Source organism: Erpetoichthys calabaricus, chromosome 2 (assembly GCF_900747795.2).
Source record: "Erpetoichthys calabaricus chromosome 2, fErpCal1.3, whole genome shotgun sequence".
Lineage (NCBI taxonomy): Eukaryota > Metazoa > Chordata > Cladistia > Polypteriformes > Polypteridae > Erpetoichthys > Erpetoichthys calabaricus.
In genome coordinates this window covers 4,388,922-4,461,010 of record NC_041395.2, presented here as the reverse complement: position 1 = coordinate 4,461,010, position 72,089 = coordinate 4,388,922, and the positions used below count along the sequence as shown (strand labels likewise).

General features: G+C 43.0%; 2 protein-coding genes across 3 annotated transcripts in view; one reads left to right on the top strand and one right to left on the bottom strand.

Annotated features, from left to right (window-relative positions):
• Window positions 1-7,531, bottom strand: part of LOC114669444 (uncharacterized) — a 19,328-nt gene extending 11,797 nt beyond the window's left edge. The window contains exons 1-6 of the mRNA XM_051924013.1: window positions 7,239-7,531; window positions 7,084-7,151; window positions 6,828-7,004; window positions 6,639-6,745; window positions 6,491-6,559; window positions 6,244-6,384 (exon numbers count right to left, since the gene is read on the bottom strand). Of these exons, the coding sequence (XP_051779973.1) occupies window positions 6,244-6,384; window positions 6,491-6,559; window positions 6,639-6,745; window positions 6,828-7,004; window positions 7,084-7,151; window positions 7,239-7,432 (756 nt within the window). The 5' untranslated portion in view covers window positions 7,433-7,531. The remainder of the gene's footprint in view (window positions 1-6,243; window positions 6,385-6,490; window positions 6,560-6,638; window positions 6,746-6,827; window positions 7,005-7,083; window positions 7,152-7,238) is intronic.
• An 18,557-nt stretch (window positions 7,532-26,088) lies between these two features.
• Window positions 26,089-69,877, top strand: LOC114669399 (gastrula zinc finger protein XlCGF26.1-like). Of its 2 annotated transcripts, none has more exons than XM_028825614.2 (3): window positions 26,089-26,181; window positions 47,053-47,488; window positions 64,392-69,877. In XM_028825614.2, the coding sequence occupies exons 2-3, from the start codon at window positions 47,092-47,094 to the stop codon at window positions 65,942-65,944; spliced, it is 1,950 nt and encodes a 649-aa protein (XP_028681447.1). In that variant the 5' UTR covers window positions 26,089-26,181; window positions 47,053-47,091; the 3' UTR covers window positions 65,945-69,877. The 2 variants fall into 2 exon arrangements, with proteins under 2 accessions (XP_028681447.1, XP_028681446.1); XM_028825613.2 differs by lacking the exon at window positions 26,089-26,181 and adding an exon at window positions 40,453-40,538.
• The last annotated feature ends 2,212 nt before the right edge of the window (window positions 69,878-72,089 follow it).

Below are 72,089 nucleotides of genomic sequence, written 5' to 3'. Positions count from 1 at the left end.
AATATCGATTTTACAGAACTTGGCCGTACAAAATAATGAAATGTATTGTTTAAGATATACAGGTAATTTTCAGTAGAACATAAGGTAACTTTCCTTTTTTTCAGAAAAGGTCTTTTACTTTCACCATTTAGAGTATTTTTACCATTAAATTTCTTGACATTTTTTACAGTGTAGACTTCATCAGAACGCCTCAAATCCCACAGCCTTACCACAGTGTATCAGGTATTGTCTCCCCCTTCCTTGCCATGTTTTCCATCCTGAACAGAGGTGACCAGAGACATTTGTGGGACCCCAAGTTTGTATGCCACCTGAAGCTCCACACCCTACATTTATTAGCCTGTATGGTTAGGGTTTGCCAGCATTCACATTACAGTTTGCTTCCATATTATTTTTATGATTATTATCAATAATACATTATTAAATGTGATGCCTGCTTGTCCTTTTACTGTGCCTGATTGCCTGAGGTTAGAGATGGAGCAATGCTGAAGTGTTGGAGGGCCTCCATGCAGATGAACATCACTACCAGGACAGAGCAATGGCAGGCTAAGGGCCTCACTGCTCAAGAGCCTAATGGCGCAGAGTCACTAAGAGCGCAGACCCCTAAGCCTCAGAGCCACCTCGCCACCCAGTCATGTAGAGCTCTACCAACACAGACTTTTCAATTATCACCTCAGAAAAGGAGTGGAACTCGGCCATACATTGAATATTCTCTTTATATGTGCCAAGCACTCAGTAACTCAACTTCAAATCTTTCATTGATTCCTGCACTTATCTTGTTTAAAACTGTCCAAAATGTACTCAGGGCAAGACCTGACCTCCGAGCGTCACCATCCAGCTCCAGCGTCACCAGGCCATGGGTTTTGGGAACGCGTCAAATTAACGTCATTTTGGACAAAAGAAATCTTGAAATCTTTATCAGACAGCATTGGGGTCTCAGTCATCCTAAACCCACTGCCAGCTGTGCTGTAAGTGGAGGAGTACAGCGGATGGAGACAAATGTGCCGATGCAGCGCGTGCCACACTAGCAGCAGGTAGAGTTAACTGGCAGACCCCCAGCCCACCGTGTGTGACTGAGAAACTCATGTTGTGTGTTATTGGAAACTGGAAACAATCACATTCTTTAGATCAGGGGTCCCCAACCACCGGTCCCCAACCCCCGGTCCGCGCCGTCTGACAGCCGGGCCGCGAGAGAACTGCCGGCAACGGAGACTCACTCGGACTTTTCAGAACGCTTGGCGGGCAGGGCTTTGCAGCGGCGCTGAGAGAGGAGAGAGACCGAGGTGAGAGACTATTACAACAAAGTATTTTTACGGTCCTGACAGTTTCCCCATATGACACGAGTCTATAGAAATCGCGTTACTACGAAGTACATTCAGCAGATGCTTTCATTACAACGAAGTGACCTTGAAATGCCTGAATGAATCATCCGCAGAGCAGTTAGATCTGTGGCCGCAGTTCAGTTGTGCACGTTTGCAGAAAGATCCCCAAACAGAAACATTGTAAAAAAAAAATCTCTTTCTTCGAACTTTCCTCGTACTGTTTTTATTTATTTATTTATTTATTTATTTTTGCTGTTTTTGTTTTCTGTGGTTTTCAGTGATATCTTTTGCTTATTGCTTGTCAACATTTGAAAAACATCCATTGGAATTGAACTCATTGTCACCCTCCTATAGAAACGGCAGACACGAGAAAAAGATAGCAGTGTTAATGTTTGTGATGTGCAATCTGTAGGAATGGCAAATGTAAAGCATATGTCTTTGTTATATGCAAAAAAAGAAGAAAAATCTCGAGTTGCAAACGTATGCGAACTGCTTAATAACTTTAATAATAATAGAAATGTAATGTAAATTGTGTACAAAACTGCATACCAACCCCGGTCCGTGGAAAAATTTGCATCTAATAAAGTGGTCCTTGCTGTCAAAAAGGTTGCGGACCACTGCTTTAGAACAGGGGTAGGCAACGTCGGTCCTGGAGTGCCACAGTATGTGCAGGTTTTTGTTCCAACCCAGTTCCTTAACGAGAACTCAATTATTGCTGATGAAGCACATATTGCTTAAGTGACATTTTAATGCTTCATTTTAGTGGTCTCGCTTGTTAAGGTTCTCCAACCTTAATTGCTTATTTCAATCTTAAACTGCTGCATTCAGTGTTTTAATTGCTCCTTATTAGCAATAAGATGTAAAACAGGGGTAGGCAATGTCGGTCCTGGTGAGCCGCAGTGGCTACAGGTTTTCATTCAACCCAATTGCTTAATTAGAAACCAATCATTGCCAATCTCAGACCTTATTTAATTTTATGGCTTGTTAGTCTGTGCAATGTAAGGCTTTTATATCGTAGATTTTTTTCCTTTCCAAGGATATCATCCAAATGATTTGAAGCCTAAAACAGATAATTTTCAGTCTGTCACATTTTTCTATTAAGTGTTTTATTAAATCAAACCGTGCATGATGAACACACACAGATGTAATTGGAAAAAAGATAGCTGGAGAACTGCTGGCTGCTTTGTCTTTTACATCTTATTGCTAATAAGGAGCAATTAAAACACTGAATGCAGCAGTTTAAGATTGAAATAAGCAATTAAGGTTGGAGAACCTTAACAAGCGAGACCACTAAAATGAAGCATTAAAATGTCACTTAAGCAATATGTGCTTCATCAGCAATAATTGAGTTCTCGTTAAGGAACTGGGTTGGAACAAAAACCTGCACATACTGTGGCACTCCAGGACCGACGTTGCCTACCCCTGCTTTAGAGGATCTTGTTGAACACCCGCAGGACTTGTAATACCACACACACTCTGTAGGGGGAGTGTTTTATTTTTTTCCTCTCCTCTAAGCTCCCCTCTGTTTCTTTTGGGGTGGGGGTTGAATTTTTGTTTGTTTTGTTTCATTTCTGCCTTCTTAATTCTGTTTTTTAGAGTATGAATTCTACGTGTTTGATTAATTTTACTTATTTAATAAATGTAACATGATGTACAATTAATAAAATAAAAAATGTATTGTAGCAACCCGCTCTGGGGGCGCGGGTGTGACTGCTGGGTCGATCCTATAGGAGGCCGGAGAACAACGCGGAGGAGTGACTTGGGGGGGCGTGATTGACAGTAAAGGCAGGAAAAGGGGTGGCGCCCTGAACGGAGGGGCAGAGGCAGGAATTTTGCTGGATGGTTCGAGAGAGAGAGAGAGAGGGCTTGGGGGGACACGAAGAGGGTCATGGATGTGAAATCAGGGGCTTAGTTTTTTTGGTTCTTTAACAGTGGGCCATAACAACGGCAGATTCACAGATAATTGTAAATAGTTCAAGTTCAAAGTCGTTTGTTCTGCTTTTGAAATCGTGTGACTGTCCCAGTAAACTGTCCTGCGATCCCTTCTTTGTTCTACCTTTCCGAAACTGACACGTTGAAGTCGCTACAGTCTTATCTATCCATCCATTATCCAACCCGCTTTATCCTATGGGTGACAGGGATCTGCTGGAGCCAACACAGGGCTCACACACACCAAGCACACAATTTAGAATCGTCTTTGGACTGTCGGAGGAAACCCACGAAGACACGGAGAGAACATGCAAACTCCACGCAGGGAGGACCCGGGAAGCGAACTAACTGCGAGGCAGCAGCGCTACCCACTGCGCCACCGTGCCGCCTCAGTCTTATCCGTATACACCAATTGGTCTTCAATAAGGAAACGCGCCGATTCTTATTTGTCCTTAGGGCGACGGTTATTTTCCTGCTGTCCTGTCGGGTATTTTTCGTACGTGGATTACTCGTTTAGCCGGAACTGTCGGTTTTTCGAAGCTCTTGCAGGATGTGTTGTCATAGCAGCAGATCCAAATCCTCAAAGCTGCCCGATGTAAATAAGGATTAGCTCCCACCCTTAATCGGTGTCCGTGCGTGGAATTCATTCAGTCAGGGCTTCCCCGTTCATGAATGAGCGACCAGTTGATCTCGGGGCACAAATTATAAGAAGAGAACTTCATAGCGAGGGGGGTTTGCGCGATCGGCAAGATCCTTTATAGCTCCCGGAGGAAATCCTTTTCGAAAGATACCGCTTTAGTCGGGGTAGGGGGTTTGGGGGTTTGGCTGGTGGCCGGATTGGGTGGGAGGGGAGATATTGAACCTCAAAGATTTATTAGGACCTTATATTCGAAGTGAAACTCGGCGCAGTCGGGCTCTCAGCACCACAGACAGTAGGCTCTGCTTTGAGTTTTTTTGCAAGCGGCACTGTTTTTATATACTGGACAGGCCAGTGGGTCTCAAACTGTGGGGCGCGAACTAACAAAAAGGGGGGCACGAAGATGTGAAAAAAACAGAACAAGAATCGAGAATATGAACAATCCATCTATTGAAACCAAAACAAATTAACTTAAACTGCATTCTGATACTAGAAAAATAAATAGATAAATGTCGATAAAAGTTAAGTTGGTATAATAAAATATGCATCTGTGATATAAAGAACAAATTGGTATTAGTGAGCTCCTTTCAAAAAAACGTTAGGGAGGTGCGATTAAAACTGTTATGAAAACTCGGGTCGCAAATACTTAAAGGTTGAGAAACGCTGGGATAGCCGATGTGGAAAATCTTTAAAAGTGCAGTTTGCCAGGCAATTCGTAAAGTCTGTTTGGCTCTGAAATGTTTCCTTCGGGTTTTCATTGTGTCTCCTGGACACCTGCGTGTGCAGACAATAAAAGAGGCGTTTCATGCCATTATAATAATAATAATAATACATTTTATTTATATAGCGCCTTTCCCATGCTCAAGGCACTTACAGAATATAATAAAGAACGGCAGCGTATACAGTATATAGCATTGTACAAACCAGATAAATAAATAAAGAAGATTAAGACAGTAAAAACATAGCCAAGAATCTCCCAATCAGCCTAACATTCTCATTACCCAGGATCTCCAAATGTGACTGCGGCACTGCATTGTACGCAGGTCCGAATGAAGGCCCCATCAGGTCCAAACGAGCCCGACTACATAAACAGTATTAACGTGCAGGTAATGTAACTTTTTTGTAAGAGTTTAAATAGCCAGTAGACATGTCGCCATACAGTCCAATTGTTTGAGCCACATGCGATCAGTCCTCAGATATCTGTGATGCACCCTACCTTGTATCAAATGTGGAGGCTAAATGTCCAGGGTCTGTTTATGACTCGAGACTTTAAGGAGTCACACCTGTATCGGACATTTGAACAAGGTAATAATGGAATTAGAACTCGTGCTGATGTGTGTATTTTATTCACAATTCTTACATATTGCACAGGTCATCATGATGGGATTCTGCTTGGGGACGGGGGGAGATGCCTGTAGGTATTTTCTAATGACCCCGTTTCCTAACCCCAACCCTGGGCCACAAACCCGATCTAATAATGCAGCTCTGTCTATCGGACACTGTTGGGCAACCGGTGCACCAGTGCGCCGCGAAAACCTTTGTAAAATATTTAAAATTGCTTGTGTTTTTGAACTTTTGGTTGATTAAAAAGATAATGTTTTAAAAAATATATATTTTATGTTGGAAAAACAGATAACCGTTAATCAGATTGTTGAATAAACGAATGTATTTATTTTGAATGCAAGTTAAAATTTTCGCTGTTCACCATTCATCATAATATCAACAGCAGCGGTGTCAAAAACACATCTCGTGAGACTTAAAGAGTCTCGTTGTTAGAAGATCTCGCTCACTGCACGGACAGAAGGCGGCGGAGCACATATGTGCTGAAAAACAATCTCAACGTTCACATTAATTAAATTTAAGATTGATCCTTTGATTCCATTATTAATAAAATGTCTTTCAAACTTGTAAAATGAACTGTTTTTATTGGCGATGGTCCGTAGATTGTGTCGTCACGACTTTATTTATGGGAAGGCAGTCCCTCAGGTGCGCCGCAACTCGAAACAGGTTGCCTTTCGCTGCAGGACAAGGGCACGACTTGAAATGACTTTTGGCCACCTGAAGGAGAGACTTTAATGTCTAAAAAGGCTGAGGGGACATAAGTGTTGCATGCTCAAGTCTCACACAACATAGCGACCATCAGAAAAGACAGAGTCCCTGAGGTTTTGGTGCACCCTGATGATGACTTTGAGCAAACCAGTGGCAGAGCTGCCAGAGACAGAATTGTGGCCAATATTTTCAATGAACAAGACAACAGCGGTTTCACACAAAAGTTATTTATTGCATATTACGGCCCTTCAGCCTGTAATGAGGAGAACATCATTAACGATACACTTATGGGAAAGAGCATTTTGTTACCAATTGTTTTTCTAGTATTTGTATCTGCAACTTCATTTTGGTTGTCCTCAGTTCATGAAGTTCCATGTCCTGCTGTATTTTTCTCATTTTTAGTTTTCTGTATGAGATTTTCTGTTGTAGATATCTCTTGTATAGATTTTTCTGCAAATAAATATGCAATTACAAATGCCTTTTATCCTCTATGTTGTATACACAGTATATCATTTTGAATCATTTTGTATCAAGTACAACAAATGGCTCCACCAACCTCACCATCTCCTTTTTTGGATGTGGACTGATGTGCTCCAAAAGGGACATGTGTGCTGGCGACAGGCTCCTGCAAAACCGTTATATCACGATTAGCACATGGGACTGATCAGAGTGGAGTTTGATCAAACATTATTTGGAAAATGTACCTCTCGTCCTGATGAATAATCAGACACAGTGTCTTCATCAAATATTTCACCTTCGTCAAGATCTTCTTGGTCAGACACGGGTTCAAGGGATATGACATTCCCTGCAACTGACCCAACAAAAAAGAGGGCTATATGGAACATACCTATGGCACACATGGAGGACAAATATATGCAATGACCATCCTTTACCTGAAATGAAGTGACCACTGCACCCTGCTGCTGGTTCTGAGGAGGAGCTTCCCCCTGGAGTGCCCTCAGAAACAGGGCGATGGGCATTTTGCTGGAGAGCCAACTCTTCTGCAGGGGTGAGGTCTGGACCGTGTGGACCTCCACCTGTTTTTTGCTTGTCTGCCTTCTTCTTATTAGCTTTAAAATGAATGTTTTTTATATTATATATGATTCTTTAAGTCAACAATTCTTTAAATAGTTATATACCAATATTTACCAGTCTGAAGTATATTCTTGTACTTCACTTTAACTTGTTCCCATGTTCTCCTTGTGCTCACGTTTGATCTGGAATTATGACATATTAAATAATAATTAATCTGACACATAGGACATGAAACGCTGCATTCAGTAAGTACAATGCACACTACTTACGTGTTTAATCTGTCGGCCACTTTTTGCCAGCCGTCTTTTCTGATTTGGGTTGCTTTTGCAGTGTTACCCTTTGTGCGTATTAAATCTTGAAATTCTTCATATCCAGCGAGTAAAAGGTCCTGCTCCTCTTGTGTGAAAAAATGCGCCCGTCCTTTCGTCATTTTGTTGCCGCCTATCAAAAACTTGCTGATCATGTTTTCTAGTAGCGATGGGCCGCTCGATTCGGAGGTTTGGACATTGAGCCGAGCTTTCGATACACTGGAGCTCGAAGTGCCGCTCCGAGGCTTGTTTCAAATGCGCCCGTCACGTGATTTGGAGGCACGCTAGCGTGATGACGTCATTGATATCCGCGCAGTCAGCCGTCGATTTGGTGACTCGCTCGTCCGCTGAGCTGCGTTGGTCCAAATCGTAAAAGTTACAGCGGTGAGGTGAGGTGAGCTAACGCGAGTTCAAATCCTGATTGGGCTCGCGTATGTTAAAATGAGGACTTTGTATAAAACAGTTACGTAGTACTTGTCTGTAAGTTAACATATATTTGAGACATTATGAACGATTTACCTTTTTCCTTGGTGTGGAATCGTGTCCACCTAGAATCTGTTACAAATTAATGAGCATATTTTGCGTAAGGTAGCACGTATTATAACAATCCAGTATCTATTCTACCCCATGTCGATCATATCAGAAAGGCTAAGAAACGCTTCACTAAAGCCGACGTGGTCATTACACCAGTATATGCGCAAGACACTCTCATTAAACGTTTTTACTATTCAGTGATTCCCAGATCTGTAGCTGATTTGTATTATTGATTTCCAAAAAGCAATGTGAGTAAAAGCATGTGCTGCAAAACTAATCACAAGTGTCTTTAAAACAGAATCAGCGCCATCCACAGTGTCCTCTGCAATTTTAGGAAAGCCTCGGGAGTTCTGCGTTAATGAGACAAAAACGTTGTAAAGAAACTTTGCGAATTCATCCAGAGGTGAACATAAAGATCACTCAAGTACTGACAAGAAGGAGCAGCTGGATAAGCACATCTGGAGCCAAACTTTCAAAAAAAGCACCGGACTTTGTCAGCAACATCCGACCCTTCTGAATGCATCTGATCAAAGGCTGCGCTGGGGGGGTAAAGAAGTAATCTTCTGAACTGCAACACAACAGATAAATCATTGATGTAAATAGAATTATTGAAAGTCTAAGCTTTGGTCGTTTCTGTGTTCTTACACCATCTTCCAGTTCCACAATCCCCCGCTGTCACTGTCACATTTAATTTTACCCAAAGCTGCGTTTCTCAACCTTTAAGTATTTGCGACCCGAGTTTTCATACCAGTTTTAATCGTGCCCCCCTAATGTTTTTTTGAAATGAGCCCACTAATACCAATTTGTTCTTTTTAAATTAATGATAATATCATAGATGCATATTTTATTATAATTACTTTTATCGACATTTATCTAACTATTTTTCTAGTATCAGAATGTAGTTTCAGTTAATTAGTTTTGGTTTCAATAGATGGATTTTTCATATTTTCGATTCTTGTTTTCTTTTTTTCACATCTACGCGCCCCCCCCCCCCCCCCCCCGAGGGGGCTCACCCCACAGATTGAGAACCACTGACCCAAAGCATCAACACTCAGTTTCATTCAAGGCTTTACGATAGAACGATCGACAGATAGAAAAGGCACTATATGATAGATAGATACTTTATTAATCCCAAGGGGAAATTCACATAAAATTAATGTTAAGGTTAAGACACACATTCCCTCTACATACGTGTCCAATAATAATAGTAAACTGGCAGGAACGAGAAAAAAGCACAAGATGGGATATTCATGACAAGAGCCTCGGCATCAGGGTGAGGATGTGCCTTGTCACCCATTAGGTGAGCTCGTCTGCCACCCCTCAGTTGCACTGGCACACCTTACACTGGGGGGCAAGTGCAATGGAGAATACCGACAATGTACACCTTCAGAAGTGAAATAAATCGACTGTATAAGTAGAACATTTCGGATAAACTATGAATTTTCTTAATCATAAACAATGCAACATAACTATTATATGTGTTGTTACTTTTTATTTATTCTCACTAAACGTTACATATCTACATGGGAAATGAACATGGGTAATATGTTTATAATCATTCTCACTAAAATACACTGTCAAAATATATTAATGAGCAAAGTGAGACACATTGGCCTTTAGGAAATATCAAAAAGCGTGTGCGCTGTCATTTAGGACACAATGCATTGTTAACATGTCGCACTCTCTACTGACGCGATGTCACGAAAACAAAGAAACAGCACAGTCCGTGCAAACTCATATCCTCCTTGGTTTTTGACCTTAAGATTGTCAACATCAAATCAATAAAGTCATTTTAAGAAGATGACAAGTCTGCTATAGTCAGTTCAATGAACGCTCCTTTTAAAAGTTTACTTATACAGAATATTGTAGCGTCCCAGCCAGCAGGTTGAAGCCTTTTCTTTTGTGTGTGTGTGACTGTTACGTCCGACTCAGGGAGGGCGGAGTGCAGCACGGAAGACTGACAGCGGGGTATTGATTGGCGCGTTAAGGGGGCGGGACCCGGGATGAGAGGAGGGGGGTATTTTTCGTACGTCGCTTAAATCATCCGAGATCAGGTGCCTCATCTTGAATGAGTTAATGCCAGTGAAACTCATCCAGATAAGTCGGTTTTTCAAACGCAGATGTGTATTAGATTAGTGTAGCTGGATCTAATCATTCGAGATGAATGCGTGCGCCCGCGCTGAGTGAAAAGCCCATATATATTGAGTCTAGAAAACATGATCAGCAAGTCTTTGATAGGCTGTAACAAAATGACGAAAGAACGGGCGCATTTTTTTTCACACACGCGGCGTAAGACCTTTTATTCGAAGGACATGAAGAATTTCAAGATTTAATATGCACAAGGGGTAACACTGCAAAAGCAGCCCAGACCAGAAAAGACGGCTGGCAAAAAGTGGCCGAAAAAATTAAACGCTAAGTAGTGTACATTGTACTTAGTGAATGCAACGTTTCATTTCCTATGTGTCAGATTAATTATTATTTAATATGTCATAATTCCAGATCAAACGTGAGCTCAAGGAGAACATGGGAACAGGTTAAAGTGAAGTACAAGAATATACTTCAAACTGGTAAATATTGGTATATAACTATTTAAAGAATTGTTGACATAAAGAATCATATATAATATAAAAAACATTAATTTTAAAGCTAATAAGGAGGCAGACAAGCAAAAAACAGGTGGAGGTCCACACGGTCCAGACCTCACCCCTGCAGAAGAGTTGGCTCTCCAGCAAAATGCCCATCGCCCTGTTTCTGAGGGCAGTCCAGGGGGAAGCTCCTCCTCAGAACCAGTGGCAGGATGCAGTGGTCACTTCATTTCAGGTAAAGGATGGTCATTGCATATTTGTCCTCCATGTGTGCTATAGGTATGTTCCATATAGCCCTCTTTTTTGTTGGGTCAGTTGCAGGGAATATCATATCCCTTGAACCTGTGTCTGACCAACGAGATATTAACGAAGGTCAAATATTTGATGAAGACACTGTGTCTGATTATTCATCAGGAGGAGAGGTACATTTTCCAAATAATGTTTGATCAAACTCCACTCTGATCAGTCCCATGTGCCCCAATCACATTTGGAAATCCTGGTAATGAGAATGTTAGGCTGATTGTGGGATTCTTCGTGGAACTGTGGGTGTTTTAGCCTGTGTATTACCTACCTGCAATGGCATGAAATGCCTCTTTTATTGTCTGCACACGCAGGTGTCCAGGAAACACAATGAAAACCTGAAGGAAACGTTTCACAGCCAAACAAACTTTACGAATTGCCTGGCAAACTGCACTTTTCGATAGATGTTCCGCATCGCCTACAGTATATAAAAAAAGTGCCACTTGTAAAAAACCTCAAAGCAATGCCTACTGTCTGTGTGGTTGTGAGAGCCCGACTTCGCCGAGTTTGACTTCGAATATACGGAGCTAATAAATCTTTGAGGTACAATATTCCCCCTCGGCTAAAGCGGTATCTTTCGTACAGAATTTCCTCCGGGGGCAATAAAGGATCTTGCCGATCACGCAAAACCCTCTTTATATGAAATTCTCTTCGTATAATTTGCGCACCGATATCAATTGGTCGCTCATTCATGAACGGCGAAGCCCTGATTGGATGACTTCCACACCGTCACTGATCACGTGTGTAAACTAATCCTTGTTTACGCAGAACACACTGCTCCGAGCAGGTTTGCGGATTTGGATGTGTTGCTATGACAACACTTCCAGCAAGAGTTTCAAAAAACCGACAGATCAGGATCAGGCCAAATCGTCAACAATTACATCCGGCTAAATGAGTAATCCACGTACGAAAAATACCCCCGAGGAGTTGGAGATGGTGCTAGAAGGTTGTGTTTTGGGGGTTTTCGGAGGTCGGCGTTTTCTTCTTGACTGTTCAAGTAAAACGTTTGAGAGACTTTGCTACGTCTGTCTGTTTTACCTCGTATTTTTTTTCGAGCCTGGTGCGGAAGTCGCTACAATATAAAACAGAACGTCAATGATGCGGGACTCGCGAGTAGTAACGAATAATATGTGACACTGAGAAATTATAATTCCTAATAACGGGAACAAGTAAAAACTACGACTTCCTAAAACGGACACTGTAAACATAGACATTGCAATAAATAATTTAGGAGACTTGTGTGTGCATTTCAATATCGATTTAAGACCTAGGCCACCGGTTGTACTAAAGGCCAGCTCAAGCAGCACTTAACAGTAAATAGTCTAACAGGACAATGACTGACTGAAACGAAGATGCTGCGCCGCTACAATAAAGGGTCACACTGTCAGTTATTCTGCATGTTTAGAAGGCGCTGATTGGCTGAAACTGTTTATAACGAATTGTCCCAAGTTGGAAGCGGCGTATAGCAATCAGAAACGAAAAGACACATTTAGGTATTCTGGACAGTAGTTTATGTACTGAATTTGTATTGTAGATAAACATAACGACACCAGGCTCTCCAAACACACACACATATGAAGCTTATTACGTTTTACAGTGAAACTCTTTACATACACAATAGAATTAGGGACGTGTGCCCCCTGCCCGACTACGGCGGCCCAACCTTCCCTCGATAGCTCGAGTCGCTCGCTATCCGTTCAAGCTGAAAATATTGTTAAATGGAGGAATTGAAACAAAAAACAACTTTCACGAGAGGAGGATCAACGACGCGAACCCCTGGTGTATTTTTCGTACGTGGATTACTCGCTTAGCCGGATGTAATTGTTGACGATTTGGCCTGATCCTGATCTGTCGGTTTTTTGAAACTCTTGCAGGATGTGTTGTCATAGCAACACATCCAAATCCTCAAAGCTGCTCGATGTAAACAAGGATTAGCTCTCACCTTTAATCGGTGTCCGTGCGTGGAAGTCATCCAGTCAGGGCTTCACCGTTCATGAATGAGCAACCAACTGATATCGGTGCGCAAATTATAAGAAGAGAATTTCATATAGAGAGGGTTTTGCGTGATCGGCAAGATCATTTATTGCTCCCGGAGGAAATTCTTTTCGAAAGATACCGCTTTAGCCTTTTTTTTGGGACTTATTTTGCACCTTATATTCGAAGTCAAACTCTGCGAAGTCGGGCTCTCACAACCACACAGACAGTAGGCATTACTTTGTGGTTTTTTTTACAAGCGGCACTTTTTTATATACTGTAGCCGATGTGGAAAATCTATCAAAAAGTGCAGTTTGCCAGGCAATTCGTAAAGTCTGTTTGGCTCTGAAATATTTCCTTCAGGTTTTCATAGTGTCTCCTGGACACCTGCGTGTGCAGACAATAAAAGAGGCGTTTCATGCCATTGCAGGTAGGTAACACACAGGCTAAAACACCCACAGTTCCATGAAGAATCCCACAATCAGCCTAACATTCTCATTACCAGGATTTCCAAATGTGATCGGGGCACATGGGACTGATCAGAGTGGAGTTTGATCAGACATTATTTAGAAAATGTACCTCTCCTCCTTATGAATAATCAGACACAGAGTCTTTATCAAATATTTGACCTTCGTCAGTATCTCGTTGGTCAGGCCACTTTTTGCCAGACGTCTTTTCTGGTTTGGGCTGCTTTTGCAGTGTTACCCCTTGTGCATATTAAATCTTGAAATTCTTCATGTCCTTCGAATAAAAGGTCTTGCTCCGCTTGTGTGAAAAAAAAATGCGCCCGTCCATTCGTTACAGCCCATCACAGACTTGCTGATCATGTTTTCTGGACTCGATATATATGGGCTTTTCACTCAGCACGGGCGCGCGCATTCATCTCGCATGATTAGATCCAGCTCCACTAATCTACTGCGTTTGAAAACCCGACCTATCCCGGATGAGTGTCACCGGCATTAATTCATCCAAGATGAGGCATCTGATCTCGGATGATTTAAGCGACGTACGGGTGAAATCCCATTCCGCTGCAAAATTTGAATCCAATTCCCTTTTCAGGAAACAGGCGTAAAAAATAACAGCAAAAATAGGAAAAAGTACACAAGGCTACTGTAACCCTCTTTGTTTTCTTTGGTTTTGTTGTGCGTCCACTTTAATTACAAACTTTACGTATTGAGGTATAATTCTGTTTACATTCAGAAGAAGAACAAGAAGACAGGCTAAGTAACAGCTCCCGGCTATTGTAATGTTCCTCCTGTGCCATTTAGGGGGTCAACCCTGCCCCTCAACCCGGCGTGCTATGCGCCTCAGTAACCCGCACGGCAAGGTGCTGGCCCGTGAGCGCGCGCCGCTGTCACGTGACAATGCCTCGCTCGCGCGCGTGCCCGTGAACGTAACAGTTAAATGTCCACTTAGTGCTCGAAGTCCCTCTCGGAGGAGGCTGAATTCAGTATGGCCGGTGTGTAGTGACTGTCGGAATTACTGGAATGTACAAAGCTACCAGTATTCGTGGAGAAGTAAAGTGTTTTTCTTGACATGTCGAGTGTATCTCATTGTCACATTATGAATGTTGCAATCAAATAAGACAGAATTACCAACTATGCCACAGCTCTTAACCTTTGTGTGGTCTCAAAGAACAGTCTGGGATTGGTTCCTGCCTTGCGCCCTGTGTTGGCCAGGATTGGGTCCAGCAGACCCCCGTGACCCTGTGTTCGGATTCAGCGGGTTAGAAAATAGATGGATGGATGGAAAGCCACACTATTCGCTGGATAAAGGCAGGTGAACCCTATGGAAGCCCACATTTATTTATTTTTATTTATTTTTTGGTGGGAATGGGTTTCCGTACTATAGTACCCGGATTCATTTCAGTAAGAATCGTGTTCCTGTTCTTCTGGATGCGGTGAAGTGACTCGGGAGAGGACGATGTAGGATTACGTTTCCCAGCACATGAGGCAGACGGCCCGACGCAGCTTTCACAATAACGGACTGTGTATGATCAGGCATAACCGTGGATATGGAAAGGTTTTCATTCATTCTTTTCTCACATTTGTGTATTAGTGCTGTGTTTTGTGGACTGGGTCTCCAAACACCGGCCCGGCCGTCCTTCAACGAGTGAGGTGATGAGGTCGACCCACTCGGCCGGTTATTCATTGTCATTTTCTTACATTTTGTGATGAGTACGCAGCTCTAAACTGCGCATATCTAAACTGTTGCCAAACTTAATGTGTACACTGTTGTTTAAACAGGACATGCTTAGAAATAAAACTGAATGAAAAATAAATATGTAATAAGACGGCTTACACGTTATTAGAGTACATGTCAAATGTCGATGTCAGGTCCACGTGCCAGTACCCTAGTAGACTAGGAGCTTACACAGTTCACTGCTTCTAGCAGCCACCTCCTCAGCAATACCGTTAGTGTCAAGTTTGGCTCGGATACTTTTCTCCACCGACATCAACATGAACGCCTCAAGATGTTCATTGTCATTGTGCTTCTCAGGCGGCTTTTGATTGTCTTCAGCGCAGAGACTGACCTTTCATACTGCACTTGTGACACAGGAGCTTGTAGGCAAACCCAATGCTCTTGTAGGCATCAGTTCAGAGGTCCAACCAGAGTAGCACCTTGGAGCAGCAGAGAGGACCGTCTTTACAAGACCTGCAAGTTGACACAGTTGTCCCTTCTTGTTCACGGTCACTGTCATTGTCATCCGTGCTTTATAACTTTATTTTATCATACTAATAATCGCAGCTGAAAACCACTAATTATCGCTCACGCCTCGACGACCAGAGGACAATAAAATGCATAATACATAATCTAAACTAATTATTAGTACCGAAGAATTGAAATACTAGACATGAGAATTGCAATAATGTACATGCTAACCGAAATGTAGCGGATATCGAAACAGAAATCGGCAAAAGGCAGTTTTGAGCAAATGTGTCGCTGCCACGTTGTGTACTGACAACTAAAACAACTTGATGACGTATATAATACGGTATATTATATAGGACTATAGATATCGCAGTACCGGACAGAGAATGTTTATTAGTTTAGAAAATTAATTTTAATGTCAAACAGTAACCAGTACATAAAATGTATTTCATGAAACGGCTGGCCCCTGACCAGACCTGAGTCCGCGGCCCACCGGGCACTGCCCAAATGCCCTAATGGCCAGTCCGCCCCTGTTCCTGGGGGTTTGTACAGTTATTGTACTGTTTTGTGCACTTTCTTATTTACTGCAGAATCACAATTCGCGTTTAACTCAACTTTTGCTTTCGCTGGTGTGCTTCAATACTTATGGTGGTCTAGGAGGATAGTAGTGTCGGTCACTCGCGTCCCGGATCATTTCTTTATCCATCCATCCATTATCCCAGCGTTTCTCAATCTTTATTTGCGACCCGCGTTTTCATAATAGTTTTAATCGCACCCCCCCCCCCCCACGTTTTTTTGAAATGAGCCCACTAATACCAATTTGTTCTTTTTTAATTAATGATATATCATAGCTGCATATTTTATTATACCCGCTTAACTTTTATTGACATTTATCTAATTTTACATTTATTTTTCTGTTATCAGAATGTATTTTAAGTTAATTCGTTTTGGTTTCAATAGAAGGATTTTTCATATTTTTGATTCTTGTTTTCTTTTTTTCACATCTTTGCGCCCCCCTTTTTGTTACTTTGCGCCCCCCTAGGAGGGCCTGCCCCACAGATTGAGAACCACTGCATTATCCAACCTGCTATATCCTAACTACTGGGTCACGGGGGTCTGCTGGAGCACAAGGCAGGAAACAAACCCAGCGCAGGGCACACACACACACACACACACAATTTAGAGTCACCAATGCACCTGACCTGCATATCTTTGGACTGTGGGAGGAAACCCACGCAGACACGGGGAGAACATGCAAACTCCACCCAGGGAGTTTAACTCCTAACTGCGAGGCAGCAGCGCTACCCACTGCGCCACCGTGCCGCCCTCATTTCTTTTTTTCCCCCCTTTGCAGGCGCTCGTGGTCGGTAGCGCGTGTTATAATCGGCTCGCGGAGGGGAACAATTGGAAGTGCGTGGGACTCTGAGTATGACAACACACTCGTAGCAGACGCACCTGGTGAAGTTTCACTAAATCTTTTTCCCCCAAACACAAGTGAGGTGTGTGCATTAGCTGAGGAAGGGTGCTGGGCTGCGACCAATGAGTGACATTTGAAGGGACCAGGACAGCTCCCTGGCAGACCCCTCCCCTTGTCCGTGTGTGGTTAGAGCGGCACTGCCGGTCCTTGCCTGGCGCTCAAAGTCGCCATCTTCTCTAGCAGTAGCACCTTCCCTGACCAGGGGCCTCATGTATAAACGCACAGAAATGTTGCGTACTCCCGTTTCCACGCTCAAATGTATAAAACCTAAACTTGGCGTAAAGCCACGTACATTTCCACAGTAACTCATACCTTGGCATATGCAATTTCTCTGCTCGGTTTTGCAGACTGGCGGCACCCAGCGTCAAAGCAGTGCTACTGTTCCTGTGTGGTCACCCTTTCTTTCTTAGCTCCACATTCCTGACGCGGCTTTATAAATACACTGAAATTAACTGCATATTGTTTATTAGTGTAATGCATCTGATTGTAATTAACCTGTAGCAGTATAATGGGCCAGGGAATAGCCATAGTATTCCAAATACCAGAACTGCTTTAGCGTTGTTACTCTCACTGCACCTTGTTCTTCTTTCAGCTCTCCCGTTAGGTGTTGCCACTGCAGATCATCTTTTTCCATAATACTCTCACTGCACCACTCGCGTTTCAGAAACAGTTTCATCCCAAGAACTATAAACGCACTCAATCAGTCCATCAAGTGCTCCTTGTAGAACTGTTTGTACTTATAAGTCCAATCACCTCACTGTAAACTTACACTACAGTTATAATATTGCACAACCTGCGCTACTTTATAAAGCGCGTATGATGACGATATCATTTTTAAGATGAAATGCAGCAAAATATGTTGCTCATAGTATACAGATAAAACTTTAACTTCATTTAAATAATCTGTATTGTTAATAATTAAACATGTGAGGACACGGTGCCGCAGCGTATAGCTGGTTCACGGATAGCTCCTGCCTTGCGCTGTATTATTGCTGGTGCTGACGCGACACTGGAAGGATAGATGGATAGAATAATTAAACATGTACTACGAAGATATTTCAATGTTCCTTAAAAGTTTTGAAGAATCGGCGTTCTAAGCTTACAAATGGCTTAACATCTACTACAGAGCTGATTGTGTGGCGATTGGGTTTTTGGAGAAAGAAAAGTACGTTTGAAAGAGACAGTACTTCTGTAATAAATTATTTCATTGAAGGTCGCACATGGCGCAGCAAGCCTCTTACGTGAGATATGAACAATCACTGCGCCACCGTGTTCCCATGTTTAATAACATGCTTTCATTGCTATCTTCATGAAAAAGATATCACGTATACATCACAGTATTTTAATTATTCAGAGAGCTGTAATATCTCGAATGTAATGGATTCTGTGTCCTGTCGGAGAAAGAGAAAGAACGGAAGCACGTAGTGATTCACACACATAGAGCACATAGAAGATCAAACACAGAACAAAGCATTTAACGTGCTACTTGAGAAACGAGTAAAATAAACGATTTTAAGATGAAGTTTATGATGTTCTACTTTAATGGCAAAATAAACTACGTGATTACAGTGGAAATTTTGAGATTAAAGTTGACATTTCGTGCTTTTTTCCCACTGTGTGCCTATTTTTTTTCTCTGTACCCTAATAAGTTTTCATATGACACTCAGATGGTGGGCAACGACTTGCCTTTTCACAGCGACTTTGATATGTGATTTCTTTTTTATTTCGGGCACTGTGCGACTTTGTGAAGTTGAGCTTTCGAGTTTCTCCGACACTCTGTCACTCGATCAGCTTCCTTTTGCTGATTATCCCACTGTTTACACCAACAAATAGTACGTTTTTCCTTTTCCTCCACTTGGTATTCTCTGAAATTCTTATTATATTTTCCCCTGTGCTTTTCCCTTTGTCTTTTCACAGAAGGCTATTTATATTGATTTGCATATTCAAAGGGGCGTAATTCTGGGAGGAGTTGGGGCGGGACAGAAGGCGCGTGCACGTGCGTTACTTTTCACGCTGGTCGGGATTTATGTAGTGGAAGAATGTGAAAGTTTGCGTGCGCACAGATTCCTGCATCTGGATTTTTCTGTGCGTACGCACATTCCCGCTTTTGTGCTTACGCCATGTTATAGTGTGAGTTCTACACACGGCGTTATACATGAGGCCCCAGATGATGGGAGAAGGAGACCACAATCTAAGAACCAGAGCAGAGCAATCAACGAAGCAATCAGCACGAATTACCTTTGACTCTTCGGTGGGCTTGTTACAATACATTCATCACAATAGATGCTTATAGTACTCCATGGAAGACACTTAAACCAAATGTGACAAGTATTGTGTCACCCATACAACAACACCTGCATGTCTGCACTTCACTCTTCGGGGGTCTACAGTGACTGTGATAAACCAATGGGGGCCGATGTGCACCTTATGTAGATTTCAAAAACGCATCCGGTTAGACTGCAAGGATTTGTTTTATTCACCAGATAAGATAGGGAGGTCAGATTGTATAAATGGAGTGGGACAGTGGCACAGTGGTAGTGCTGGTGATGCACATTAAGGAGACCAAGGTTCAAGTCCCAAGTCCTCCCTTCATGTAGCTTGTGTGGCTTTCTACTGGGTACTCTGGTTTCCTCTCACAGTCCAAAGACATGCAGGTTAGGTCGATTGGTGACATTAAATTGGCCCTGATGTGTGTGTGTGTGTGTTCACCCTGCGATGGACTGGTGCCTCGGCCAGAGTTTGTTCCTGCCTTGTGCCCGCTGGCTGCCCTGTGACTCTGCCCTACATAAGTGGCCTTAGAAAATAGATCCATCCATTATCCAACCCACTATATCCTAACCACAGGGTCACAGAGGTCTGCTGCAGCCAATCACAGCCAACACAGGGCACAAGGCATTAAACAAACCCCGGGAAGGGCGCCAGCCCACTGCAGGGCACACACATGCCAATCACACAGTAGGGACAATTTAGAATCGCCAATGCACCTAACCTGCATGTCTTTAGACTGTGGGAGGAAACCCACACAGACACGGGGAGAACATGCAAACTCCACACAGGGAGGACCCGGGAAGTGAACCCTTAAGGGTCTCCTAACTGCGAGGCAGCAGCGGTACCACTGTGCCAGCATAGAAAATAGATGGATTTTAAAAAATAATTATACCAAAGGTCATAGTTTTGACAGAGCTTGTAAACGAATACAATACAATATCATTTATTATTGTATAGCCCAAAATCACACAACAACTGCCACAATGGCCTTTAACAGGCCCTGCCTCTTGACAGCCCCCCAGCGTCGACTCTCTAAGAAGACAAAGAAAAAACTCCCAAAAAAACCTTGTAGGGAAAAATGGAAGAAACCCCCGGAAAGGCAGTTCAAAGAGAGACCCCTTTCCAGGTAGGTAGTTTGGGTGTGCAGTGGGTGTCAAAAAGAAAAAGGGGGTCAATACAATAAATACACAGAACAGAACACAAGTAATCCTCAGTATAGTATAAAAATAATTTTACAAGTACGGAGCAGAATTTAACAGTAGATGATATCCCATAATAGGAATTGGATTTGTTTAGAGTCCTGGAGACCTCGGCCATCAAGGCGCCTCCCCCATGTGTACAGCGGTGAGGTTTATTTTAGGTCTGTTCACAAACAACACACAGAACAGCAATTGTGATAGCCACATCTGTCTGTCTGTCTGTCTGTGTGAGAAACATGCCATCCCATGGACTGATTTTGTTAAGAACTTGTGTTAAGTTTGAACAGCATTGCCAAAGACAACCAAGAAGCTGACAAAACCAGAGAGTATGGCCATTTAATTCTTGACACTTCTAGCGCCGTGTCGAGTCTTCTGGGTTCGCATGTTTAAGGGTTTTATGTTTATTACCTGAGCCCTGAGCCTCCTCTGATGACGAAGAGATAAAGCAGCCATTAAACAAATGAGGCTTTATGTGGGGGCATGCGTGGGCATGTCACCAGAGTGCCACATTCACCTGATATCTGTAATAAACTTGTTATTCTCTAACATTTGTCAGAACTTGCATGTCCCGTTATGTGAAAACGACAACGGCCAGACCTGCTTAAACACAGAAGGAATTCCAAAAGGGTTTTATTTAATTATTTAGGTTATGATAATTGGCACTGTGTGTGTGTGTGTGTGTGAGTGAGTGAGAGTGGTCCCTGTGACAGTCTAGAATCCTGTCCAGGGGCCTCATGTATAAATGGTGCGTACGCAAAGAAATGTTGTGCACGAACATTTCCATGCTCAAATCGCGATGTATAAAACCTAAACTTGTCGTAAAGCCACACACATTTCCACAGTAGCTCATACCTTGGCGTACGCAATTTCGGTTTTGTAGACTGGCGGCACCCAGCGTCAAAACAGTATTACTGTTCCTGTGTGGTCACCCTTTCTTTCTCAGACCCACATTCCTGACGCTGCTTTATAAATACACTGAAATTAACTGCATATTGTTTATTAGTGTAATGCATCTGATTGTAATTAACCTGCAGCAATATAATGGTCCAGGGAATAGCCATAGTATTCCAAATACCAGAACTGCTTTAGTGTTGTTACTCTCACTGTATCTTCTTCGTCTTTCAGCTGCTCCCGTTAGGTGTTGCCACAGCAGATCATCTTTTTCTATATTACTCTCACTGCACCACTTGGAGTATTTATATCACTGTATCTGAGTGGGAATCACAGCAGAAGCTGATCAGAAAGAGAATTATCAGGAATACAGTTTCAAGTACACACTACCTCAACCACGGCAAAAAGCGTCAAAGCCTTTCCTGTACGGACCTCGCGTTTCAGAAACAGTTTCATCCCAAGAACTATAAACGCACTCAAACATTCTTATATTTTCCCCTGTGCTTTTCCCATTGTCTTCCCAGGGGCCTCATGTATAACGGCGTGCGTAGAACTCACACTATAACATGGCGTAAGCACAAAAGTGGGAATGTGCGTACGCACAGAAAAATCCAGATGCAAGAATCTGTACGTACACAAATTTTCACGCTCTTCCACTACATAAATCCCGATCAGCGTGAAAAGTAACGCACGTGCACGCGCCTTCTGTCCCGCCCCAACTCCTCCCAGAATTACGCCTCTTTGAATATGCAAATCGATATAAATAGCCTTCTGTGAAAAGACAATGGGAAAAGCACAGGGGAAAATATAAGAATTTCAGCAAATACCAAGTGGAGGCAAAGGAAAAACGTACTATTTGTTGGTTTAAACAGTGGTATAATCAACAAAAGAAAGTTGATCGAGTGGAGAAACTCGAAAGCTCAAGTTCACAAAGTCACACAGTACCCGAAATAAAAAAGAAATCACATATCAAAGTCGGCGTGAAAAGGCGAGTCGTAGCCCACCGTCTGAGTGTCATATGAAAGCTTATTAGGGTACAGAGAAAAAAAATAGGCACACAGTGGGAAAAAGCATGAAATGTCAACTTTAATCTCGAAATTTCCACTTTAATCACGTAGTTTATTTTGCCATTAAAGTAGAACATCATAAACTTCATCTTAAAATCATTTAATTTACTAGTTTCTCAAATCCCATTGTAACTAAAGCAGGACGTTAAATGCTTTTTTCTGTGTTTGATCTTCTATGTGCTCTATGTGTGTGAATCACTACGTGCTTCCATTCTTTCTCTTTCTCCGACAGGACACAGAATCCATTACATTCGTGATATTACAGCTCTCTGAATAATTACAATACTGAGATGTATACGTGATATCTTTTTCATGATGATAGGAATGAAAGCATGTTATTAAACATGGGAACACGGTGGCGCAGTGATTGTTCATGTCTCACGCAAGAGGCTTACTGCGCCATGCGTGACCTTCGATGAAATAATTTATCACAGCAGTACTGTCTCTTTCAAACGTACTAACCTCCAATTCCTGTCCTTACTTTTCTTTCTCCAAAAACCCGATCGCCACACAATCACCTCTGTAATAGACGTGAAGCCATCTGTAAGCTTAGAACGCCGATTCTTCAAAACTTTTAAGGAACATTGAAATATCTTAGTAGTACGTGTTTAATTATTCTATCCGTCTATCCTTTTCAGTGTCGCGTCAGAGCAAGAATACAATGCAATGCAGGAACAATCCCTGAACTAGCTATACGCTGCGGCACCGTGTCCTCACATGTTTAATTATTAACAATACAGATTATTTAAATGAAGTTAAAGTTATATCTGTATAATATAATCAACATATTTTGCTGCATTTCATCTTAAAAATGATATTGTCATCACATGTAAATACGCGCTTTATAAAGTGGCGCAGGTTGTGTAATATTATAACTGTATCCCAAGTTTACAGTGAGGTGATTGTACTTATAAGTACAAACAGTTCTACAAGGAGCACTTGATGGACTGATTGAGTGCGTTTAGAGTTCTTGGGATGAAACTTTTTCTAAACCGTGAAGTCCGTACTGGGAAGTCTCTGAAGTGTTTTGCTGTGGCTCAGGCAGCGTCTGCTTCATGCTGTGTACCGATAATTCTCTTTCCGATCAGCTTCTGCTGTGATTCCCCACTCAGATACAGTGATATAAATACTCCGAGTGGTGCAGTGAGAGTAATATGGAAAAAGATGATCTGCTGTGGCAACACCTAACGGGAGCAGCTGAAAGAAGAAGAAGATGCAGTGAGAGTTACAACGCTAAAGCAGTTCTGGTATTTAGAATACTATGGCTATTCCCTGGACCATTATATTGCTGCAGGTTAATTACAATCAGATGCATTACACTAATAAACAATATGCAGTTAGTTTCAGTGTATTTATAAAGCCGCGTCAGGAATGTGGAGCTAAGAAAGAAAGGGTGACCACACAGGAACAGTAACACTGCTTTGACGCTGGGTGCCACCAGTCTGCAAAACCGAGCGGAGAAATTGCATACGCCAAGGTATGAGGTACTGTGGAAATGTACGTGGCTTTACGGCAAGTTTAGGTTTTATACATCGCGATTTGAGCGTGGAAACGTTCATACACAACATTTCTGTGCATACGCACCGTTTATACATGAGGCCCCAGGTCTGTGGGACAGCCTCTGGCCCCCACAACCATGAAATGGATCGAGAAAGTTCTAGAACTCACCTACTGAACTCGGCCCACTGAGGGCTACGCTGCCTGCACTGTCCTCGGCCACACCTGAATGTGATGCCAAGTGTAGTTTATCTAACTTAATGTTCTTTTATAGTCGAATAACAATGCTGTTTGTTTCACCCTTATTATCTTATAAATCTTGTCTACTGAAGTGGTGAGGAAGAAGTTCAGATTTCTTCAGAGTTTTTCCTAGAAATTCAATTATCTACCTTAATATAAGGACAAGGGTCTCTGTGTCTGTGTATCTGTCTTGTTGCTGTGTCTTGTTATACCATTTGTAAATGTAGTATACAATTACTACAAATGTTTGTGATGCGCCATGTGTTCAAATGACAAATACAATGCATATGTCTGTATTATATGCCAGTTGGTAAGCAATTCATAAAAGCAATGTGAATGCCTGTGATGCAATGCATTTCATTAGTACCAATGTTTGTGATGTACCATCTGTTGGAATGACAAATGCAATGCATTTTATTACTACATGTGTTTGTGATGCACCATATATTGGAACGACAAATGCAATAAATTTTATTACTACAAATACATGAGATGTGCCATCTGTTGGAATGACAAATGCAATACGTTTTATTACTACAAATGTTTGTGATGCGCCATCTGTTGGAATGACAAATGCAAAGCATTTTATTACTACATGTGTTTGTGATGCACCATATGTTGGAACGACAAATACAATACATTTTATTACTACATATGCGTGAGATGCGCAATCTGTTGGAATGACACATGCAATACGTTTTATTACTACAAATGTCTGTGATGCGCCATCTGTTGGAATGACAAATGCAATGCGTTTTATTACTACAAATGTTTGTGATGCGCCATCTGTTGGAATGACAAATGCAAAGCATTTTATTACTACATGTGTTTGTGATGCACCATATGTTGGAACAACAAATGCAATACATTTTAGTACTACATATGTGTGAGATGCGCCATCTGTTGGAATGACAAATGCAATACGTTTTATTACTACAAATGTTTGTGATGCGCCATCTGTTGGAATGACAAATGCAATGCATTTTATTACTACAAATGCGTGAGATGCGCCATCTATTGGAATGACAAATGCAATACATTTTATTACTACAAATGCATGAGATGCGCCATCTGTTGGAATGACAAATGCAATAAGTTTTATTACTACAAATGTTTGTGATGTGCCATCTGCTGGAATGACAAATGCAATACATGTTATTATTACAAATGTTTGTGATGCACCATATGTTGGAACGACAAATGCAATACATTTTATTACTACAAATGCGTGAGATGCGCCATCTGTTGGAATGACAGATGCAATGCATTTCACTACTGCATGCATTACAAAATACATTCCAATGGATGGTGCACTGCAAGTGTTAATGCTGAGGTCTACTTTGAATACTTCAATTCCAACCTAGATGTTCTCATAAAATGTTTGTGTTTCCTGTGTTTATTGTTTTCCTTGCACATAAATGTACATATTTGGATACTTTTACTTAAATTATATGCTTGTTTTCAAATCACAAATGTTTCCAAGAAGTGTGATTTTAAAAATACAAATTACTGGGTATGTTTCAGGTTAACTAAGATGTTTATTCCTAAGGCCATGACATAAATCTTTTAAATAACTGCCCCCAGCTCCATTTAGAAGAGAGGCTGCAGATTACCATCCACCCGAAGTTTATGTTACCACAGTCTTTAGTCTTTGAGGTCTTCACATTAGAAGGAGGGCTGTAGGGGTCCTCATGCCTTAATGCAGATTGGGCACTTTGGGTTAGTGTTGCAGATGTAACAGTGTACATCTTAACAGACTGATGCCATGTTTTACTACAGGAGGGTCTATAGATGACAACCCACCCTGAGTTTATGCTGCCACAAGTCTTAGTTTTCGAGCTACTGTATGGAAAGTTGCCTTGTCACCCAGTTTTATGCCTACTGTATATAAATGATAGCCATGATTAGGCTCTACTCCAATTTCTCAAAAAACAATTAAAATCGCATTTGTCTTGTTAAATAAATGATGCTTTTCTTTGCACCCGTCTTTTTGTTAAAACAAGAAAAGAATTTCTTAGCTTCGCAGATGTTCATCGTTGAGCAAGTTACTTACAACTTCGAATGCACTGCAGGTCTGAAGGGGCTTTTATTTTGATACATTCCATTAGTGTCACAACCGGAAGGACCTTTTTCTGCTGCTAATTGTCACTGGCTTCGCTTTCCAACCCTCGACTGGGGCGGCAGCTTTAGCACGGGCTCAAATCACCGAGAGCACCAGCGGTAAGTGAGCTCGTCATTGTATGGACTGGTTGCTCCGAGTCGAACGGCACATTTGTTTCCATCCGCCGCCCACCCCGCTCGTTGTGCGGTCCCATTTCTAGCCCAAACCCGCCGCCACAATTGTCATAATTGCCTTTTCTTTCCTTGATTTCTTCACTTCCATCACCTGCTATCGGAAGTCCCCTTCCATTTTCAACTCACAGGGGCGTCAATGACTCCCCCAAGAACCTCACCGTTATGGTGCTGCCGCCGTGCCAGTTGTGAGAGCGGTGGTGAGGAGTTGAGTTTCAGGATTTTTACAGAACGAGAGGAAAGAACTGACGGGAATATTTACGGGAGAAGAGGTCAAACAAGCATGGAGATGAATGGAGAGCGCTGTCATGGGGGAGTCCAGTGCCCCGGTTCGTTTCAATGCACTTTTGATTTCACGCGTGCTCTGTAGCAAAACTCTGGTAGTGTGTACGGGTACGGGCAGCCGCTTTCTCGGCTTTAACGCACCAGCAGTGCTAAGAACCGCGCATTGCCCACCGATCATCAAACCCCATGGTGGCTTTATTATTAACATGCTAGTTTGCTTCAAATGCCTGATCGTGTTATTATGCCCGCATCTCTCATACCTCGCAACGACTGTTGTGCAGTGCTCTTGACTTTTTTTACCTGAAATATTACAAGACTCCGAGCTGGGTTTGTTTCTAGACGGAACCTTATTGGCGACGGAGGGCGCGAAATTGGGGCGGGGTAGCGTGGCGGCGGGATAGCCGATTGGCGGAGATTGGCGGGCTGCCTGCACTTGGATTTGTGAGCCATCAGCCAGGCGGAGCGGCGGAGACGGAAGGAGCGAAGAAACTCGCCGCGTTTGAACTCCGTTGTGATTTCTTCCTGGCCTCGGGAGCCTCGTTGTTTAGGCTGTGCGAGAGAAGCTACAGTACCAGGTAACATGAAGATTAGAATGTGACAAATATTTTATTGTTTGGAAAAGTGACACCGGTATTAATGTAAATGACTTCCTGAACATGTGCGTTGAAAGAAGTAACAACGCCAATTAGATGACAAGTGTTTATCACGAAGAAAAATACTACACTTTGGTAGCATTCACCCCTTGTCACATAAACGGAGTTGCGTTAAGGCATTGTTCAAAAGAATATACACGCACTGTACAAATACATACGTTGTCTGATCCATCCGTTTGCATCAAACAGCAACCCCAAAACATCAAACTGTACTGCTTTACATAGAAGACTCCCCAGGCCTCAGCAAACCCGATCTCCCAGTCCTCCCTATTACTTCGGTGTGTCAGAAGCCACAGCACACATCCTCTCCATGTCAGGCATTGAAGTTGCACATAAACCAGAAAAGACCCTGCGGGCAGTTCTGTTTAATGCCAAAAGCCAGACATCTGCAGCAGAGACACGGTATACAGTATACAGTATAGTATATCACGCAGTACATGCCTAGCTGTATATGTGGGACACAAATCTAAAACACTTGCAACACGTAATAGGGAACATCACAATGCTGTCAGAAGGAAGGAGCCACTGACTGTAATGTATGTACGTACCAAATTATCTGGACACGTTTAACTGGGACACAGTCAAAGGAAGTGTCAGGGCTAATACTAGGAGTGACAGAGAGCTGGCCGAATCGTGGCTATCACATAAAAACGCCATCAACAGACACTTGGACATGAACCCAGCATGTGCAGGGTTAAAAAGAAGAAGATCCAAATAATGAAAAAGACTTTTAAGACTTAACACCCTCTCAACCCCACTGTATTATTTTCTTCTTTTGTGGATTTCTACCTATAAATATATAAACCATATCACAGACCTTTGCTTCTGTGTGCATTTATATATATACAAGTATCTTACTAGCTGTATCCCGTGGCTTTGCCCACATAGTAATGAAACAGGACAAACTTTAAAAATCAGTAGATGTTGGCAATGTATCTGATCGTGTTCAGCTCTGATGGGAGAGTGTCACCTGCGTGGGGAGAAGAGCACTTGACCGTGATATCTCTGCCAATCAGCAGCTACCCTCTAAAACACACGTAGCTCTGATTTGTCTCTCAAAAATGTCAAAATGTTACTCCTTAACAATCTGTAGTGATAATGTCTGTTGAACAAACAGGTATCGCTAGCTAAGCGGAGGCGAGGTGCACTCCAACACGTGGTGAGACGCAGAGTGACTTGAATGGAGGCTGGCGAGTGAATAGGAAGGCCCCGCCCCCCTGCCACTCTGTTGGATTTGCATAAACACATCGGGACCCCAAGAGAATTCTGGAACTTAGCGCAATGAGAGAAGTCGCAAAATCAACCGGAAAGTTGAAGCAAATTATAGAAAACAACCCGATCTAAATCTGTTAAGTAATTATCTCGTGAACAGCGGACAGACATACAGACATACAGACAGAACGTGTTTGAACCACAACAACAACAACATTTATTTCTATAGCACATTTTCATACAAATAATGTAGCTCAAAGTGCTTTACATGATACTGTAATAATAATAATAATTCTTTACATTTATATAGCGCTTTTCTCACTACTCAAAGCGCTCTCCACACAGGGAGGACCTGGGAAGCAAACCCACAATCTCCTTACTGCAAAGCAGCAGCAGCACTACCACTGCGCCACCTGTGAGAATATGATGAAGAAAAGAGAAAAAAAAGACAAAATGAGAATTAAAATAAGACAACACTAATTAAAATAGAATAAGAGTAAGGTCCGATGGCCGGGAGGACAGAAAAAACAAACAAAAAACTCCAGACGGCTGGAGAGAAAAATAAAATCTGCAGGGGTACCAGGCCATGAGACCACCCAGCCCACTCTGGGCATTCTACCTAACATAAATGAACAGTCCTCTTTGTATTTAGGGTTTTCATGGAAGGACTTGATGGTGATGTTCATGTAGATTTCTGGCTTCTAATCCATCAATGTAGGAGCATCACGGTGCTTTGATTAGGTGGTGGTGGTGCAGGTCGCCACCACAGAAAAACCGGAAAAAGAAACAGAAGACAGAGTAGGGGTTAGTACGGATTTTAGAGCCACCATGAATAGTTATGATAATTAATTGAATATACAGAGTATCAGGATTAAATTAAATTGAAGTTATGAGAAAGCAAAGTTTAAGTAATGTGTTTTTAGCAGTGTTTTAAAGTGCTCCACTGTATTAGCCTGGTGAATTCCTACTGGCAGGCTTTTCCAGATTTTAGGTGCATAACAGCAGAAGGTCACCCACCTCACCACTTCTTTTAAGTTTTGCTCTTGGCTAAATTCTAAGCAGACATTCATTTGAAGATCTCAGGTTATGATTTGGAATATAAGACGTCAGACATTCCGATATATAAGAAGGAGTGAGATCATTTAAGGCTTTGTAAACCATAAGCAGAATTTTAAAGTCAGTTCTGAATGCCACAGGTAACCAGTGTAGTGACATCAAAACTGGAGAAATGTGCTTGGATTTTCTTTTCCTAGTTAGGATTCTAGCAGCTGCATTCTGCACTCGTTGCAAACGATTTTTGTCTTTTTTTTTTTTTTTTTTAAAAACGTTTCTTAGTGAGCACCTATGGGCCGGGGGTAACCTACATTCCAAATTTCAAGTTCCAAGCCCCCATGGTTTGGGGGATTTTGTGATGAGTGAGTCAGTGGTATTTGGCTTATATATATATATATATATATATGTATATACACTAGGGGTTCCACCCCCTGCTCACTTCACTCACCCACCCCCTGGTTTGGTTTACTGGATATACAATTTAAAGAGATTTGTATTTTCATGGGAATTGTTACATATGCATTATTTTCACTTTCACTTTCAAACTCTTGTAAAAACAATACTTGTAACCACACCCGGGGCTGAAAATAAAGGACATCTCTTTCCTGCAGGACGTATAACGCTGCTTGCGTCGTTGTGAAGAGGGTGCTGCTGAACGCTCGCTAAGGAGATGCCGTCGGATCATCTGCTGTCTTACTGCTGCTGGCGTGCTGTGTGTCTCACTGCCCGATCATTTCAAAGCCTATATAACAGCTGTTCTTTTGCCACTTTGTGTCTCTCCCACTCGGACTGGGGGGGGGGGGGGGGGGACTTTGGGTCGGTTAGGGTGGCTGAACGCACGCTAAGGAGATGCCGTCGGATCATCTGCTGGGTTTCTGCTGCTGGCGAGCTGCATGTTTTGCTTCGTGCTTGTCATTGTTTTAAGAGCTGGGAGCAAGTTAAAGTGTCTCTCGCAGGACTTCAAATTGTCTTCCGTGAAGATCACGTCTCGTCACCCTAGTCTCCCTCCCAAAGATTTTTTTTTTTTAATAATATTTCTGTGTGGGCTTGGTGCCCTGCCCGGGGTTTGTTTCCTGCCTTGTGCCCTGTGTTGGCTGGGATTGGCTCCAGCAGACCCTCGTGACCCTGTAGTTAGGATGTAGTGGGTTGGATAATGGATGAATGGATGTGTATATTTTATGTGTATTTACAGTGCATCCAGAAAGTATTCCCAGCGCTTCATCACTTTTTCCACATTTTGTTATGTTACAGCCTAATTCCAAAATGGATTAAATTCAATTTTTTCCTCAGAATTCTACACACAACACCCCATAATGACAACGTGAAAAAAGTTTACTTGAGGTTTTTGCAAATTTATTAAAAATAAAAAAACTGAGAAATCCCATGTCCATAAGTATTCATAGCCTTTGCTCAATACTTTGTCGATGCCCCTTTGGCAGCAATTCCAGCCTCAAGTCTTTTTGAATATGATGCCACAAGCTTGGCACACCTATCCTTGGCCAGTTTGGCCCATTCCTCTTTGCAGCACCTCTCCAGCTCCATCAGGTTGGATGGGAAGCGTCGGTGCACAGCCATTTTAAGATCTCTCCAGAGATGTTCAATCGGGTTCAAGTCTGGGCTCTGGCTGGGCCACTCAAGGACATTCACAGAGTTGTCCTGAAGCCACTCCTTTGATATCTTGGCTGTGTGCTTAGGGTCGTTGTCCTGCTGAAAGATGAACCGTCGCCCCAGTCTGAGGTCAAGAGCGCTCTGGAGCAGGTTTTCATCCAGAATGTCTCTGTACATTGCTGCATCTTTCCCTTTATCCTGACTAGTCTCCCTGTCCCCATCCCCACAGCATGATGCTGCCACCACCATGCTTCACTGTAGGGATGGTATTGGCCTGGTGATGAGAGGTGCCTGGTTTCCTCCAAACGTGACGCCTGGCATTCACACCAAACAGTTCAATCTTTGTCTCATCAGACCAGAGAATTTTCTTTCTCATGGTCTGAGTCTCCTTCAGGTGCCTTTTGGCAAACTCCAGGTGGGTTGCCATGTGCCTTTTACTAAGGAGTGGCTTCCGTCTGGCCACTCTACCATATAGGCCTGATTAGTGGATTGCTGCAGAGATGGTTGTCCTTCTGGAAGGTTCTCCTCTCTCCACAGAGGACCTCTGGAGCTCTGACAGAGTGAACATCGGGTTCTTGGTCACCTCCCTGACTAAGGCCCTTCTCCCCCGATTGCTCAGTTTAGATGGCTGGCCAGCTCTAGGAAGAGTCCTGGTGGTTTCGAACTTCTTCCACTTACGGATGATGGAGGCCACTGTGCTCATTGGGACCTTCAAAGCAGCAGAAATTTTTCTGTAACCTTCCCCAGATTTGTGCCTTGAGACAATTCTGTCTTGGAGGTCTACAGACAATTCCTTTCACTTCATGCTTGGTTTGTGCTCTGACATGAACTATCAACTGTGGGACCTTATATAGACAGGTGTCTGCCTTTCCAAATCATGTCCAGTCGACTGAATTTACCACAGGTGGACTCCAATGAAGCTGCAGAAACATCTCAAGGATGATCAGGGGAAACAGGATGCACCGGAGCTCAATTTTGAGCTTCATGGCAAAGGCTGTGAATACTTATGGACATGTGCTATCTCAATTTTTTTATTTTTAATAAATTTGCAAAAACTTCAAGTAAACTTTTTTCACGTTGTCATTATGGGGTGTTGTGTGTAGAATTCTGAGGAAAAAAATGAATTTAGTCCATTTTGGAATAAGGCTGTAACATAAAAAAATGTGGAAAAAGTGATGTGCTGTGAATACTTTCTGGATGCACTGTATATATTAACTAGGGGTCTCCGTCCCCTGCTCGCTTCGCTCGCCAGTTTAATTAACCGGACATACAATTTAAAGAGATTGCTATTTTTCATGGGAATTGTTACATATGTATTATTTTCACTTTTAGTTTAAAACTTCAGTTTAAACAATATTTGGAATTAACTTTTCTTCAAGATCACATTGAATTTTGATTCCGTGTTTGGACTTTCATCGTGACAACACAACGTATAACTGCCTGATGTGAGTGAATTTCGTTTCTTTCTCTCTAATAAATAAACCGACTTTTCGAATGTTTGGCTCTGTGATTTGTAAATTGTCTTTGTAAAAGCTATTCTAATGGGAAACTGTTAACGTTTTAATACGAATGGCATATCAAGCTCTCCTTTGGTGTCTAATGTCATTAGTGAAGGTGGACTACATTACCTTTCTTGTTGCCTGTTAAAATTTTACATGTCAGAATTGTTTGACCAATTTTAAACGCAACTAATCTTGTTCTATTGCATAGCCCATCACTTAGACATAAATTACACAATTACATTACGATACATCCTTCTATCTACAGTAATTCGTGTGGTGGAAGACCAGACGGTGTTAACGGTTGTAGATTTTCATGATGTTGTAAGCTGATGTTTTCATCTTCCTCACCATCACCGCCAACTGTTTCAGCAGAGTCTATTGATACGCATTTAACTAATGTGCCGTGTCACAGATTGACAATTTACTTGTTAATACGTTTGACTTCATCGTTTCTCTGTGCCATATTTAGATGAATTGCCGATTCTAAACTGGATCTTCGTAAGTGTGTGTGTGTGTGTGTGTGTTCATAAGTAAGCCCTTTAATGGATTGGTGTCTGTCCAGGTTAAGTGCCGGAATGCACCTGATGAAGGTGGTCTTGTTTGAAAATAGTTGTAAGTATGACGTGACTTGAAAGAATCTCATGGTAAAAGTCTCCATCTCACGGGTCTTCCTTCCAAAAAGTCTCATCTTGTCCTGTGGACACTTTTTGTGACTGAAGACATGGACACTTTTTGTGACTGAAGACAGATAAGAAAATTAAAATTAGTAAAAACCTTTTATTTATACATACCAGGCAAGGGTAAAATGACAGAGAAATACAGTCCTAGGACACCGCACTTCATCTGCCTCGAGCGCAGATATCCTTGCTCTTTTATAGCTTTCTAGTCTCCTGATCGTTGACCACGTAAGCAATAAAAATAGCGTCCTGACTCATTTTGTATTATTCCAATTGGTAAAGTCTTTACCCTAAAGGTATATTTTCTTGTCACACACATCATTGAAAGAAAACTTCCAGAAAGTATATATGCTTTTTGTCACGTACGCAAAACACAAACAAGTTTGATCATTCTGTCCTATTTTCTGTACTTACACACATACATTTTGTTCAATTACATCATTTTATGTTTTTACAGTCCCAAGATTTTTTTATTATAATAGAGAGAAATGTGCTAATTAGCAGTTATATGGGAATAATGTATTTGTTTTCTTTTTAACAATATTTTCATCTTGATTTTCATTCTACTTATCTAGGTGTTCTAATTGTTTAATTACTCCATCATTTACTCATTAGTGGGTCTGACGCTAAAGTAGTTACAGCCTTTGACGATTCCGTGTTGTTCGCCTGAGTGTCTGCTCCGCTCATTTGTATTTGTCATTATTAAGATACAATGAAGGAAGCAAACTGCACAGAGAAAGGGCCAAATATAATGAAAGCAACAAAAGTGAGTTAAGCATTTAAATCTATAGCAAAAATAGAAATATTTCTGAATGTCTTATAATAAATGTAAAAATCATACCGGCTAATTAAATGAGATGAGTGTGATTAGGTGTTGTCACTGATTATGAATCTGCTTGGATCAAAAACCTGCAGCCACAGGGGGTCCCCAGGACTGAGTTTGGGAAGCAGTGGGTTACAGACATGCAAAGCACAAACAGACCATTGAGAAAGTATGGAAAGCACATTTTATATTTGTACTGAAGTACTGTGTGAAACTTAATCAAATATATTTAACTCAATGGCATAGAAAAAGACAAGTGACGCATGGAAATATTTATATTACTAATACAAGAAATAGAAAAATACAGATCAACGTACACTTAGCCAGTAATCATTAGTGAAAAGATGCAGAGTTGGTGTGCCCAGTTAAGAAAGTGTTTGCGTTTGCACGAAGACCGCACTTAGCTAGTGTGACAATAAATAAAGGGTGTATGAAGTAGATGAATAAATGTGTCTCTGAATTGTGTTTATTGATTATTTGTTTAATTTTGTCCAGATTATTCCTCCAAGCACAACATGAAATACATCTTGAATTTAAAACTGGCACTTTCACTCCACAAAGGTGAGAGGGCGGGTTTATAGTGAGTGCTGTGTTTTGATTGGTGAATCGTCTACCATGGTCCTGGGACTTGTGTGCTTTCCTTCATAGACATAGAATTATTAGACGCCTCATGACCAGCATCATTGAACATCAACATCGCCGCCATATTGCGAGTGGCACTGCTGTGGAGTGAAGTAGTGGATAAAGAGGCCTCACGCATGTGCTGCTTGGGATTGTTCAAACCGCTGTACGCTCCAAACCAGATCACAGGGATTACATTTCATAGGTAAGGCTGAACAATTATTTTGGTTATATTTGGCCATTAGAAAATCCCGTTTTATAATCTTAACTTTAGCTGTGCCAGGCTAAGCTAGCAAAGCTATGCATTTATTTATAAATATTTATTTTGTGAATTTCCCCTTGGGATTAATAAAGTATCTATCTATCTATCTATCTATCTATCTATCTATCTATCTATCTATCTATCTATCTATCTATCTATCTATCTATCTATCTATCTATCTATCTATCTATCTATCTATCTATCTATCTATCTCTCTCAAGTGAGCCACCAAACAACGTTCTGGCTAAACGTATTTAGTCACAAACTATGTAGATTGTTGTTAGCTGTTAACATTTCTCAAACTTTGAAGGTTTCTCAAAGAAATCCACCTCAGGAAGCAGTGGGAGGTCAGGTAGCTCTTAGACAGGATTTTGAGAAAGCTGTCCTGTGATGTGTGCCGTGCTAGTTTGGTAACAGATGCTGTACCGGCATCATATGATCAAAGCTACAACTCGCTCACATTAAAAAACAAAGAAGGTTTGATGATTCCTTCTGAGGGTCCAGTCAAGGTGGTCAAAGTAGCTGAGCGTGTTATCTGACAGTCGACATTAGGACTAGCTGTCAATGGATCTTTGATCAATCAGTTTGTTTGGGCTGAGATTGGTTCAGATGATGTGTTTTTTCTCAAGGAGCACATTGAGAAACACACAGTTTGAAATTGACAAGCATCATTTTATGCTCATGTCTTTAGTTATGTCCGTCTTCCACAAACAAAGGCTGCACCAGCTGTGGAAGACTGTTCTGTGTCATGGATTGTAGATTCTATCCTGTATATATTTAAGTAACCACATTGTGTGTGTGTGTGAGAGAGAGGAAGGAGTGAAACGTGTTCAGAAATTATTAAGCCAATTTGTATATAATAAAATTGTTTGTGACATTGAGTGGATCATTTCACTGTTAAAAGACCAACAATGATAACTGACAGTAACGGTGCAAAATTCACAATTGGTATGCCAGTTTGAAAAGATAAGTTTTGAGGGCAGTTTTAAAATGTGTTATTGAATCGAGCTGACGGATATAAGAGGGAAGAGAATTCCCGAATTGAGGAGCACAATGAGAGACACTCGAGCTCCCATAGAACTGAGTCTGACATGCGGTACTGAAAGTCAAGCTGCAAATGAGGATCTGAGTGAGCGAGAGGAGTGTCAGTCTGGAGGAGATCAGTGAGGTTGTGGAGAGCTTTAAATGTTCAGAGCAGTATTGTGTATTGAATTCTGTAGTTAACAGGGAGCCAGTGAAGTTGAGAGAGAATCGGTGTGATATGTTCAGTGGATTTAGAACAGCAGGTTATTATCCTGGCAGCAGAATTTTGAAGAAGTTGTAAGCGATGGATACATTTTTGTGGGATACCAGATAGAAGAGCATTACAGTAATCTATACGTGAGGTGACTTGGGCATTAATCAGTACTTCAGTACTGTGTTATGTAAGAACAGGACAAAGTCTAGAAATGTTTCGGAGATGGAAGAAGGCAGTCCGAGAAATGTTACTTATATGGGAGGAATTATTTAATCCATTCATCCATCCATTATCCAACCCGCTGTATCCTAACTACAGGGTCACGGGGGTCTGCTGGACAGGCCTTCCCTGTTATACAGCGTTTCAGAATTCTGACACTTGAGAATGGACATAATGTGCCATGTCAGATCAGCGGTAGTTCACACACGCCATGACTAGAGAGCCACAGGAAAATGTACAGGTGCTGGTCATAAAATTAGAATATCATGACAAAGTTGATTTATTTCAGTAATTCCATTCAAAAAGTGAAACTTGTATATTAGATTCATTCATTACACACAGACTGATGTATTTCAAATGTTTATTTCTTTTAATGTTGATGATTATAACTGACAACTAATGAAAGTCCCAAATTCAGTATCTCGGAAAATTAGAATATCAATTAAGACCAATGCAAAAAAAGGATTTTTAGAAATGTTGGCCAACTGAAAGGTATGAACATGAAAAGTATGAGCATGTACAGCACTCAGTATTTAGTTGGGGCTCCTTTGGCCTGGATTACTGCAGCAATGCGGCGTGGCATGGAGTCGATCAGTCTGTGGCACTGCTCAGGTGTTATGAGAGCCCATGTTGCTCTGATAGTGGCCTTCAGCTCTTCTGAATTGTTGGGACTGGCGTATTGCATCTTCCTCTTCACAATCCCCCATAGATTTTCTATGGGGTTAAGGTCAGGCGAGTTTGCTGGCCAATCAAGAACAGGGATACCATGGTCCTTAAACCAGGCACTGGTAGCTTTGGCACTGTGTGCAGGTGCCAGGTTCTGTTGGAAAATAAAACCTGCATCTCCATAAAGTTCGTCAGCAGCAGGAAGCATGAAGTGCTCTAAAACTTCCTGGTAGACGGCTGTGTTGACCTTGGACCTCAGAAAACACAATGGACCAACACCAGCAGATGACGTGGCACCCCAAACCATTACTGACTGTGGAAACTTTACACTGGACCTCACGCAACGTGGATTCTGTGCCTCTCCTCTCTTCCTCCAGACTCTGGTACCTTGATTTCCAAAGGAAATGCAAAATTTACTTTCATCAGAGAACATAACTTTGGACCACTCAGCAGCAGTCCAAAGGCGAGACGCTTCTGACGCTGTCTCTTGTTCAAGAGTGGCTTGACACAAGGAATGCGACAGCTGAAACCCATGTCTTGCATACGTCTGTGTGTGGTGGTTCTTGAAGCACTGACTCCAGCTGCAGTCCACTCTTTGTTAATCTCCCCCAGATTTTTGAATGGGTTTTATTTCACAATCCTCTCCAGGGTGCGGTTATCCCTATTGCTTGTCCACTTTTTTCTACCACATCTTGTCCTTCCCTTCGCCTCTCTATTAATGTGCTTACCATACCATACCATTTTTATTTGTTAAGCGCTTAAAAACACAGCATTACAACTGACCGAAGCGCTGTACAGTTAAAACAAGCAAGACTAAAAGCAAAATATTAAAAACAAACATTAAGAGAGAATTAAAACAGAGACATTAAAAAACAGGTCAGGGGACCCAATAAAACAGAGAAATAGCAAAAAGCAAGTGGAAATAAGACAGGTTAAGAATTAAAAGCCAATGTGAAGAAGTGCGTTTTTAGGTGTGATTTGAATGTGGCGACTGAAGCGGCTTGCCTAACCACTAAAGGTAAGGAGTTCCAGAGCCTGGGTGCACAGACGGAAAAAGCCCTTTCACCACGAGCTTTAAAACGTGCCTTGGGAACGGTTAGGAGCAGCTGATCTGCGGATCTAAGAACACGAGGGGGATTGTGACGATGGAGCAAGACACTCAAGTAGGCAGGGGCTAGACCATTTAGTGCCTTATAGGTTAAGAGGAGTATCTTAAAATCAATTCTGAAGCTAACCGGCAGCCAGTTTAGGGTTTTTAAAATCGGTGTAATGTGTTGGCTTCTGCTGCTTCCAGTTAAAAGTCTTGCAGCCGCATTTTGAACCAATTGGAGTCTCGAAAGAGTGGCTTTACTAATACCATATAGGCAGGAATTAGAATAGTCGAGCCGGGACGTAATGAATGCATGGATTACTGATTCCAGGAGGTGGTAAGGCAGAATTGGTTTGAGTTTGGCAATTCGCCTGAGATGGAAAAAGCAGGATTTTACTGTGCTGTTGACTTGAGCATCCATTTTCAGGACCATATCCATTTTGATTCCAAGATTGGAAACAGACGAAGTTACTGGAATGGGAAGAAAGTCGAGGTCAAGGGGTAGGGTCTGTTTGCGGTCGGGACTAAAAACAATGACCTCGGTTTTTGAATCGTTCAGGTGAAGGAAGTTTACAGCCAGCCAGTCCTTAATGTCAGATAAGCAGTTGTGAAGAGGTTTAGTGGAGTCAGTTGACTTGAGGGAGAAATAAATTTGGCAGTCATCAGCATATAAGTGATACGAGATTGCATGTTTTCTAAAAATTGCACCTAAAGGCAGGATGTAAATTGAAAAAAGTAGTGGCCCCAAAATGGAACCCTGGGGGACACCACATGGGAGTGGGACTGATTCAGATGAAAAATCATCTAGCATGACTCTAAGAGTCCTGTTGCAGAAATATGACCTGAACCAGGATTCGAGTCGGGAGATCATGATGTCGTGGTCGATTGTGTCGAAGGCAGCAGATAAATCGAGAAGAACCATAATCACGTAGAGTCCTGAGTCCAATGCCAAAAGGACATCATTTAGGACACGTAAATGCGCGGTTTCTGTGCTGTGTTGGGGCCTAAAGCCTGACTGAAAAAGGTCCATTACCTGATGGTCCTGTAGGTGGTGAATTAATTGCTCATAAACTACTTTTTCGAGTAATTTTGACAGGAAAGGTAGTTTGGAAATTGGACGTAGATTGGAGAAGACGGCAGGGTCAAGATCAGGTTTTTTCACGATTGGATGTACAACTGCGTGTTTGAAAGCACAAGGAACTGTAGCCGAAGATAGACTACTAGTTATGATCTTTAAGACATCATATCGAATCACAGGAAAGACATCTTTCAGCAGTCTGGACGGCACCACATCGTCCGGAGAGCCTGAAGGCTTCATTGAGGCGACGATTTTTTCCAGATGGGGGAGCGAAATGGGTTCAAAGCTAGTGAGGGAGCCGTGTACAGGAACGGCTAAATCAACAGAGCCAGAAGAAGAAATGGAGATCTGGGATCTAATGTTCGTGACCTTATCCAGAAAAAACGTAAGGATCTGATTACAAAGAGCATTGGAGGGAGAAGAGAAAACAGTTGCAGCTGGAATGACCTTTTGTGTCTTGCCCTCCTTGTGCAAGGTGTCGATGGTCGTCTTTTGGACAACTGTCAAGTCAGCAGTCTTCCCCATGATTGTGTAGCCTACAGAACTCGACTGAGAGACCATTTAAAGGCTTTTGAGTTAATTAGCTAATTAGAGTGTGGCACCAGGTGTCTTCAATATTGAACCTTTTCACAATATTCTAATTTTCTGAGATACTGAATTTGGGACTTTCATTAGTTGTCAGTTATAATCATCAACATTAAAAGAAATAAACATTTGATTAAACATCAGTCTGTGTGTAATGAATGAATCTAATATACAAGTTTCACTTTTTGAATGGAATTACTGAAATAAATCAACTTTGTCATGATATTCTAATTTTATGACCAGCACCTGTATTTCTAAGTCACACACACACACACACATACTAGGACACGCGTATTTTTTTTTTTTAGAATTGTGAGACGTTGTCAAAGACGAGGTGCCATCTACACGCAAATTACCACAGCATTTAAGATGTAACGAGACATGCAAATAAGTAGCCTATTTCGGCGTTACCACAAAACATGCCAATTTATTTTATTTCCGTGCGTTTTCAACCGTAGACAACAGTAGTATTCGTGTAGTAACGTCCAAAGAATATTACTCTTTAGATAGTGTAAACAACTCAGACGGATCTGCGGAACTCAAACACCCGGACTTAGAGCGCCACCTCGGACAACTGCCGGCCGAAGAAACCCCTGACAGCGTGGAGCGGGACGTCACAATGGGGGAACTCCGGAAATGCCCTCATCATGTGATCAGTGCAGCTGGGGCTTGGATTTTTACGAGGAGTCGCATCAGGCAAATAAGCGGGCCGGGGTAAGTGAGTGGAGTGCGGGTCGAATCGGTCGGCACATTCCTGTCCATCCCCAGCTTGCCTTTTTTTTCCTCTTTTCTTTCTGGGGTGCCGATCGAAACCCACCAGCGAGCCCGCGTTTTCTCCCCTCTAGTTGTGCTACGCGTCTGCTTTCACCCTGCGTTCTTCTGTCCTGTTTCTACCCCCAAACACACCGCCACAGTCGCCCCTCTCTTTGGATATTCTGACCGCTTGGAATAGCGGAGGTTGCCTTCCCTTTTAAAAACCGCGCTTTGAGTTCAGGTTTTCTTTGTTCATCCCGTCCGCCGTGGCCACGTAGTTGGCGCTCAGCCTTCCGGTAAGAGGGTCCGTGAGGATGGAGTCGGCTTTGTGAGTGTAAAAAGTGAGTGAGAAAGAAAGAGAAAAGAATATGAAGAGGAGGAAAGGAGTGGCGAGCGGCCCGCGGTTAGTCCGCTGCAGCTGACGTTACTGTGAATCAAACGGCTGTGGAGGAAATGAAGCATCCGGAATCTGCGTGTTTGGGAAGAGCGGCCGTTTATGGTTTGTGTGCTAATCGTCCTGCGTTTCTATAGTAACGCGCAGAGCAGACGTGCCCTTTGATACACTGGAGTGTGCATTGCGGACTGGTGTGACGTGGTGGGGCGGTGGGTGACGCCGCTGTCCCTCCGCACCTCCTGGAGGTGACTGTCACCCGCGGTCCACGTGTTGGAGTGGTGTCCTGGTGTCCCAGTCTGCTCCCACCTACTAAACTTACCTTGATCAGCCCACTGGGAGTCTGTATGTGTGCGTGTCCGTGCCCTGCAGCAGACTGGCATCTCAGACTGTGATTCCTCTAGAAATCTGTGAAAGCATGCACATTTGTAATTGAATTCCAGATATAAAAAGTCAGCACACCCCTGCCAAAATTAGACTTTTTATATATCCACTGTACAATAAAGACACACACACACACACTTCAAATGTGACTGGGCAGGCGAAGGAGAGCTCGCTGACACCTTGTTGGTTTTCTTACCGATTGTTCTGTTTAGGCTCAGTCTTGAATTTCATGACTTAATTGCGTACCCTTCACTAATCTGTGCTCTGCTAACACATGCAGTTATGTTCTGTCCTTACTGTTATTTTGGAATGGGAGTCATTGCTTCAAAAATATTTTGAGATCATTTGATAGTTCATTTTAGTTCATCTGAATCCACTGTAACTGTTCTTCCTGTGCATCCTTCTTTCATTTATCATCTGCCTATTTTAAGCAGCATTTCTTTATTTTAAAAGTTTCTGCAATGTGTCTTAGTATAGAAATATGAATTCGAATTGGGGATGTTAACTAACTTTCTGGGCGTGCTGCAGTGGACACTGAATTTTTGATTTGTTGTCAACCTTTAATTTAACTCGGCTTGTTGCTTCTTATACTCTTGTGAAAAGTTTAGCGTCTGGTGATGTTAGAAAAGTATTCATCCTTAATATTTGTGCATTTCTAAAACAAAAGGTCAGATTAGTTCTTTGTGTGAGGTGAGTTAGTTTGTCCCCAACTGCCAGTGAGACTTGTCCCTGGAAGCAGTGAGAAGTGAAGCAAAGTGACTCCTTTTGTTGGTGAGCTGAGCAGATTACAACATGCAGGCTTTCATGGCCACTCAGGCCCCTTCTTCAGGTAGAAAGTGAAGTTACCTGCGTTTATATACACTAGCAAAGAAACCGGATTCTGAAACTTTTATGTGGGACATCTTTAGTGTCAAATATTAACAGATCTCTCCAACCTGAGAATCTATCTATCTATCTATCTATCTATCTATCTATCTATCTATCTATCTATCTATCTATCTATCTATCTATCTATCTATCTATCTATCTATCTATCTATCTTATCCAATCCAATCCAATCCAGCTGGACAGTCATCAGAAGGTCTCATTCGTACTTACAACATCTGAGATACACTGGGTTACGTTTTTCTTTTTCCAGTTGTAGCTCAGGCACATGAAGTGACTTGCTCGTGCTCACACAGTCTCAGTGGCCGGATTTGAACCCACAGCTTCAGGGTTTGAAGTCCAAAGCCTTTACCAGTATGCTGCACTGCCTGCCAGACTAGTTATAAATAAATATCAATTCAATGTTTGTTTAGAAATCCTGATACAGACTTGTCTTAATCATTATAAACGTTCATTATTTACACTGTTGGACACTTTGGTTTCCGTTAAATCCTTTTAAACAAATAATTCAAAATAGTCACTTTGGTACCCTCCTCTTGGCCATCCAGGTGTAAAACGTTAAAAGTTTTTGCTCTGATATTTTTGGATTCTCTACTATTGATGAGACTTAAGTCATTTATTTATTTATTTATTGTTGTTCGGTGTCCTTGAGTTCCCTGAAAGGCGCCTTGTATAAATAAAATGTATTATTATTATTATTATTATTATTATTATTTTTACTATGTTGATGAGTCAAAATGTTGCTTTGTATATTTTGGAAAATGCCCCCTAGGTTTATGTTTGGGGGGCCAAAAATTGTTTCTTGGTTTATATATGGGTGCTGTTGTTAGTAAAGGGTCTGTCTTTGGGGATTGGCGGAACAACTACTTGATGCCAAGTTCAAATGGTGTGGCAGATGCCCATATTCGATAATTGGGCTCATTTAACTGGGAGAGTCCCATGTCGATTAAACAGACACTGGGTGAGCACCTTGGTGTGTCTGCTCTGTATTTGTTCCAGGGTTAATGTCAGTCTTGTCCAATACCATCGTCCTCCTTGTATGCTCGGCACTTAATTCTTGCAGTATGTCTCTCAGCAACAACAATAAAAATCATTTGATTATACGAGTGCATCTCCAAAGTGTCGTGAGCTAATGTACTGAGAGGGCGTTTGTGAGAGAGACTCCACCTGACCCCCTTGTCGGTGCTCAATGTGCCCTGGCATGGTCTCCAGATCTGTTGTGCCATACGTGTTCATTACAAGCCCCTGGTACTTTGAGTCTTTTCATTTTGGTTTTCTCTGTTGCACTTATTTCATCCTCCTTATGATTCCTCTCTCTTTCTCTCATTAGTGCCCTCTACTAATGCTGACACACTGGGTAAATAAGTGCTAAATGGGCTGTGAGAAAAACGTCTTTATTGTTTGTCCTTCAGATGTTTCATTCAAAATATGAACAAAAATCCAATCTTTAATTAACGTTAAATAATTGAAAGGACTGCGGTGGGTTGGCACCCTGCCCGGGATTGGTTCCTGCCTTGTGCCCTGTGTTGGCTGGGATTGGCTCCAGCAGACCCCTGTGACCCTGTGTTCGGATTCAGCGGGTTGGATAATGGATGGATGGATAATTGAAAGGAAAAGTACATTTTCATTGTAATAATTTTTTTCCCCCAAATATGTGTGTCCCAATTCTTCATTTTAATTGTTTGTGCAGTGCCACTTTGCCCAGTTAATACAGCAGCTCTGAGTCTTCTCCTCTGATACTGACTGAGGTTGGAGAGTACATGGCAGGTGATCGGAGGCCATTCCTCTATGCCAGTGTCTCTCCAGATCTTTCACATTCTCCGGTCCACACCTGTGGAATTTCCTCTTCTGACCAAAACCCCATTGCGTGGTGAGCTGGAGACTTTGATGGCAGTGGCAGAACGTTGGTTTTGTGGTTGCTGGATGGCTTTGGAGTTGATTTTGTGGTGTACTTTGGATTGTTATCCTGCTGGAAGATCCATCCATGGCCCAAATCAAGCTTTTGATTTTTTTTTTATCTAATGATGATCGAAGGATACCCAGTATCATGGAATCCAAACACGTTGTCTGGGGCTTTTGGCAGATGAACAGGCCCACAACTTCAACAATCCACCACCATATTTCAGAGTGGGCACATGGTATTCTTCTGCATGTCTATCATTCCCTCTACGCCAAACTTCCATCTAGAGCGCAGCCATCTTGAAGGTTCCAGTAACGCCTGGCAGACTGTGGCTGTCTGTATCCTTTTCATTTTCTGGCTATGCTTCCAAGTGACTTGTGGTTGTGTAGGTGGCGTCTGATCAAAGGGACTTTTTAGAGACTTTCTGACCCCAAGGCCAAACTGACGTCTCCAACTGTGAATCTTGGAGATTCTTTGGTCGCTTAAACCATCCTCCTCAGTGAAGGTAGGGTCAGTATTGACACACATCCTTAACATTTCTAGTTCCTTTAAACATCCTAATGATTGCCCTGATGGTGAAATCTAAATTTTCAACCATTTACTTACAGCTGTGTATTTCCTCATTTGTGCCAATCAACATTTTGTCACACATCATTACTGTGTTCTTTGATCTGTGCCATTCAGAAGGATGACAAAGGGAGTTAAGAAGGGTCCGGCTGCAGACGTCCCCACATATTTATAACCCCGTGAAACAGGAAATACTCGCTGACTGCTCAGTTACAGTCGACTCTGTTTAAGTGCACGGCCTCTGGAGGAGATCGCACCGTGCGCTTAATAGGAGTGCAACATGTCAGTCCTGAAGGTTGACCATTCAGTTAACCCACCTACTAGCCCAGTCAAACACAATAAAATAGACAACAGTGAAGAATAGAGTGGAGACGTAGATAATACGTACATCCACATTAACTGTTCAGATACACATGTACTGTACCTGTACATCTTTAGCCTTCCCAATTCTTTTTTGATTTTCTGTCTTGCAATATCCATTCCTTGTTCTTGTAAATTCGAGAAATCTGGCTAGGATGAACGCTGTAATGTTTCGCAACAGAGACCTGACTCTCCTTGTTGTCAAGTCTGTTTAAGACTCAAGATTCGTTATTTGTCACATGCATAGTTATACAGGACAACACGCAGTGAAATGCATCCTGATCCGCCTATCAAAACTGTGCAAAGTTAGAAGAATCGGTGAGATTAGCAAAAAAAGTCCCAGATTGAAAGATAACAGTATAATAGAACATAATAAATAAGTAAAATGAAGTGAAAAAAGTTAAATTAAGTGTTAAGGTGCAATAGTGCAGTGATTATTGTGCAAAAACACGTTCAGCAAGAGACAATGATTTCTGTGCATGGGATGATGAAGTCTACACGGTAGTCAAAAGTCACGACAGCTAACTTATCACAGTTGAGTTGTAAGGCTGATCCGTAATGTCATTCGTTGCTAACAGACTTTTGTTTAATGCATTGGGAGTTCTGAGACGACATTTACACGTCCATAAGAACACGCTGCTAAACTGACTACAGTGTTCACCCAGTAACTGCACTGTAAACTGTCAGACCCCCAGTACAGTAGTGAGATTGGACATCAGCACCTGAACGATCCGCCTTCAGCCGGTCACAAGAGCCGGGCTACTTACATTGTCGCTCACTGATTACGTCGTTTGAGCGTGTCAGTCAATATCGTTGTTTGACTAGTGGACGTGAAGAGACAGTGCAGTTAACCGGAGAGAATAGCAGTGGGATCAATGATGTACGTGTGCTTATCTGAAGTTATTGCCCATTTACTTGACTTTATACAAATAAGGACCGTGCAGCTAAGTGGAGTGTGCGCTCAACTGACGTGCACTTAAGTGGAGTCCACCGTATTCCTGCTCGCTCCAATATGCCCATACACCTTTACCAGTTATAAACTGGACTGTGTTGTGAAGTTCCTGTAGCAGGCAGAGTCGCTGAACATCCAATGAGGGTTTTAGGGTAAAGACTTTGACCCTCCGTCATTGCCACAGACGAGCAACGAGTCCAGACGTACAGCCACATCGTCCACATGATCACCATGGCGAGTTCTGTCCGCGTTCTTTCTTGTATTTTCTGAGAATGGACAGAAATTGACTCCGGACAGAACACCATCACACATCTCTTCACATAGACCAAAGCTGATTGCACTTTTACTACGATGTTCAAACAGGCCCCAATAACTCCCCTTCTCAAGAAGCCCACATTTCACCCATCTGAAGTACTTAATTACTGACCCATCTCTCTTCTCTCCTTTAAAGTGTCACCTCAAAAACAAGTCTCTTTCGTTGCTCTGTAGAACCTTCATCTTGATCCTAGTAAGTCAGGCTTCAAGAGCGGCCATTCCACTGAGACGGCTCTACTCACTGTTGTTGACGTGTTACGGGTGGCTGGAGCTACCAACATGTCATCTGTCCTCTTTTTAGAACATTAGAACACTCTGGACGAGAACAGGCCATTCAGCCCAACAAAGCTCACAAGTCCTCTCCACTTATTTCTTCCAGAAAACATCAAGTCGAGTTTTGAAAGTCATTAAAGTCCTCCTGTCCACCACACGACTTAGTCTCTTGTTATCCCAAGTGTCTATCATTCTTTGTGTAAAGAAAAACTTCCTAATGTTTGTGCGAAATTTCCCCTTCACAAGTTTCCAACTGTGTCCCCATGGTCTTGATGAACTCATTTTAAAGTCACTGTCTCGAGCCAGACTGTGACAGTTCAGTGACTCCAGTGTGTCCAACTACAATTACAGTAACTGAGGAGGAGCAGCAGCCAGATCACGAAGGTGCATTGTGTTCAGGTCTCTTTGGGTTCATCTTTAATTGAATGTCATCCTTTTGTTTCCACAGAGGGGAAGAAGCGGCCCTACCTTCTCTTGTAACCGTTAGATGGACGTGATGGAGGAGACGTGCCAGATGGACATGAGTGCCATGGAGCAAAGGGCTGTAAATATTAAGGAGAAGGAGGACAGTGAATGGGAGTATGTCCACCCTGAAGACGAGCGTCCTTGCATTAAGGAGGAGGATTATGGGCATTGGACAGTGGGCATTAAGGAAGAGAGTGACCTGAAGGTTGTTATCATTGACATGGAAAAATATAAAAGTACACACTGGATCAAGGAAGAAAACCAGCAGTTAGAGGCCACCTTTCAGTCTGAAGGTCAAGATGGAGGTGGGCCAGGATTTGTCTCCACTCAGAGTAGAAACTGCGCTTTCCTGGACCATCCTGTCAGCGTGAAGTCAGACATTTGCTCTCAGCCGTCATGTACAGATCAGTTTGGAGAAGGTAAGTAAGGCACTTAAAGGAAACGTACGGGGGCTACAGAAAGTCAGCAGACTCGCTGGGACTGGGCGTTACGGCCAAAAAAAAAAAAAAAACTTGTGGACAATTTATGATTTATTGAATTATTTTAACATAGCAATCACTTTCACTTGTTCTTGAGGGAAAATAAAACAAAGTGAGAAGGTTGACCTCATTTTACAAACTGAAATACAACTGAGTCCTTGTAGGGATTTCAAAAAGTTACATTTTTCTTTTTACTTTCTCGTTTACAAAGTGTAGGGAAAATACTGAAATCATCCAAAGATTCGATGTCGACATTTTGAAGATTTAGACCTCCCTAAGTCTGAAAATACCATTTTTGGAATTGCTTCTGTATGTGTATTGTGGAACATCACCCGGACACAGACAGACAGGCAGACACGTTCAAATCACCTCACACACGTTTATTTACAGGTTGCATTATTTACAATTAGTGCTCCCAAGTCCTGGCCACGCCACACAATGCCTTCTCTTCTTCAGGCTGCCTCTTTGCCTCCTCCCAGACCTCGTCCTCTTCCACCCGACTCCAGTCCTGAATGAAGGGAGGCGGCCCCTTTTATGACCACCGGGATGTGCTCCAGGTGCCTCCCACAATCTTCTGCCGGCACTCCCCAGTGTGGCGGAAGTGCCGGCTGTATACCCGGAAGCACTCCGGGTGTCCCCGATCCTCTTCAACCCCAGAAGTGCTGAGGTCCTGGGCTCCCAAGGCATTCGGGCGCCCCCTGGCGGTGACCACGGGCCCCTACAGGGATGAGTTTCCAAGCTCTGTACCCGTGGTCCCCACAGCCGCCAGGGCGGGCGCCCCCACGTGGTCTGGGGAAGGCGTAAGCCCTCCTCTGGGTCGATCCCCCCAGCCGCCTGCGACAGTATGTAAACACGATAACTCGAGTACGCTTTCACTTCGGCCAACCAAATTTTGCATATGAGCCTTGGGTACAAAACGTCCATTTCTATAAACTTTTGGGTCATTTCCGCTAAACAGAAGTGGTACTTTACCTTTTATTCATGCAGCTGCAGAGATTGATGTATTCAACTTTACTTTTATAATAATTGTTCAATATTAGTGATGCACCGATATGGAAATTCTGGGCGATACCGATGGCCGATTTTTTTTTTTTTTTTACTCAGGTTTGAATGTTTTAGTTATGCTGAAAATGTATTCTATATTATCAAAGAAACAACAGTAGCATGTGAAACGAAGATGAACTTATTTTTATTAATTTGCTGACTTTTACGCTCTTCTTTGCTACAGATATAGGCAACCAGCACTTTCTGTGGGAGAAAAAGAGCAAGATATGGCCCGTCTCTATAGAAGAAATACAAAAAATCAGCTTAACATGCACAGTCTGGGTAACACCATGGCATTGGGTATATTAGTAGAAAATGTGAATGCATATACTTTGATATAGATTACGTTAAGTAACACTAAAATAAAAGGCCCAATGAGGCCAGTAACCCTGGGCTTAAGTCGGCTTCTTTAAAAGCACAAATGTTAGGTTTTTCTTAACAAAAAGAAACATTTCTGCCTTTTGTCCAGGAAGTCTGTTTCTCTTTTCATATCTATACTAATAAAAGGCAAAGCCCTCACTGACTCACTCATCACTAATTCTCCAACTTCCCATGTAGGTAGAAGGCTGATATTTGTCAGGCTCATTCCTTACAGCTTACTTACAAAAGTTAAGCAGGTTTCATTTCGAAATTCTACGCGTAATGGTCATAATGGTCGACAACGTCTGCCATGTTAAACTTCCTTATTTATGGCCCCATCTTCACGAAATTTAGTAGGTGGCTTCCCTGCGCTAACCGAAACCGATGTACATACTTATTTCGTTGGTATGAAGCCACTGTCGTCCGCCATATTGAACTTTCCAACGGTCTTTGTTACTTATGGGCCCATCTTCAAGAAATTTGGTACATGGGTTCCCAACGCTAACTGAATCCTACTTACGTACATATATACATCCACAGCCTGCAGCTCAGTCACTGTGTGAGGCGGCTTTGGGTCCCCCATCCCCACGTCTCCCACGTAGTTGGCTGCCTGCCTATATAAGGCCGTCCGTCGCTTCGGTCTCTTCATTCCCTTCCTTGCTTCGCCACGGTATTCACGTCTCCCTGCTGATAACTGCACCCTTTTTATTTAATCCACGGCTTCTCCGCTGTTTTATTGTTCGTTTATTACGATTATATTTATTGTGTAGGTATTTTAGACTTAGTTTACATTGTTCAGGTACCCATTTCCTTTATCGTTCCAACCGTACCCCCATTAACATGTCTATCGAGGTGATCACCATCGATCCAAGAACTGTCACTTACCGAGTGGTTTCCATGCCCGGAGATGGTGCCTGCCTTTTCCATTCTCTGTGTTACATATTGCACGGCCATATCAGGCTCACTCTTGATATCCCTCTTGAGGAACATTGTGTCTTATGTATTGAATGACTGGGACAGGTTCAAGGTGTGGACTGATGACGGTACAGGAGATAATTCTACTACACAGGAGCACTAGAAGAGTGAAATGCTTAAGCCCTTCACCTATGGTTCTGCATGTGAGTTGATGGCTACCGCTGAATTGTTCGGTTGTCGCTTTCAAGTGTACCAACATGGCCAAATATTTTACACCTTTGGACAACCGCCAATGCATCTTAAACATCTTAGATTCACAGGCGACAATTTGAGTAGTGGACACTTTGATGTTTATGAATGTTTAAACTCTCAAAAACTAGATACAAAGTTATCGTTGAAACCCATTTCAATTCAAATGCCTCCAATTTCCAGTAAGGCTCTGCTTCACAATGACATTTAATAAGTCTCAGGGACAGACCCTACAAAAGGTTGGCATTGATTTGAGGCAAGATTGCTTTTCACATGGCCAACTATACGTTATATGACCAAGCTCAGCGCACAGCTTGGTCATATTACAACCGGAGGGCCGAACTGACAACGTGGTATAAAAAGAGATCCTTAACAAATAATTATTGCTATATTTTCCCTCAGTTTCAGAAGGTTTACTTTTCTTCTTAATAAAAATTTTAAAGCAGTACTTGGCCGCTGCGAAGCGCGGGTATTTTGCTAGTTTACTATATTTGACACAACTGAAAAAAGACGTTCACTGTCCGCACTGGTCCACGGTGCCGATAGGTAGGTACTTGATCGCTGCCTTGGCCAAGGTTGGGAAGTGGGCTGCGTAGCTTTTCCAATACTGGAGGGGGCAGTTATTTCTGTAGATTGGGGGCTCACTGAGAGAGTTATTCAGCTGAAAAAAAAAAAAAGTTTACAAACATTTATTTGTATTATAATAAAAATTAACAAATTATTATTAGGTTGACTAGATATGTGGTAAAGAAAAACAGGACAACCACCGGCAGTAATAAAAACTGGTGACGCTGGGTGATATAAAGGGCTTTCTGTCTAAAGTGTGGTGCGGATGGACTTTTAAGAGATGCAGCACCAGCTGTTCCACAGTGCAACGCTTTGTAACGCAGGTGAGCCCTGAAATATCGAGAGACTGCTGTATACTTCAGGGTGATTGTTTTAAAGTAATGCTTACATTAACGCTAGAGTAGATCTTAATCTTTTACAGTTTAGACACAGGAGAGTCGTCTTTCACAAGGTACAAAACTTGACGCTGCATTCTAGCATGCAGGTGAACCTGTCCCTCCTTTTTAAGTACCCACAAAATTAAGTTCCTCCAATGTTTTTCCACAGCGACTCGACTACAATGGAAAAAACCCCAAACTGCGCCGCTGCAATAACAGTTTTGTAGGCAATCTGGCAAATTAAACTTTAAAAACCTGACGAAAAAGGCGAGGTGATGTCATTAACGTGTTCCTTTTTTCTCAGCTAATGTTTGCGGAGCAGTCTGCCCAACACACTCGCACACTGTCTGTCCCAGCAAGCCACCTCTCAGTGCTGGCTGTGAGTTTCCGAGGATACTGATTGGATGTTAGGAAGCTGCAGTGTATGGCTTGTTTTTTTTTTTATTCTGGACGTCTGATAATCCTAATTAGTATGATTATTGTTAACTAGCCGACACCTGCCGTAGCATATGGCGGTGTAATAACAACCTCAAAAAGATGTTGTTGTAGAATGTCTCTAAGTAATTCCTGCACCTTAATCCAAAAGACTCGTACTACAATCTCAGGTCTGTGCTTCGGTCTTTGGGTATCTGACAGTGCATGTAGAAATTCCGGCCAAGCAGGATTACATGTGAAAGTGATAAATAAATCAGGCTTTCCAAATTTACGTACTATGGCCATGGCATCCTGATAGTTTTGTTGCATGTATCTTGGACTTCCTGGAAATGTGGACGATAATCCTATCATTTTGCCTACACGTATGTTGTTATTTTCAGCGTTTGCTTGCAGTGCGTCTGATAGTTCAACGTGCAGATCTTGTTGATGTAATCTGAGACAGCTGAGACGCGCGCCCTCTGTTTTAACATACGCGTCTACGACGTACTGTTGGAATAATTTGCTGCTGGAGTGCAAAATACTAAATGTATTCCTCGTTGCTAATATGTACGCGTAAAATTGGCATTGAGTGGCCTTATTCGCTTGGCACTTCTTTTACTGGGAACATGTTGTAAATCTTTGTGCCAGCCAATGTCTCCGTAAGGGAATAAAAGTGGGTAAACCATAGGATCGCAATTCATGTTAAGCGTGGAAATCTGTTTACAGGAGTTGCCAATGGGATAGATGCAAATGTCCCTTTTGGCAGGCGGTTCGCCATCTTCTCCAACAAAAATTGCTGCAACATTGGCGTGACATGTCGGGGCATTGTATCGTCGTAAATCCTGCCTAGGGGTTTCCTTGAAAACCATTCGTACAGATGCTGTTGGATTGAACTGAGCGATTTCATCCATGTGTTTGTATGATTTAGCAAAGGGTTTGATGGTTCTGAGCATGGAATCTAGCTGGAGAAGTACATTTTCGCTGCATGCAGAGTTTGCTTTATTTTGTAAGTGTACTTCAGTATCTTGCGCTGTGTCAAAAACATACAACTGTCCATATCCTGGAGAGGTAGAAGCGTTAGCGTATAGTGGAGAGATTTGGTGATACATTTGCCCGTGTATTTTAAAACAGTATGGTCCGTGGCCAGGAGGTTGAGTTATCTGTGCACCCATGGAAGCAAACACTAGAGAAGAGTTGTATTCTTGAATGTGTTCACGATCATTTTTACCTTCTGATGTTTGCTGTTGTAAAGACACAGGTGGCTTCTGCAAAGGTGGTAAAGCTACTTTACCGTTGTGGCAGCCCCTCGAGTACTTGGATGGATTATAGTGCATGACATGGAAGACAACGAATAGGAATCAAGAAATGACGTGTGGGCGGGACCAGTTTTGAAGTGGAAGCAGGATGAACCAGAAGAGAAATAAATATAAGAGATAATTTTATGATTGTTATTTTAACTCGGTGGCAGTTGAATGTGGTTTTGCAGCCGCCTATGAATTTTCTTCAAGAATTCCTTCATACGTCTCCAGCAATGAAGCAGCAACATCTCTCCGAGTGTAACTCTTTTTCTCTTGTGGTTCGCTGTTGCTCTTTGCATTTCCTTCACCAGCTGACTTTTCAAGTGCTTCTTGCGCTTGTTTTTTGGTATCTCGGTCACCAAATTGATCTTTGTGCCGTGGATCAAAGACAGTAGATTGATAGTATAGTGGCTCGGAGAAGGCAACACTGAAGCGTTTTGTGACAAGTCTCCAAAAGTGTGATTTTCGTCGTCTGAACTCCAGAATCTGTCTTGTCACACTAGCTAAGCAGACTTCTAAGCTCTTCGACAGACGGAATCACATCCGCAATTCTAAATGAATGCGCGCTGATGTCGGCACGTCCCACTGAAGCATTCTTGCTGGGGTACCAAGGTCTGTCTGTGTTTCTCTCAGCCGCGTGCTTACAGTAAAATGAGTAACACTTCGCCTCCCAATGGCAAAACAGTCGGAGATGCTTCTCTGGCTCATGAAGCCTTCATTTACAGCAAGCTACGAAGTGTGAGCCTTGCAGCTTAAACTTTTAATGCCAGTTTCTTCCATTGCATTTGCCATATTGCGAGCACTGCCACGAAGCGCAACGTGCACATTACTTTTTGAAATGTTCCACTTCGTTAACGTGGAATCGAAAGCTCTATTGGCCATGAGATATTGCTGTTGCAGCTTGAAGATCTTGTTGGACTTAAAGGGGCCGCTCTTAACTGGTTCAGGTCATATCTAACTGGTAGACACTTTTCAGTGACTTGAAATTCCTCTTTTTCGTCTATTGCTCCTCCTAAATGTGGTGTTCCTCAGGGATCCATTTTGGGTCCTATTTTATTATCTATATACCTTCATCCCATTGGAGCTATTTTTAGGAAATGTAACATTTCTTTTCACTGCTATGCTGATGACACTCAGGTTTATATTCCTGTCTGCAACTCTACAACAAATCAACTCCACAACTGTCTGTCTGAACTAAGATCCTGGATGGCTAATAATTTTCTTGATCTAAATCAAAATATAATAGAGGTGCTTATAGTGAGTCCATCAGCTAAAGCCCACATTGGTCTTGGACTTCTCGGCTCTTTCTCTGTCTTTTCCAAACCTCAAGTCCACAATCTTGGTGTTACCTTTGATAGTAACCTCTGTTTTGAGAAACAAGTAAATTCTGTACTCAAGAGTTGCTTTTTCCAACTTCGTCTATTAGGTAAGATAAAGCCTTTGTTATCTTCTAGGCATCTTGAGAAAGCTACTCCTGCTCCTCTTTTATTTTTTCTCGCCACGATTACTGCAACTCGCTGTATTCTGGGATTAGCAAATCTCTGATACACTGGTTACAGCTGGTCCAGAATGCTGTCACTTGCTTTCTGGTTGGCTCAGTTACTCCAATATTAGCTTCTTTACACTGGCTGCCTGTCAGTTTTCGAATTGATTTTCTAATCTTGTTGCTAGTTTTTAAATCTTTACATGGGCTCGCTCCTGCCTATTTATCTGAATTGTGTGCTTCACACCAGCCATCTAGAGTGCAGAGATCTTCTGGTCAGTTGTCTCTTGTTGTCCCTCATACCAAGACAGGGCATTGGTAGCCTCGCCTGTGGAGCTCTTTACTTCGACACATAAAGGAGTCGTCGACAATTCAAAACGAGATTAAAGATTCATTTCGATTCACTTGCATTCCGTGACCTTCAGTAATACTCATTGTGATTATGTAACATTACTTCTATTTATTATTTACTTTATTTATGTTCATTTATTGTATTTCTATTAATGTTATTCATGTTAATTGTCTATAATCGTAAAGCACTTTGGTGACAGCATTCCTATGTTGTTTTAAATGTACTATATAAATAAATTTGACGTTGACATTGTGCAATGAAAGTTGCAGAATGAGATCTCTTTTTGCCTCAACATTTTCGTCAATCCAGTGTGCCATTAGACTCCACGTACTCATGGGCTGACCTCTGAGCATCACAGATCATCTGTAGTGAAGCTAATGCTGGTGACGTTGTTTCTTAAAAGCTCGTGGATATGAGTAGCAGTCACATCATATAATGCAGGCAGTGAGACATCTGCAGAGTATCCCCGTCTTGGAAGAAGGTACCGAGGTTCTGAACGATGTAGTAGCTGGCAAAATCCCTCGTCCTCATCTAGAGAAAAAGGTTGGTCAGTAGTTGTGCCTTTAGCTCTGGTGCTGTCTTTAGGAAACGTCTTCACGTTGAAGGGTTTGCTGTATGAGGCTAGCGTCTGATTGATTTAACTTTGGTTTTCGCATTAAGTTGCTAAACATTCTGTGTATAATTCGTTACGGTGATTCTTCAGATGGGTAATTAAATTTGTGATATTGAAAGACTGAATTCTGAAGTCTCCTCACATTATCTCATTTTTGCAGGCAGAGCAGATAGCAACTGTGTTGTCTTCATGTTTCACAGGAAAATCTGACCACACGGCTGACACGTTGTTTTACTAACGACATCTGCCCAATGAGTAAAGACCACACATAGAGCTCACGTCAGCAAAACGAGGAGACCCCCCTTTTTTTTTTTTTTTTTTGTGAGCGTATGGCGCTTTGCTTACATGCATGTTTTTCTGCAGCTTAATGTCTGCCTCACCGAACAATGAAACCAACATTTGATTATTTAGTGAACTGACAATGTTGATAAGCCCGAATTATATTGGTTGGCAGTGTTGGTTTAAATGTACACATCTGACTGATTTCAATGTCGTCATTTTTAATGAACATCAGCCAATAACAATACAGTTTCCGATATGTCGTGCATCTCATTCAATATATCATTCATTTGATTTGATTTGTCATTAATGGTTCTTTAATGCACATAATATAAAGACAGAATCCTTGTCTTGTGGTTTACACCTTAAATATCCATCCAAATATCTGAGGATATGAGAAAGCTGAGGGGAGACCACTCCTGATTTTTTCCTATGCGAAAAGGTTCAAAATGTGAAAACTTTGTAGACATTTCTGTCCTTTTTTGTTTTTGTAATTTCTTTCTTTTTGCTTTATTTTTATTTGCAGCCCTCATTCTTCATCCCTGTGGCCTCTACGTTCTTTTCATTTCACTTACGTGGGCCTTTTCCTTAAACTCTGCCGTCACTTTTCATTACTTTTTTTGCAGCCCCCTCTGCTCTTTCTTATACCAACGACACGCCTCCCACAATCCCACAGGTGACTTTTTCTTCAAACCGCTCACAATGCACACCTGCCAGCTTCCCTTCCCTCTGCTATAACTTCAGGTTTCAGTAATGTGTCGCCTGTTGAGGAGTCCAAGTGCACTCTGATGGCTTTCCAACTTCATGTTAACAACACTTTTCGCTAAATTCTCCTTAATCCTACACTTTCTTACGCTTGTTTTATTTTCTTTATTGTACGTATAGTTCATGGTGCAGCTGACTCGAGTTGTATGGATTTACAGATTTTATGGACTCCACTTTAACTGGGAACAGCTGAATCTGTGGATCACGGGACAAGACCTACGAACATTTCTTTATACCTGGCAATCTTGGAGCCTGGGATGTTTGTCTCCTTGATTATATTTGCTTTGCTGGTCTGCTCTCGATTCATTTTACAGTACTCTACGACTAAGAACTGATCTGATGTTTATCTGCCTGGGTTGTGGCTCCGGGGTGATCACGCCTGTAGTACCCAGCGTTACTGTTTGTGACTGTGTATTGGAACCTCCAAATCCTGCTACCTCCTCCAGCTATGCTTTCTGCTGCTTTGCTATCGCCGCTCATCTGTGCCACCGCTAACCCCCCCCAACCAGTCTCACCGGCTCTGCTCCGCTGTGCTGCTTCTCCACTGCTATCAGATAAGTATCACTCAGTATGACGCTAAAATACTCTCATGACAAACTCCTTCATACTAAACAGTTTGTTCAGAGCAAATGGAACATCCTAAAAGACACCAGTATTCTGTGGCACCAGAAATCTGTACATCGCGGGTCAGGTCACCGCCACCACTGAGCTGCGAATGAAAAGACCACCGGCAGCATTTGCTCAGGAATATGCTGTCCTTCTCGTGGCCCTGGAAATAGAAGTATCAGTGTGCCAAATTTACATTATGTGGAAATAAACTCCAATCACAGCTCTGTGCAAAAAGAAGCCTCATTAACTAACAATGCACTATTTAACTCGAGGTCTCTTAATGGCAAAGCATTGGTGCTGTCAGAACTCATCACTGACACCAAACTTGATATTCTGTGTTTAACGGAGACTTGGCAAAAACCAAACGAATTTACTTTTTTCACGGAGGCGACACCTCCCGGGTTCACTTTCCAAACAGAGCCTCGCAGCTCAACACAAGGCGGTGGAGTCGCAGTAATTGTCAGAGTGGAGTTAAACATCAAATGAATCCCAATTGACTGTCTATTGTCTTTTGAGTGTCTGGCTCTTAAACTAATAATGAAATCAGGTCCTGTCTCACTCATTGTTCTTTATCGTTCCCCAATATACAATGCATCCTTCTTATCCGATCTGATTGAACTTTTGACCCACCTAAGCTCTTACTCTCAAAGAATTATCCTTCTTGGTGATTTCAACATCCATATTGACATCCCCACATCTAAACTGAGGAATGAATTCCTATCCTTACTGGACTGTTTTGACTTGACACAACATGTTGATTTTCCCACCCACTCTGGTGGTCATATACTGGACCTGATCTGCACTTCTGGATTATCTGTTGCCAACATTTACAGCACTGATTTGGGACTCTTTGACCATAAAGCAGTATTTTTCACTGTTTCACTGCCTTTCCCTCCTCTTACCTGTAAACGACAAATTTCTTACAGAAACCTTAAAAATATCTGTCCCTCTGTCCTTTCTGGATCCATTTCTGATCTTTTACTGTCTTCTCCTATTCCATCAACACTAGATAGTTTTGTTGTCCACTATAACTCAGCCCTTCATTCAGCATTAGATAAAACAGCTCCTTTAAAACATAAGGAGGTTTCCTTTAAACGCTCAGCTCCTTGGTATAACTCAGAATTGCGATCTATGAAAGCAGCTGGCCGACGCCTTGAGAGAATGTCACGTAAGACTGGCCTCACCGTGGACATCCAGGCTTTCTCTGACCACCAAAGAGCTTACAGAGAAGCACTAACTGCTGCCAAGAACACCCATTATGGCAGAATAATAGAAAGTGGCCACGATAACCCAAGGGTATTGTTCTCTGTAGTTAATAAACTACTCGAACCCGCATCTGGCCCAACTACCTCTTCTACTGAAGTCTGTGAGGAATTCCTCCACTTTTTCCGTAACAAAATTAAAGATCTAAATAATTCAACTAACATAAATACATCATCTGTTTATATCTCTCCCTGTTTTCCCACTCCATCCAGCTCCTTCTCTAAGTTCTCACCAGTCACATCTGCGTTTGTAAGATGAGGCTGACTACTTGTGTACTGGACCCCATCCCCACCACACTACTTCAGTCCTGCCTTCATGCCATAATCCCGACTGTCACGACAATAATAAACTCATCCCTTGACACTGTGACGATCTTAACAATTTCTGGTCTATTTCCCACTTACCTGTCCTGTCAAAAGTTTTTGAGCGTGTTGTGGCTTCCCAGCTCACCAACTACTTAACTTCTAATAATTTAATGGAACCCTTTCAGTCTGTTTCAGGGCGCGGCACAGCTGTGAAACTGCTCTGCTACGGGTAACCAATGATTTGCTTATGGCAGCAGACTCTGGACAAACCAGCATATTAATTCTGTTAGACCTCAGTGCAGCATTTGACACTCGGGTCAGACGTGACATCCTACTGTCCAGAATGGAGAACATGCTGGGTATCTCTGGCACTGCCCTCCAGTGGTTTAAGTCCTATCTGACTGATGGGCAAGAGTTTGTTAGTCTTGGTGACAGCAGATCCAGTTCAGCACCAGTCACACAAGGAGTCCCTCAGGGCTCTGTCCTCGATCCTTTTCTCTTCTGTATTTACATGCTTCCCCTTGGCCATATTATCCGTAGCTATGGACTGGGTTATCATTTTTCTGCAGATGATACTTAACTTTACTTCAATGTTAAAAGTGGAACTTCATCAGAGCTTTCTCAGCTCACAACCTGCCTCAGTGAAATTAAAACCTGGATGGAGCAGAACTCTTTAAAATTAAATTACAACAAAACTGAACTCCTGCAAATTGGGACTAAAATGCAACTTAATAAAATGAGCTCCTTCCCAGTCCATCTTAGTGGTGATCTCATCAGACCTGCCTCTACTGTAAAGAATCTTGGTGTCATTTTTTATTCCTCCCTTTCTTATTCCGCCCACATAAATCACATTAAGAAACTTTCTTACTTTCACCTCCGTCACATATCCCGTGTTTGCTCCTTCCTCTCCTTCTCTAATGCTGAGAAACTTGTCCATGCTTTTATCACATCCCGCATCGATTATTGTAATTCCCTACTGGCAGGTGCCCCTTCTAATCTTATATCACAGCTCCAGCTTATTCAAACTCAGCTGTAAGAGTCCTTACTCGAACCAGCAGCAGCGAGCACATCACACCATCCTGCTCCGCCTTCACTGGCTCCCTGTGTCTTACAGAATCGAATATAAAATCGTACTAATAACCTACAAAGCCTTAAATAACCTCGCGCCAAACTACATCAGTGACCTTCTCCATCACTATGTGCCTGTCCGCCCACTAAGGTCCTCTGATTCTGGTAACCTTGTTGTGCCCCTCACTAATCTACACTCCATGGATGACAGCAGGGCCTTCAGCTGTATAGCGCCCAGACTCTGAAATGACCTACCGAAATTAATCAGGTCAGCTGACTTCATGAATTCTTTTAAAACTCATCTGTTCAGTTTGTCTTTTAGCTCTACTTGACTTTATTACCCTTCTCTCAGTTTACTTCTCTGTCAAGATGCTCATGTAACCTGAGACCATCAATGATGTTGTCTGTTAGGCTTGTTCTCTGAATTCACTGTCTTACTCTTCTTTATTTGGTTATCTGGTTAGTACAATGCTATATACTGTATACCCTGCTGTTCTTTCTTAAACTCTGTGAAGTGCCTTGAGCATGGGAAAGGCGCTATATAAATAAAATGTATTACTATTTATTATTATTGTTACAGTAGTCTGATTACAGCTGCAGGCTGAGAACACTGTGGAAACGTCTTGCATATTCTTCCCCAGCCCTGATCAGGCCCACTCTGCCCTAACGTTATCACATGAAGAGCCCCTTGTGTGGTCAGTGCTGAGCAGCTCTTGGCTGGACACACCGGCTTTGTGTTTTCTCACGTTGCTTCCTTTCTTCTGCTTCTGTTTTAAGCACTCAAATAAACTGAATGTGCCGCCACTTTTAACTTCTATCACCTTTTTGCAGAGTTTGCATTTTACTTGAATTTGTTCAACGTCTTTCCTATTCCGATCCAAGCCAATTCCACACATCTGACTTAATATTACGGTGTTCATGTGGAACAAGCTCATTCATAGGAGAAATGCCACCCATCATCTTCTTTACATTAATATTTTATTAGAGGAACGAAACCACAAAGACAGTTCACTGAGCAGAAATCAAACGGGTTTATTTCTACCAATCAAAACACTCCACGAAACAGTAATGCAATCAGTAGCCAATCACAGTCCTTCTGTCGTTACGGCTACAGGAGGCGCCATCACTTTGGTCCTCACTCTTTCCTTTTATTTTAAGTGACATGTACTTTATCCTCCTGTTTCAAAGTCATGCCAGTCTGCTTTAGTGGCACAGCAGACAAACTCATCATCCCGCACACAACTGAGCTTGTGGCACTGTCACCTTTCAAACTGAAAGACGACACGCCAGTTCCCCTCAATGCCTCGTTTTCATCCCTAATCCTCGCCCCCTGGTCTCTTGGTGGCCTTATTGTATCAAGAGTGGGTTCGGGGGCTGATGGAGCTCCTCTGTGGCTCACACCAGCTGATTAAGCTAAGGTGTTGGCTCAGCTGTTTAACTGTACCATTTGTAGTAAGTGTACATATTTAATATGTCACTGTGCTCTATACAAATATAATTTTATAAATCTACTTTTCTTTCTCCTCACATGCACAGCTAACACAAAGCCAGATTTAGCACAGGGGCTCATCATTCAGAACTGCTAAGCAAGCATTAAAAGACAAGACAGTTCTAATGGGCAACGTGTACTATTTCTGTGTGTCAAAGTCAGCATGACACTGCATCCTCTGTGCCTTGTTTGGAATGGCGTGATCCACCAAAGTGGGGGCCTGCACATGGAGAAAAGGTATAAAGCCTTGGCACATTGCCTGGCACACCTTTGAAGCCGACGGACGAATAGGAGAGACCGTCATCCGATCCGGAAAATCCTTCCAATGCAGCGGTGAAAATGGCAGACTCTACACATCAGGCCCTCACTCCCGAACTGGGTTCTTGTCATGGCTTCCTTCGTCTGCTATGCCATGTAAGCCGTCATTAAACAAAGCAAAGTTATTTCTCCTGTGTGATTTCTCACCGCCATATCACTAATGGAGGGGTATCGCCTTTTAATATCATATCTATATAGTTTTGGGTTATGTAACACGCCGCAATTACAAAAGAACTCATTCCAACAAGGGAGCTAGCGCCCCCTGCTGGATACACCATTTCGTTAAATTTCGTTGATTAAAAGATTTCATCAAAAAATCCCCCAGCCCTAACATACACTGACTGAAGTTTCAGATTTTAATGTAAATCCTGAAATCAAAGCCCACCTCGTCAGATTTTTTTATCATGTAAACTAAGATCTCAATTTAAATGTAACTAAGTGTACGGTTCAGTTTTCCAAGACAACACCTTTTGCACCAAAATAATCAGATAGTTGGACTTTTTCATTTCCCTGCGTATTCCCTCCCTGGTATGCCTGGTGGTAGCTACTGGGTTCTTTTAGTAATGTTAATGATGGGCATGAACCTGGAGTGGCATTCAAAAACATCTCAAAACCTGTGTGGACCCGTCAGCTGCCTGAGGTGCAGAGTGGCACACAGGATTGTTACTGAAGTTATCGAAATGCTTGCCATACTGTTAGATAGATAGATAGATAGATACTTTATTAATCCCAATGGGAAATTCACATTTCACACTCTTGTTTTGTTTTTTCTTCAGCTGGCCGAGCCACTCTCATGAAACTGAAAGATGTTACAGTCCTAATGTGAGATGATGTGAGAGTTTGTGGAGACAACACGCAAGTAGACTTTCACAAAGACTGGCGCTGTCTCTGACCTTGTTTGATATCTACTAATGTGATGCTTACAGAAGGTTAGACTTCGCTCCCTCTAAGGGCCCATGGGTGTCCTGGCCACCATAACTGGTACAAGGGAGACATGCCATAGATAAATCTCCCTGCTGCCTGCCAATGGTATAGGGAACTTCAGGTGACCTTCCACAGCATCTGATGGTTTCATTAGTGTCCCAGGAGTCGTCATCTCCAGGTCCTTCATAGTGCCAGCGGTTATCACTTTGATCGATGATAATAACGTGCATCACAACTGTACACTTTGATGTCCGTCTTTCACATCACTTGCGCTGCAGAACTCCTTGAATTTAGAAACTCTGTTAGGTTTGTAGCGGTCCAGTGCCGCTAAGAGTCCCACTGTCGATAAGACGGTGATTTTTATTTTTTGGTGGACACTCCAGGAACGCACACAGCCTTGGCCCGACCTGCACACACTCACAAGCAGAGACACGAAACCAACAAATGAGAAAATAATATAAACTGCTCATAAAAATTAAAGAAACACTTTGAAAACGTATCAGATCTCAATGGGAAAATTTTTTTATGGTGGCTGGAGTTCCAATTCTGCTACCAACCCCCAGATTTTTCCATGCAAGTTGCAGAGGTAGATGCAGATTAACATCATACCCAGGATGGAGCAATTGCAGGTTAAGGGCTTTGCTCAGGGGCCCAATGGAGTAGAGTCACTTCTGGCGTTTACGGGATTTGAACCAGCAACCTTCTGATTACCAGTGCAGATCCCTACCTCAGAGCCACCACTCCGCCTAATAGGTGAGGATTAGTAACAAATTATAATTATCATGTTACTTATGTTTAAGTGCTAATGACTAACAACAGAGATGCAGTCTGTACAGTTAATCAGCAGCTCTAGTCAGGGTGTGCTAAACTGAAGTAGTGAGTCTTCAGCCAGGATTTAAAAGCTGAGACCGAAGGGGCATCTCTTATAGTAGCAGGCAGACCACTCCACCGTTTAGGGGGTCCTGTAACTAAAAGCTCGACCTCACATTGTTATTTTATTAATCCTTGGAATCATAAGCAGACCGGCACCTTGAGATCTTAATGTGCGCTCAGGTTTGTAAGTCATGATAAGTTCAGACAAGTAAGCCGGACCTCTGCCATTTAATGCTTTATATGTTAAAAGGAGGATTTTGAAATCTGCCCTAAACTTAAACGGGAGCCAGTGAAAGGATTTAAGAACTGGAGTTATGTGTTCGTACTTTCTTGTTCTTGTAATAATTCTTGCAGCAGCATTTTGGATTAACCTGAAGCAGTATAAAGAACAGTTTGAACATCCAGTGAACACCGCATTGCAGTAGTCAATCCTACTAGAGATAAAAGCAGGAATTCATTTCTCAGAAGTTCGATCAGATGACTTGCTGATGGTTCTGTGCATGATGGATGGATGGATGGCTGGTTGGTAAGGTAACTGGCTGAATTTTCCTGTTTCATATGGCTTGTACTATTCGTTGTGATAGCCATCATGTCATTACATGTGCCAGGTGGTCCCCAGACCGCCAAGAGTGCAATGCAGAGCGATGCATAGAACTCCTCAAATGCAATTGTCTGGATGTGTCAGGTGGGAGGTGGGAACACCTGCAGCATCGTGATTACATATGTATGAGGATCATTAGCATAGTCCATGTATTACTAGACGATTGTGATTTCTAAAGGTAAGTTGCACAGAAATACGCATCTATCTATCTATCTATCTATCTATCTATCTATCTATCTATCTATCTATCTATCTATCTATCTATCTATCTATCTATCTATCTATCTATCTATCTATCTATCTATCAATCATATGCCAGGTTTTATACACTTTTGATTTGTTTGTTTTTTGGTCATGCACATACCTGTATTTTCTCACTGGAATCCACCCACAGTTTTCTAAATGAGATTCCTTCCTCTAGTATTGCATTTCCTCTAAAGGTCTGAGGCCTTTCATTTCCTCAAATATGCAAAAACAAAAGGTGATGAGGAGGAAGGGGCAAAGACTTTTTCACAACGCTGAGTGAATAAAAGGAGCGTTAGAGGTCGTCTGTGTCAGTTGGGTTTACTTAACTGGAGTAAGCGGGCCTGAACTAAATGGCCGCCCCGGTCAGGTTTCTTTGTCCGCTTCACGCTGTTTCATATTATTATTGTTCTCCTCTTCATATCCTCCTGCAGATACCCTGGACAGTCCCAGTTTTTCCCTTCAACCAACACCATATGATGAAAGTACGAAGTGGACGTCAGGACCAGAGAGTTTGACACCAGAATCTCTGCAGTTTAGTGCTCTGCCTGCTGTGAAGCGAAGACGGAGAGTTGCAATGAATGGTCAACAACAGAAACACAATACAAACTCAGAGGGTGCGAATGTCGGCAAAGGGCAAAGGAAAAGTACGAAAAGAAAACCTAAAGGGAAAGGCAAAGGCAGTCAGTCTACCCGTAAGGCTCAAAAGCCCTATATGTGTTCAGAGTGTGGAAAATGCTTTTTAAAAAAGGACCGGCTGGAGGCCCATTGCACACGATTTCATACTGGAGAGAAGCCATATTGTTGTTCTGAATGTGGGAAACAGTTCACTTGCAAGAGCCAATTTCAAACACATTCTCGAACTCACACCGGAGAGAAGCCGTATGGCTGTACTGAATGTGGGAAGCGTTTCAATATCAAGGGCCATCTTCACAGGCACTCTCGCGTTCACACCGGGGAGAAGCCGTATTGCTGTGGTGTGTGTGGGAAACGATTCTCCGACAGGCGCACTCTGGAAAGTCATTCTACAGCTCACACGGGAGAGAAGCCGTATGCCTGTACTGAATGTGGAAAACGATTCTCTTACAGATGCAGTCTTCAGAAACACTCTTTGATTCATAGTGGAGAGAAACCATATTGCTGTTTTGAATGTGGGAAAAGCTTCTCTGTCAAGGGCCAACTGCAGACACACTCTCGAGTTCACACTGGAGAGAAGCCATTTTGCTGTACTGAATGTGGCAAGCGATTCGCGGAGAAGCGCAGTCTTATCGATCACTCTACAACTCACACTGGAGAGAAGCCGTACTGTTGTCCTGAATGTGGCAAAAGATTCTCTCATAGAGGCAGTCTTCAAAGTCACTCGACAGCTCACACCACAGAGACGCCGTATTGCTGTGCAGAATGTGGTAAAAAGTTCAAAAAAACGAGCATCCTGAAGAGCCACGCGAGAATCCATACTTCAGAAAATCCCTACGGCTGTTCTGAATGTGGGAAAAAATTCTCACAAACGAGTGACCTGCGGAGACACTCTGCAATTCACCTTGGCGAGAAGTCGCACAGCTGTTCAGAATGTGGCAAAAAGTTCTTTTTCAAGAGCAGTCTTCAGACCCACTTAAAAGTTCACACCGGAGAGGACCTCTATTTCTGCTCTGAATGTGGGAAACAATTTACACTTAAGAGCCAGCTGGACATCCACACCAGGGTTCATACTCGTGGGAAACTGTATGGTTGTTCTGACTGCGGTAAAAGGTTCTCACGACAGGGCGAGCTGCGGCGACACTCTTCAGTTCACACCGGAGAGAACCGCTTTGGCTGCACTGAATGTGGCAAACATTTCTATCGGCAAAGCAGTCTTCAGAAGCATTCCCTACTTCACACCGGAGAGAAGCCATATTGCTGTTCTGAATGTAACAAACGATACTCGCGAATGAACCAGCTGGAGGCCCACAAGAGAATGCATGCCAGAGAGAAGTCCTCAGACTCCTAAGACTTCAGAGCCATGCGATAAAATAACAAAAACGCCAGCAAATGTCATTGGAACAAAATCACCAGATTGGTGCCAGTGGGATCCACAGGTTCACTCGGAAGAATTGTGCAGATAACCGGCCAGAGGACTCGGTAATACTGAGGACAACGCTGGTCCTGCGAGGAGCCCACACAGCAATTTGAAGCGAACAGAAAGACAAGAAGATGCCACAATTAACAAGTGAGGTTCACGCCTGTGGTGAGCTGAAACACGAGGACCAAAAAATGAAGACCAAAAGAGGCGCCGGAAAGCAGGCGACGTTACGGCTCTGCATTCGTATTTTATTTTTCTGTTTATTTTTCTAATTTTTGTTGATATGAAGATCGGCCGTGTGTTCATTTTACATTTTCTGATTGTTTTTGAATGATTTGATTTTTTTTTCTCATGTTTTGTTTATTTTTCACAGCACAGCTCTGGGCTGGCAGCGTGATGGCACTTGTGGTGGGGTCTGACGTCACTTACTTGGTATAAATGTGACCGCCATTGGCTCACGCGGTGTCCGCTCGGCTCGGCTCCCGTGCTCGACATGCTGCCAGTCGTTTACCAGTTTTGTTTGAGACATTTGGTGTTCCTACTCGCTCAACTGCGGACCCTTCATTTGAGGATTCTCTTGCTTTGGTCCTTCTATGTCATCTCCTGCTCGCTGGTTTTCTTTTCTGACACTCGCAGTAATCCCTGCGCCCATACAGTCGTGTGAAAAAGTAAGTACACCCCATGAAACATTGTTTTGTTTTGTAGCCCATGTGGACGTATCGAGATTTGATCTTCAGTGTCCGACTCCAGTCCTGGGGGGCCGCGGTGGCTGCAGGTTTTCCTTCCTGCTACTTTCTTCATCAGTGACCACTTTCAGCTCTTAATTGACGTCATTTTGTCCCTTTATTTAAATTTTTTTTTGTTTGTTTTATAAGACTCCGTCCTCTGATTTGTTTCGTTTTCCCTCAACTGGTAGCTCAACAAAAATGAGATGTGAAGTTAGTGAGCCAACAGGCCCCCAGCAACGTCCGAGCCTCAAACTCCAACCAGTTTCTTCATCAGACGCCGACTCTCATTCCTTAAACTCGTTCTTTAATTCTCTGGCTTGTTGCTGCTCTCCTTCCGCCACAGCAGACATTTCCAGAGCTGACGTTCTTGTTTTTCACATGAATGCCCTCAATATGTTTTGTGGACCCAAGAAGAGGAGCATCGCTGAGACCGTCGCCCTCTTTATTTTCAGATGTTTTAGCCGCTCGTTTTGAACCTCATAATTGATGGTTGGCCGAGGTCTTCAGGACCCCGACTGTGTCTGGCTTGTCTGACGGCCCCTCCACAATCTGCCTGTGGCTCTCAAGGAGCTGATGGCCAGCGGGTGCTGTTGGTTTTCATTTATGTCGAGTAGTTTCTACTGTTGTTGATGCATTTAAACAAATCCGTATCCTCAGCTGTGGCCATTCTGGATCTAGTGGGTGGCCTCCTGTGTTCTTGCCTTTTGCCATGAGAGTCGTCACTTGGTCAGGAGTGGCGTATTTCTGAGGTGGCTCTGTGAAGAGGGTTACTTGTGTTTACTCCATTCACTGACACCCATTGCACAACCAGCCCAGACGTGACGCAGTGAAGCTTGGTGGAGATATTCCTGAGCTGAGAAGTGACATCAGGTAGCCGATATAAAGTGACGAAAAGTCAAAGTTCAGTGCACATCCACAGCAGTGGCCCCCTAGCCGTACTCGTCGTGTTTGTGACGCTCAGCAGCACGAGTTACACACGCGAGTCGTCGTTGGGCTGCACTTCCATACTTGTTGAGGGTCTCGTCCTTTGCCAGTTTCTCCACGATGTTGCGTGTGCACGACTCCGCCTTGCTGTAGATATACGGTATGTACCGTACGTTCCCCCCATCAAGTCTTCTTCTGTAAATCCCGATGTCTGCGTTCGCACGTTTTGAGCCTTTATGTGAGTATCCAGGCTTTCTAAATGAGCCCCCTGCTCTTTGCCTGGGTGTTCATCGGCCCTGAAGTCCTCCTGGCACACCTTCCACGTTGGTCTTATTTAAGCAGACCGTTTCTAACGATAAACTCGTGCACTTTGGAGTTAACGGTTAAATGGTGACCTACCTGAAGGTCTTGGAATGACATTCTGGGGGTCTTGGAGATGTCATCCAGGTTCTTGTATTCTTCTGCTCTTGGGCTCATCTTGCTGTGATGGCCTCTGGCAGTTGCTTGAAATCTTCTGCACTTGTAGACGACCATCCGGACAGTCAAATGGTTGAGTTTGGAGTTCGTTTAAAATCCCATTCCAGACTCGGCCAGCTAGAAGCCCCTTTGTGAAGGCTCCCCTCTCGTGATGTTTCAATCATCTGAGGTTGTGATACATGGAGGGGTGGACTTACTGTTATACATGTAGAAGTATATTTTTAAATATTATTACATGAGGCAGGATGTGTGCACCGTTTAAATGAAGATCAAATCGTTGCATGTGCTGGAAAAGAAAAAAAAAACATTTCAGGGGGTCTACTTGCTTTTTCAACGTAGGAAGAAGGAAAAATCGACCATCAAAAGGCCAACTGAAAGGTCCCCGTCACGGGCGGAGGTCCTGCTTGCGAGTAAATCCTTTCCTTACCTACAGATTCTCTTTTGTTTGTCCTCCTTGTCGGTTCGCTTGGACCTCCCGGGCCGTTATCTTCAATACTGAAGGCCCGATGGCCTCACACGTCGTGACTTCTGGCCGCCATGCGTTAGAAACGGCGAAGAGGACGTCAGCCCCTCCAAACTACACGGCGGGATGGGAGCCGCGCTTCACAGCAACAACGTGGCGACGGCGGGACGTCACCATTGTGAAAACGGGGCTTACAAAGCCAGTTTGTGCAGGTCAGAGCAGAACTGAAGTCGACTCGTCACGTGTTTAAAAAATATTAAATGATAATTTTAGCAGAATCCCGAAGACAGAACAGCTTCAGACCCACCAAGGACTTTACACAGGAGAGGAGCTCAACGTGGCCCAAAAAAGACAAATAGCTCAGAAGTCACGACGTCCGCGTGCAGCGCGTCTCAAGGGGTCACACGGGAGAGTCTGGAGAGAGGAGTAGAAGATAAGGAAGTGCCAGTCAGGGGGGGTTAAGAAACAGCGGGATGAGGGCCAACTGAGGGGAGCAAACGTGGAATGAAACCTGAGAAAGTGTGAGGAACATCACAAGAGACCTTGTGGACTACACAAGGGGGCATTACAAGTGCCACGACAAGCCCTCGCATCGAAGAGCAGGAGAAGAAGACGTCACAACGAACACGTGAGGGTTATGGAGGAGGAAGTAGAAGGGACGTTCAGAGAAGACTCCACAACCCTGCAATGGGCATCTCTGTGTCACCGGAATGAAAACCCACCTGATGTAGCAGCTGAACATCTACAGCCGCCATTGGTCACCAGACTAGGGTGCTGTGGGGTGGCAACATGCGGGCCCTTTGCCTTTGATTCAGAAGGTGATGCCCTGCTGCTGCTGCCGGTAGATTATTTTTCTAAATGGAGTTTTTCTGAGTTGACTACACCTCACTGTCGCTGGGGGACGTATTTCTGAGGGGTTCAAAGTCCACTGGCGTTGTCCTGTTGGCACTTCTAACGAGGGTCCTGGAGGGGCGCCCACCTTCTCCAAGACAGTTTCAGACTTCCAGTACATCTTATCTGTCACCAACTAAGATCCTGCCATTGTCCAACCCACTATATCGTCACTACAGGGTCACGGGGGGGTCTGCTGGTGCCAATCCCATCTAACACAGGGCACAAGGCAGGACGCCAGCCCACCACAGCCAACTAAGATCGGCAGACAGTTAATGAGCGAGTGAAGTGACAAAAGAGCCGTACAGCACAGGAGGGGACCCTGTAACCGTTGTCACGTGGAGTCTCTTTGTACCTCTCGGTGTTTTCTAATAAATGGTAACGTCTCTCATAGAGTTCATTATTAATTGACGCCTTAAGGGGGCTTTGGGACATTCACAGGTAGGACATTTGTGATAAACAAAGTGGTGGAGAGAACGGTTCTGTCAGCGGTGGCCGATGTCCCCTCGGTCGTCAGTCACGTGTTAACCGCTGAATTTCTCTGAGGACGTTGAATGGACTGTGCGTTGGTGTCGTGGGCCTGGCATTGTGATTTGGGGGCTTTGTAGATTGGCATTTTTCCACTTCATGATTACATTTCAGTGGTGGTCTGTGTTTGTGGCTCATTGGGAAGCTGAGGTTTCCAGATGTGCGCTCAGATCATTTAGATTTCTAGTTGCCTTTCTCAGGATCTGCAGGCGTACGGTTGTCTCAGTGACACTGAGCTCCAGTGACTGAAGGCCCCTCATTACACACCAAAAGTAATAACAGGACAACCGAGACAGCAGTTTGGTGACTTGAGACTGAGGACGACCAGAGCCCTTGGAGAGGAGGAGGCAATGAGCCTGCCAGTATATCTCGACTCTGAGGAACGAGGGCCACCGTCAGGGACCACCTCAGCTCACGAGGTCACTCTGTGGTGGCACTGGTCACTCCTCACCTGCAAGCTGCTGACGTTTGGGTTATAAAGACATGAGGATAGCTTCAGGTCACAGAGCACAGCAGCAGAAGGTCCTCAGCCCTCCAACAGACGGTGACAGGGACACGTGGATGGCCCACTCACCATAGTGGAGCAGTTTAAACAGCAGCTGAGTTTCACAGATGATGATTTATTTTTTTGGTGGGGACCCCAAGAACTCCGCCAGCCTCTGCCCGACTCACACACTCGCTCATGGAGTCAAAAAGCAAACAGAATTAAAACAAACGGCCGAGCGTATTAAATAATAATAAAGGAAATCCAACCAAAACAATCCCAGTCCTGCTCCCATTCCAGTGAATACACAAACTCCAAACATGATGACATCTGTGACCGATGGAGTGAAATAATGGAGTCTGAATGGTTCAGAGATCAGCCCTACTGGTATGTCCTGATGATGAAGAGTGCTGGGATCGGGAGCGCTCCTCCTCCTCCTCACAGTCCGATTCAGTCGTCACGCAGCAGGCAGACAGTCCATACACATGAACAGGAGATCATCCAGGACAAGAACAAGAAGGAGCGGGGAGACCAAACAGAGGGGGGACTTCAGCCACAACACGGACCCCCCCTCTGCACTGTCAACACTCGCGATGGCCTTCATGTCCCTAGCAGCCTCTGCGCCCTTAGCAGGCATCCAATCCGATCGCCTGCAGGGACTGCTACAATAATAATAATAATACACTATTTATATAGCGCCTTTCCAATGCTGAAGCTGTGAGTCCAGCTGGGTGAGCCTAAGGCTCTGGTCAATGGTGGATGGTGTAGAAGTGTTAGATGCTTATGGACAGGTGGCTGTGGCCGTGTTTAAGGAGCACCTCACACACACACACCGTGCAGGATGTTTTCCACAGCAGTGACACTTTCTGAAGTCTTGGGGACAAACTGAACAGGTGACACAGAGGACACCACAGTGTTGATCAGAACTCGAGGTCCAACTCCATCAGGTCCTGCAGCTTTTCCTGTCTTTAGCTTCCTCAGTTGCCTCCTCACTTGGTCTTCAGTTATGGACACTGATGGTCAGAGGTGGACCCGTCCCTGGCCACTTTGCTGATTGAGACGATGGCCGTGGGTGAAAACGTCTGTCAAAGATGGTTCAGGGTGTTTGCTTAGTCCACATCCAGCCCAGTCCACTCCTGACATCCATCATGTTTTTCCAGCTGAGGTGGTTTCCTATTTCAGCTTCTTCTATTTAATCCCCCCAATCACCAGTAACCCCACCAGCCCCAGTCACAGCAGGACCAGTAGAGTGAGTCCGCTCCTCCTCAGTGGCACACGTCTGGCATGCAGGAGGACAGCCGCACGACACACAGACTGAGGCTGCATGTGAGTCAGATCACCAATGGCTCTGATTTTACACCAGCATTCACAGAGAGAGAACCAGTCACAGGGGATGACAAACCAGTGTGTTTCTTTGTGCTGGTCCCAAGCCCAGGTAAATGGGGAGGGTTAGGACAGGAAGGGCATCCAGTGTCAAATTTTGCCAGATGAACATGCGGACAACAATACAAATTTCCATACTGGATCGGTCGAGTCCCGGGTTAACAACAAGTACAACCAGTACTGTCAGCCAACAAC

Coding starts and splice junctions, on each gene's coding strand:
- LOC114669399 (XM_028825614.2), top strand. CDS start 47,092: ATGGACGTGATGGAGGAGACGTGCCAGATGGACATGAGTGCCATGGAG. Junction 47,489..64,391: donor TACAGATCAGTTTGGAGAAG/GTAAGTAAGGCA, acceptor ATCCTCCTGCAG/ATACCCTGGACAGTCCCAGT.